At 43.9% G+C, this 72,089-nt stretch overlaps 1 protein-coding gene and 1 long non-coding RNA gene across 2 annotated transcripts; both read left to right on the top strand.

Annotated features, from left to right (window-relative positions):
• The first annotated feature begins 16,345 nt into the window (after nucleotides 1-16,345).
• On the top strand, nucleotides 16,346-45,807 carry LOC116982269 (CAP-Gly domain-containing linker protein 1-like). The gene is made up of 7 exons (XM_033035545.1): nucleotides 16,346-16,521; nucleotides 26,215-26,328; nucleotides 28,556-28,669; nucleotides 41,711-42,038; nucleotides 44,408-44,523; nucleotides 45,101-45,218; nucleotides 45,755-45,807. The coding sequence occupies exons 1-7, from the start codon at nucleotides 16,477-16,479 to the stop codon at nucleotides 45,805-45,807; spliced, it is 888 nt and encodes a 295-aa protein (XP_032891436.1). The 5' UTR covers nucleotides 16,346-16,476.
• A 23,728-nt stretch (nucleotides 45,808-69,535) lies between these two features.
• On the top strand, nucleotides 69,536-71,624 carry LOC116982145. Its single transcript, XR_004414369.1, has 3 exons — nucleotides 69,536-69,755; nucleotides 71,450-71,456; nucleotides 71,534-71,624. It is a non-coding gene; the product is annotated as an uncharacterized LOC116982145 (long non-coding RNA).
• The last annotated feature ends 465 nt before the right edge of the window (nucleotides 71,625-72,089 follow it).

Raw genomic sequence — 72,089 nt, 5'->3', positions numbered from 1 at the left:
TCCATACACGCACCATCTTTTGCATGAAAAAGTTACCGCTCAGATTCCCATGAAATCTTCGCCCCTTCACCTTAAACCTATGCCCCCTGGTTCTCAATTCCCCCATTCTGACCAAGATACTGTGTGTCCACCTGATCTATTCCGCTCATGATTTTATACACCTCTGTAAGATCACCCCTCATCCTCCAGTGCTACAAGGAATAGAGTTACAGCTTGCTCAACCTCTTCCTATACCTCAGACACCTCTAGTCCTGGCAGCATCTTTGTAAATCATCTCTGCACCCGTTCCAACTTAACAACATCTTTCCTTTCACATGGTGCCCAGAACTGAACACACTACTCTAAAGGTAGACAAAAATGCTAGGAAAACTCAGCAGGTGAAGCAGCATATAAGGAGCGAAGGAATAGGTGACATTTCGGGTCGAGACCCTTGATGAAGCTGAATTTTAGTTAAAAATATAAGAAGATATTAAATTGGCTTCTGGGCTAGCTTACAGCTTATATTTATTGTCAAATTAGGCTTGCCTTAGGTTGCGGTGTGTGAGATAATAAATACCATAACATTGTCTCCCAAGTGACAAGCAGAGAAGAGCTAGATCTCTTTGAAGTAAGATGCCGTAAACAAAATGGCCAATGTTATGGGGAAGGAGGCGAGAAAGGAAGAGAGAAACAGCTAGTCATATCTGTGAAGTAAGATGCCATAAACCAAATGGCCAATGTTTATGAGGGACCAAATGACAGCGAGGAAGCAGCGAAAGAGCTAGGGTGATCTCTGTGAAGATAAAATGGCATTATCCAAATGGCCAATGTTTATGAAGGACGAGAGAGGAACCAGGGAAGTAGAAAGATAAAATGTCGTAAACCAAATGGCCAATGTTATCTTGTACTATGTAAACAAAAGGCCTTTGATGTGATGCATTCTGTGGAAACCTTTTCCTGTACCTCTGACCATGACTAATGTCTGTGAAATGTGCTAAGGGGACAAAAAAACCCTATTTAAGGCAATGTAATTCTGTTGTACAGGAAAGGGGACGGAAGACGGTCAAGTGTCTGTATTGGTCACTTGACTGGAATTCTCGCTCCCTTCCATCGGCCGATGTTAAGTAAAGTTTTGAACTGGTCTACCAAACAGTTTGTGTGGTGTCTGTTTATTAAGAAGCGAACCTGGTTTAGTAGTTAAGAAAGTAGCTTTTTCACCCTTCTTTAGACTGAAGAAGGGTCTCGAAGCAAAACGCCACCTACTCCTTCACTCCATAGATGCTGCCTCACATGCTGAGTTTTCCAGCATTTGTCTACCTTCGATTTTTCCACCATCTGCAGTTCTTTCTTAAATACTCTAAAGGCAGCCTCACCAACATCTTATATATCTTCAACATGACCGCCCAACTACACTCAATACTCTGACTGATGTTGGCAATTTCCAGCTGTCAAACATGAATACTTGGCAATATTACAGCTCTACATGCATCCATGTGCTGTCTTCCTCAACGCCCAACCTCAGTATGACTTGCAGCTCGCCAGTACAATTATGTCAGGAGCACGGTGAACAAGCACCAAAAAACACACATCCGGTTACAATCCCTTGTCTTAATCAATGAGGCCTTGTCACAATCTGTCATTCCATTCAGCTGGATCGTATTTTTCCAGTTACCTCATTTTCAATTTGTGGCTTAAGGACATCAATCTCCATCGATATTTCAACCACCTGTTTTTACCAAATCCTCTCCATTCATGAAAGTTGGGAAGAACTCCTCATGCTTCTTGTTTCATTTGTGGCACACTTCACCCTGGCAAAGAATGTACAATTCAGTTGAAAGTTTCAGTTATAACATAATCCTCTAAAAACTCAACACAACCAAAACCAAGCAAAGAGGCTTCAAACTGAAAAATACAAGCTTCATCTTGTCATCTTCGAAAAATGATAAATTCAGATTCCCCCACCAAATGGCATCCCCTTGTAAAAGTGGCAATTTGTTAACCTTTGCGAGAACTGGCTGCTAAACATAATGACCAAGAGCAGCTGTAATGCAAGATTGCAACAGATAAGAACCCAGACACAACTGTGAAGGACTATCCTTCCTTCCGACTGATAAGAAAGTCTTCTTTTCAGCAAAATGATTCAGCTTTGCTATTCTGACTACATTCTTGGCCATTGTCCACATCATGCTTCCCAGTATGCGAGTTCCTACTCATCTTACTTAATATTTTCAAAATTCCCGACAACACTTACCACCAATGCTAAAATTAATCTGAAGACCTCCCTCTCCCTCTCCCCCTCTCCATCTCCCTCTCGTAAGTGCAATTAAACAGTTACACTATGGGCCACATCTTGCATAAGTAGACATTATTTTTTCCTCAATATCTGTTGTACTAATATCTTGTTTTATCCATATCATTTCTGTGTTTGTGTAGGAAAGAACAGCAGATGCTGATTTAAATCGAAGGTAGACAGAAAGCTGGAGCAACTCAGCGGGACAGGCAGCATCTCTGAAGAGAAGGAATGGGTGATGTTTCGGGCTGAAGAAGGGTCTCGACCCGAAACGTCAGCCATTCCTTCTCTCCAGAGATGCTGCCTGTCCCGCTGAGTTGCTCCAGCATGTTGTGCCTACATTTAGTTTCTGTGTTTAACAGTCTATACAGCTGAGCTGTTGCTGTGGCAGCATTTTGTGGCTGGACCTCACCATGTTGTGCATGTTAATAAACTCAATTTGAACTTGATTTGAATCTAACAATGTCCCCCTCCCTCTCCTTCCCCATTCCCTCTCTCCTTCTCCCTCCACCCCTCACCTCCCTCTCCCTCCCCTCCACTCCTTCCCCATTCCCTCTCTCCTTCTCTCCTCCACCCCTAACCTCTCTCCCTCCCCCTCCACTGCTCCCCTCGCCACTCATCTCTCTCTCTCTCTCCCCTGCCCTCTCCACCAGGGCCTTTCTTGTTTCCACCTCGAGTTGCTCCACACGACGATCCAGGGGCCGATCTTGGTGCCGATGTCGTCCATCTCCAGCCTCCCCGACGACGCCAACACCTCATCCATGAGCGACGACATCTTCCCGCTTGCACTGTGTAGATCAAAGATCATGCTCCTCTATGATCTTTGGTGTAGATGGCCGCTGTGCCGCAAAGCGCGCCGGGAAATGTAGTCCATCATAGCCTACAACTCCCGTCAGCCCCGGGCCCCCGGGCACGACAGGAAATGTAGTTCATCCACCACAACTGTGCCTATAACTGTGATCATCACTGCTGATGGGTAGTCCATGTAGGAGGGGTGCACTAGGACCCAGCAGAATCATCACGTTCCAGGTGCGACAAAGGTTCACCTGTATCTCCTCCAACCTCATCTACTGCATCCGCTGCTCTAGATGTCAGCTGATTTACATCGGGGAGACTAGGCGGAGGTTGGGCGATCGTTTCGTCGAACACCTCCGCTCAGTCCGCAATAACCTACCTGACCTCCCGGTGGCTCAGCACTTCAACTCCCCCTCCCATTCCCAGTCCGACCTCTCTGTCCTGGGTATCCTCCATTGCCAGAGTGAGCAACACCGGAAATTGGAGGAACAGCACCTCATATTCCGCCTGGTTTGTTTGCGTCCCGATGGCATGAACGTTGAATTCTCCCAGTTTTGCTAGCCCTTGCTGTCTCCCCCCCTTCCTTAACCCTCGAGCTGTCTCCTCCCAACCCCCCGCCCTCGGGCTCCTCCTCCCTTTTTCCTTCCTTCTCCCCGCCCCCTATCAGTCTGAAGAAGGGTTTCGGTCCGAAACGTCGCCTATTTCCTTCGCTCCATAGATGCTGCTGCACCCGCTGAGTTTCTCCAGCATTTTGTGTACCTTGAATCATCACTACTGATGGGTCTTCCCTGTAGGAGGGGGAAGGGGAGCACTAGGACCCAGCGGCATCAGACCACGTGTTGTCTGTCTGTCTGCATGGTGCAGGTTGTGGGCCTCGTGCTGCGCCTGGAACTGTGGTGAGGTGACGGCTCTGGGCCGCTGGGGGGCGCTGGAGAGGCGAGGGTCGGTGGGTGGAGTCGCTGGTGGAGGGAGGGAGGGAGGCCCGTGGGGGCTGGAGTAGACAAACGGGATGAAGCATCGGTGGCTTTCTGAAGATGCTGAATGTCGGCGACTGTGGATTCGCCCGGGGAGATGGTGAGTTTCAGTGGCCCGGGCCTGGGTGTGGGTGTGTGGGTGTGTGGGTGGGTGTGTGTGTATGTGTGGGTGGGTGTGTGTGTGTGGGTGGGTGTATGTGGGTGTGTGTGTGTGGGTGTGTGTGTGTGTGGGTGTGTGTGTGTGTGGGTGGGTGTATGTGGGGTGTCGTGTGTGTAGGTGGTTTGTGTATGTGGTGGGTGGTGTCGTCGTGTGGGTGGGAATGGGTGTGTGGGTGTGAGTGTGTTGGGTGTGGGGTGGGGTATGTGGGTGTGGTGGGGTGTGGGGTTGTGTGTTGTGGGTGGGTTTGTATGTGGGTGAGTGTGTGTCGGGTGGGTGTATGTGGGTGTGAGTTGGTGCATGTGTGTGGATGGTGTGGTGGGATGGGGGTGTGGGTCCGTGGGTGGGTGGGGTGGGTTGTGGGCTGGGGTGTGTGGGTGTGTGTGTGTTGTTAGTGGGTTAGTGTGTGTGTGTGTTGTGGGTGGGTTTTGGGTGTTTTGGGTGGGGGGGGGTGTGTTGGGGGTGTGGGTGGGTGTGTGTGGGTGTGGGTGTGTGTGTGGTGGTGTGGGGGGGTGGGTGTGTGGGGGTGTGGGTGGGTGTGTGTGTGGTGTGTGGGTGGTGTGTGTGTGTTGTGGGTGTGGGTGGTTGGGTGGGTGTGTGTGTGGGTGTGTGGGTGTGGGTGTGTGTGGGTGGGTGGGTGTGTGTTTGTGGGTGTGAGTGTGTGTGTTAGTGGGTGTGAGTGAGTGGGTGTGTGTTGGTGGGTTAGTGAGTGGGTGTGGGTGTGTTAGTGAGTGGGTGTGAGTTAGTGAGTGGGTGTGAGTGAGTGTGGGTGTGTGTGTGTTAGTGTGTGTGAGTGGGTGTGTGTGTGTGTGTGGGTGTGCGTGGGTGATTTAGTGTGGTTGTGAGTGTGGGTGTGAGTGAGTGGGTGTGTGGATGTGTGTGTGGGTGAGATGGGAGTGGGTGTGAGTGTGTGGATGTGTGTGGGTAAGTGGGTGTGTGTGAGTGGGTGAGTGTGGGTGGGTGAGTGAGTGTGAATGTTAGTGGTAGGGTGATTTTTGTAAATGCACTGTTAAAACATTAGATCTGTTGAACTTGTTAACAGAGTATAGACTTGGTGACCTGTTTCCAAATGTTTGTGTTAGCTTAAGAATACTATTAACAATCCCAGCCACTGTAGCTTCTGCAGAGCGGTAATTTAGCAACCTCAAGCTGATTAAGAATTACTTAAGCTCTACAGTGTCTCAGGAATATCTTGTAGATTTAGCCAGGCTAAGTATTGAATCTATCATTGCCAGAACAATACATTTTTATGCTGTGATTCGAACATTTTTACAAAAAAGGCCAGGAAAGCTCTTTAATTAAGGTAAATAATTATCTTTTGATGATCTGATTTGCTTTGAAATACAAAAGGATGTTTTTGTGTGAATTCTTCCTCTTATCTGTATTGTAGCATTAAAAAAATATGTTCAAAACAAATGTGCTTTCTTCTTTCAGATCATTTTATTTGAGTTGTATTTATCATGGAGGGAGTATAGGAGCATGAGGCCTCAAATGCAGAAAATCAACAGAGTGCTCCATTCCACCCCTCTCATCTTTCATACCCCTTTTTGCTTTACAGGCTACAGCTCATGGCATAAACCGGCAGTGGATATAAACAGGATGGCATAAACCGGCAGTGGATATAAACAGGATGAGTAATGGAGAAGGGACTGGGCCCGAAAGAAACTTTGTACCCACTGATAAAATTCCTCTCAGAGGCCCCGTGTACAAGCACACCCAGGTCTCGTTACACCTCCCTTTTTCCTAATCTGATACTATTCAGGTAATTGTCTGCCATTCTGTTCTTGCCATCAAAAAGGATGACCTCACATTTATCCACACTATACTGCATCTGCCATGCATCTGCCCACTCACCCAACCAATCCAAGTCACCCTGCAGCCTCATAGTATCCTCAACGCAGCTCATGCTGCCACCCAGCTTTGTGTCACCCGCAAACTTGGAGATGTCACATTTAATTATCTTGTCTAAATCATTTATATTGTAATTAACTTGGGTCCCAGCACTGAGTTTTAGTCACTGTGTGCTATTCTGTAAAGGACCCGGTAATTCCTACTCTTTGCATTCTGTCTGACAACCAATTCTCTATCCATGTCTCTACCCTACCCCCAATAGCATGTGCTCTTATTTTGCATACTAATCTCTTGTGTGGGACCTTGTCAAAGACTTTTTGAAAGTCCAAATGCACCACATCCACTGGCTCTCCCTTATCCATTCTACTTGTTACATCCTCAAAAAATTCCAGAAAATTAGTCAAGGAAGATTTCCCCATCATAAATCCATGCTGGCTTTGACCGATCCTGTTACTGCTTTCCAGATGCACTGCTATAACATCTTCCCCACTACTGGTCTATAATTCCCTGTTTTTAGGCTGTGGGCCAAAGTGCTTTTTTGTTTAAGTTTGTGACCCAAATCACGTAACTACCTGAATTTTTAACATATTGTGTAAAAAATTATAGAAATCATATCTGAAACTCGTCAAGAACAAAACCTGCACATTTAAAAACTAGAAGAAAAACCTCCAGTTTTCCGAGTAGTAATTGTCCAATCAAATCACCTTTGACATTGAGATCAGACGCCAATTGACCATTCACTCGCTTTGTTTCATGGTCGCTAGGTAGCGAGCACTCTGGGATCATGGCTGCCTCCGAATTACATCAAAACAATAGCAAGGTTTCCAAGGAATAAAGGTAATGCTAACCTTGCTGATAATTTTGTTTTAGAATTGATTTATCTTTATAAAGTTATGATGTGAACTGTTAAATAAAAATGATAAATAACAAATGTAGAGCTGGGGTTAGGATTAGGGTCAGTCAGTCAGTAGGAATGTTACAACATTTTGAGATTTTAAAAATCAAGCCTGAAATTTATCTCATCAGATAAAGCACAAAAAAAACTTGATACCTAATTCACTTTCATATCTTCAGTATTAATAAAGTTATGGTCATTTTCATACTCAGAAATTAGCATCTTGTTCCCTATTGCTTTTCCATTAATTTAACACAAAAGCTGTGATCAAGGACAGTCAATTGACATAAAAGCCCATAACTTTAATAAAAATTAAGAGAACTGAATAACATTTTCAGTTATTATAGATTGAAGCTTTCTGAAACAAATATGATGCATCTTACTTTGATGGGCTGAAATTAAAGTATATAATGAGATAATGATCTAATTAAGTAGCTAATTACAAAATTAACCGTTGTGACGGAAATAGTAATAAACACCCAGTGCCTTAAAAATTCAAAAATGTGATATTCTCAAGATCAGAACTTTAATATTAATCACAGCAATGAGGGAGGAAACTATATCCTGGCCTGGATTTCACAGGGAGCAAATGAAGGGAGGGAGAAAAATACTGGAGTGAGGTTTAATACTTGCAGGGAGAATACTTACTGACGAGCCTGGGCTAGTACATGCCTGATGGGCCAAATTAGCTCTTTAAAAAAAATCTGAGCAGATTCTCAGTGAAAGGCAATTTTTCTGGACTTTTCCTGGCCTGGCACGGGCCTTTTGGGCCAAAATGCTCCTCCTGGGCTAATAAAGGCATTTGGGGCAAAAGGGACCAGTTTCTAGGCTAATAGGGGCCGTGGGCCGAAATTAGTGGTTTCACGCAGGCCAAACATTTCATTTAATTTCCAATTGCATTGCAGATTCAAGCTCAGGGCAGGCTGAATAGCTCATTGCCTTTTCATTTCACTTCCATTGCCATTGCAGTTTCAAGCACAGGGTAGGTGAAGACAAACAGCTGATGGCATTTTCACTTAATTTCCATTGCAATTGCAGCTTCAAGCACAGGCCAGGCCTAAGCCAAACAGCTGATTGCATTTTCACTTCATTTCCATTGCCATTGCACTTTCAAGCACTGGGCAGGCTCAAGCTAAACAGCTAATTGCATTTTCACTTCACTTCCATTGCCATTGCACTTTCAAAACAGGACAGGCTCAAGCTAAACAGCTGATTGGATTTTCACTTCACTTCCATTGCCATTGCACTTTCAAGCACCGGACAAGCTCAAGCCAAATAGCTCATTGCATTTTCACTTCATTTCCATTGCCATTACCGTTTCAAGCACAGGACAGGCCAAACAACTCATTTCATTTTCATTAAGGGCTAACAAATCATTTATTCAAGTACGTTGCAGACTCACAGTGTTCTGTAGTTTCCCAGCTCAGACAGAAAGTTGTGACCTCTCCCTCTCTATCTTGCAGACAGACTGAGCCACGCCCACACTTCCGGGTTTTATAGTCCCTCCCACCAGAAGGGGCGTGGCCTTCATGGCAGTGATTGCCAGGAGAGAGAATCAAAAAGTTGTAAACACTGCCCAGGCCATCACCGGCTCTGACCTCCGCACCATCGAAGGGATCTATCGAAGTCGCTGCCACAAAAAAGGCAGCCAACATCATCAAAGACCCACGCCATCCTGGCCACACACTCATTTCACCATTGCCATCGGGAAGAAGGTACAGGAGCCTGAAAACTAACGTCCAGGTTCAGGAACAGCTACTTCCCTACATCCATCAGGCTATTAAACACGACAACAAATAAGCTCTGAACTGCAATAAACTATTACTATTATTGCACTATATTTGCTATTTATTGAGTATGTGTGCATGTGCATTCACACACTGAATTTTTTCTTCTTCTCCCGTTATGTATTATGTTTACATATTCTGTTGTGCTGCAGCAAGTAAGAATGTCATTGTCCTATCTGGGACATATGACAATAAAACACTCTTGACTCTCGATATAAGTGTGCAGAAGGGACTCAAGCTGAAATGTAACCAATTCCTTCCCTCCAGAAATGCTGTCTATCCTGCTGAGACAATAGACAATAAGTGCAGGAGTAGGCCATTCGACCCTTCGAGCTAGCACTGCCATTCAATGTGATCAAGGCTGTTCAACCCCAATCAGTACCCTGTTCCTGCCTTCTCCCCATATCACCTGACTCTGCTAACTTTAAGAGCCCTATCTAGCTCTCTCTTGAAAGTATTCAGAGAACCATCTCCATCGTCCTCTGAGGCAGAGAATTTCACAGACTCACATCTCTCTGTGAGAAAAAGTGTTTCCTTGTCTCCGTTCTAAATGGCTTACTCCTTATTCTTAAACTGTGGCCAAATATAAGCTTATTTTATAGCTTCTTCCAGTTCTGATGAAATGTAATTGAAAACAAAAATAAGTCTCTTGGTTATAAACCCTGGTTGGGAACAAATAAATTGCAGAATAATTAAATGCTGTTCAGTTCTATCTCCACAATGGAGGGCACAATTAAAGCCCTGTCCCATGGTATGAGTTCATACCAAGAGTTCTCCCGTGTTTGCCCTGATTCGAACTCGAAAATCTACGATAATGGCCACTTCGTCGGTATTCGGGGCTCCCGTGGACATTTTTCATCATGTTGAAAAATCTTCACAAGTCTTCCCCTGCTTTCCTGCCGTTAGCGAGTCTTCCCGAGTACCTGCCGTTAGCGCTAAGAAATGTCCCCGAGCTCCGACGTACCCGCTACGTTCATTCACCGTGCTTACACAAGTTTGACTTTTTTTAAACTCGGGAGAGCTCTTGGAATGAACTCGCACCGTGGGACAGGGCTATTAGGTTTCTATATGTATGGAAGGTAGGAATTGAAAGAAATCAATGTTAGGATTAATGACATAGTGCTTGGAGATTATGGCGACAGAAGCAGGACATCTCTGAAGTTTGGTGATCTACTTCCAGTGGACTAAAGGAATTTGATATGATAAATTATTTGGATGCAGGAACAAACTGAAACACCTCCAATAATCTATATTCTATCCTATGGGGAGAAGGCAGGAAGGGGATACTGATTTTGGATGATCAACCATGATCACAGTGAATGGTGGTGCAGGCTCAAAGGGCCAAATGACCTGCTCCTGCACCATTCAGGTAATTGTCATATGACATTGTCTATTGTCTATAAAATGGAATTCAGAAAATTAAACAATGCATTGTTGCCAAGAGATGGTCTGTAATGTTCCGTTGCTGTGGTAGCATTAGGTCAGTTCAAGAACCTGATGGGACAGTAGCTTTTTTCGAACTGGGAGTGTGGGACGTTTACACTTCTGTGGCTACTGTCGATGGTAACAGTGAGAAGAGAGCACGGCTTATCCCATTTCAGCTATTAGTTGAGCAGACGTAACCTGAACAACTTGGTATTCTTTACATCTTTATATTCTGAGACCTTTCCTGCAAAAAATCTTTCACGGGGAAGTGTTGCGACTATCCGCGGAAACTGCGTGCCTTTGTAATCAATTCCCCTCGCAGTAGACAATAGCCTTCTTTGTCATCAGGAGGCTAAATTCAATCTGGAAATTGTCCACTTGGGGAAAGATCAAATATTTTTAATATATTGTGACATTTGGATTGATGCAGGTATTGTAATTTTCTTTTCCACTTACCATGTATAGTGCTGATAATTTACATAAGCAAAAAAATACAGCCATTAGAACACCCGCGCTCCGTGACTCCTCCCTCCAGTCAATCACGAGGGTTCGATTACCCAGAGCCACCACCGGGTGTCGCTACACTATGTTATTCCCCTTTTTCAAACACTCCCTACACATTAGTGGCAATTTTATGGAGGCCATTTACGGTAACCTAAAAAGCTGCATGTGTTTGGGATGTGGGAGGAAACTGGATCACCCGGAGGAAACCCACACAGTCACTCAAACTCCACATAACCCAATGTCCTTATGGAACCAATGTCTCTGGTGCTGTGAGGTATTAGCTCTACTGGCTGCGCTATTGTGCTGCTCATTTATTGAGTGCAAATTCCATTGTTTTCTTTGTTTTGAGTTTTAGTTAATTTGAGAATAGAGCAGGATTTGCTTTTGAGTCAGTTTATAGACACATATCCTGCGAGAATTGCCAATCCAGTGATAAGGAAGTGCTACACTGGATGAACTAGAGGCCTAATCTGTCGTTTTACGTTCAGTGATACTATTTGATGAATACCGGGGATTTTTGATGCCTGATACTTAAACAGGAACCAACTTCACCAGAATATTTTATCTGGTTATTGGGGGAACTTTGCCATGTCCAAATCGGCTGGTTTGTTTTCCTGTATCCTAGTAGTGACAATAATTTAAAATTATTGGAATGCTGAAAAATGGAAAGTGCTCATGGAAAAAGCAATTTGTTTGTGTCCATGCACATGGAAATTGAAATGGGATGAAATACAGATAAGTCCAATATCGGCAAAGGAAATCTATATAGAACTTTGGCCATACTTGTAGAATTAAACAACAGCTGATAGGAGGTGCTGTAAGGCTCAAGTTTACAATTGGATATCAAGCTATGTTCTACTTTTGTGCATTGCAGGATGGCAAACTTTCTTCACAAGTAGGGCCAGATTTAGCAACAGTCGTTGTAAATAAGATGATCAACTGTGGCACAGTTATGGAATATGATGTTAAACTAATTACATTGAGATGCAACTTTAATCTTTATTAACTTTCAATTTGCTGTTTTTGCACCATTTTGTGACGTGATGAAATCTGTGAAATTAAGGTAATTTGGGACGTTTGTGTATGATTTGATACAGGTAGTTCTGCTGTAATGGTTATTTTATTCGTGTGAATTGGATGTAATGTGGATTTTGTGAACATTATTTATATTAAGTGGACCTAATTGATAACATGATTTGATTGATCTACCTTGCGTTTGATTACCTCATGTGATCTAACCTCGACATCATCCAGGATATAAAAATCCAGAGATTCATCATTCACTGAGAGAGGAAATTCTTGCACACCTCTGTTTTAAATGGCAGCTCCTTTGTCTTGTGATCCATACATGTTACACCTTTCAGTTGCCTCAGTTTTATTTCCATTGTTGCATCTAGCGTGCTCAGGATATTTCCTATTTTAACCATTTTGTTTTGTAATAGGCTGGCTTTCCATTGGGTAGAGAAATATTACCCTAAAACTATGTGTTGATATTATGTGTTAATTGAAAGCTATGTTCATCAAAGTGAAACCATGTACATGTTCAATGATCAAAAGTTAACTGAAATTTAACCCTGCTTCCAAAAGAATTGAGGTCCCAAGTTCCACGTATCCACTCTCATAGAAATATTTTGTGTATTGCATTGCATTGTCCATTATTGCAACTCCTCATTATTGAGCATTATTGAGGCATCTTTGAGCCCTTAATCCTGCTCTGCTTATTGGTTGTAAGGAATTTAGATGTATAATCATTTCACACATTGGAACTACCTGAATTTTAGAGCCCAGCTGCCTTCATACTTGTTGCCTTTCCCCCCATAACCTCTGACACACGCACTAATCAAAACTCTATCAATCTCCACCATAAAATATCCATTGACTTGGCCTTCACATCCTTCAGTGGCAATGAATTAGACAGATTCACCACCCTCTGATTAAAGAAATTCCTCCTCTCCATTCACTTTAATGTCTCTTTATTATCTGCCACTGATCTGCTTTGCATTGGGTGCCACTTTCTTCAATTGGACCCCTCTGCCATTTGCTAATCTCATTATTCGCATCATTAGTACAGAACTATTATCTACCGCTTTGATGACCCTTGGACTATCCTTGATCAGACTTTGCTGGGGTTACCTTGCGCTGTAAATGGGTCGATTGCAAACGTGTATTGTCCTTCTGCTGACTGGTCAGCATGCAACAAAAGCTTTACACTGTACCTCGGTACACGTGACAACAAACTAAACGTAAACTCAAGAGCATATACCATAGAACAGTCCAGCACAGGAACAGGCCCTTTGGCCCACAATGTCCGTGCCACGGATGATGCCCGGTTCAAAGGTTCAAAGGTTGATTTATTGTCACATACACCTAAATGTAGTGAAATTCCTTTTGCCAATGCAGCACATAAAAAAGAATACAAACATAACAATAATAAATAGCTTTAACATAAAAACATCCCCCCACAATGGTTCCCATTATGGGGGAAGGCACAGAGTCCAGTCCCATCCCCAATGTCCACCCATAGTCGGGCCTATTGAGGCCTCCACAGTTGCCTCTACGGAGGCCCGATGTTCCAGGCCGTCCTCGCCGGGTGATGGTTCCGGCGTCGGGAGAATCCTCTCAGCGGCATGGGAACCCTGGAACAGCCGCCTCCCTATTCGAGACCGTGGCTTCCGGAGCCGACAAGGCCGCGCCGAATGGAGCTCAACTGGCGATCTCGTCGAGAGATCCCAGGCTCCCGATGGAAAGTTCAGCGCCGCCGCCCGCAGCCGCTCCTCAGACCCGCAGCTCCGCAACGGACCCAGCACACCGGAGTTCCAGCTCAGTGACCCAGGCAAGGCACCGCCCGCCCCGCAATGGCGCTCCAGCGCTGCACCGCCGTCCTCAGACCCGCAGCTCCGCCGCCGCCGATGCCTGGTGCCGCCGCCGCCGATGCCGCCGCCGCCGAGGCTCCGGGCCGGTCCCCTCGCTCCTCGGACCCGCAGCTCCGCAGCCGCCGCCGCCGATGCCGAGGCTCCAGGCGGTCCCCTCAGGAAATGCCGCTCCAGGCCCGCTGGTAGGCCGCGAGGACGAGTCGAAAGTGCAGCCCGGAGAAAAGCTGCATCTCCGACCAGGTAGGGACCCTGAAAATTAGTTTCCCCCCCCCCCTCCCTCCCCACACATAAAAAAGCTAGAACTCCTTAAAAACAAAACACTAAACTAACTAAAAATAAGAAAAAAGAAATGAAAAACAGACAGCTGCAGGCTAGGCAGCCATACCCCCTACAGGTCGGCGCCAAAAAACTAATCTCTGCTCTGTACCAATTCTATTTAATTATTATTTTGGTTATTTTGCAGCCACATTAAAATAAGAGCATGTGGAGGTGCATTTGTGCAAATGAAAAGCCTCTTGCATCGGCGGGGGTAAGTATTTTTGTAATTTCCTGTTGTTGCATTTACATTTACAAAATTTGTATTTGTATTCATGATATATTTTGGAATTTAGTTTTTCCTTGTATAAAATAATGTGTGGCCTACAATCACTTGCTTATGATTTCAATTGCAAAAATATTTCATGAAAATGCTTTTCCTTTGCTTAACTTAATTTGTCTGTTATATTTTGCCTCTGGTAAATGTTAGCCGTTTCAAATTAAATTTCTCATGTTTTATTATTTGTTATTGGCATGACTAATTTTTATTAGATGGGTTGTGCATATTGAGGCCAAGAAATGTTTATTTGTGTAATGTGACTGGTTCACTACTTGAAAAATACATTCTCCTCTAAGTAAACCTGGGACGTTTATGACATTCATGACTTTCTTCCTGTCCTGTGCAGTGATGAGCAATGGTGGGCCACTAATGTAAAAGCATCCCTGGAAAAGATGGGCATCCTGTTTGTTCCAAGATAAAGGGGATTGGTCTGAGCACGACCCAAGCTCTTGGTACTAGGAGTCAGCTGCTCATCATAACACCTTACCTTGTGGGCAGTATTGACCACCAATTCTAAACTCCTCTGCTCCAACGTATCACTACTCGCCCACAGTCATCAGAGAGCTATTGGCCCTCACTGAGGCCTGAATTGATCCTTGGTTTTCACTTACGATACGATACAATATAATGTTCTTCATCCCCGGAGGGAAATTGGTCTGCCAACAGTCACAACACACAAGGTGCACGAAAACTTGAAATTAAAAGTGAAAATATAAAGAAAAAGACATGCGACTGTTGGCTGGCTGCCGTGTGCACAACGCCTTAAACGGAACGAACAAACAAACAAACGCAGGCTTATCCCCTGGGTAGATAATTATAAATGTAGAGTATTTCTCCCACACCGGGACCCACATTGTTCTACCACCGTCCCACATGGCAGTCCCCCATCGCCGGATCCCCATTGTTCTTCACGGCAGTGGGGGGACGCCTGGTCCCCATTGTCTTCCCCTACCCCCCCCCCCCCACTATCATTGAACGCTGATAGCGGGTTGATCGTGAGGCCCCACTGCCGCTGAGGCTCCCGTTGCTGCTGAGGCTCCCGTTGCCGCTGAGGCTCCCATTGCTGCTGAGGCTTCCATCACCACCGCTGCTGAGGCTCCCTCAGCCCAGGCAGACCTCGCCATCCGGTTTCACCTCGGTCCCCTGGGAGGCCTGTGGGGCGAGACTAGCCAACCGGGGCACGTTCCGGTCAGTGGGCGGATTGGGTCCACGCGGCTCCTAGGGTCACTCCCACCTCACGTGTGCAACTCTGCAGGACACTTCCCCTTTTCCCAGTATTACTAGCAAATCTGACTTGCATCACAGATACAAAGAAATGCAGATGCTGGTTTATATCAAAAATGGGCACACTGCTGGAGTAATGGTGGTGCAACAGTAGAGTTGCTGCCTTACAGTGTCAGGGAACTGGGTTCGATCCTGACTACAGGTGCTTGTCTACAGAGTTTGTACCATTAACAATGCCTCTTGTTTTCTAAAGCAAAGACTATTGTTAAACCGTTTCACGTCGTGTGTCGGAACCTTTCAAGGAAATTGAAAGCATGCCTTTGCACATCTCTGAAGGTGGACAGATCATCAGGTCCGGCAGAAGTGTGTGTTATGATTGTGTTTATAATTTGGTTCATCAGGTCCGGCAGAAAATGTGTGTTATGATTGTGTTTATAATTTGTTTGGTTGTTTGGTTGTTTGTCTTTTGCACAAAAGTCCGCGAGCATTGCCACTTTCATTTCACTGCACATCTCGTATGTGTGTGACAAATAAACTTGACTTGACTTGACTTGACTTGACTCCCCGTGACCTGCGTGGATTCTCTCCGGGATCTCAGGTGTCCTCTCACACTGAATATTTCAATACTGTTTTCTCTGAAGTCTGATTCACTATGATGCAGTTATTAATGGTGACCAATTATTCTGCAGGCACTGAGCTGCCAGAAGACTAAAGGTAAGTATTCGGCGGCTGATTTAACTGAGCAGTTGGCTCAGTATGAACAGCAAATAGTGCAGCTCAAAGACCAAATTCTGGACAAAGAAACCCAGCTTCACGGGAGAGATGAACAGCTTAAGGTAACATCAATTCCAGTTGAATATTTGTTACCCTCACTGAGTGAGCTATTACAGTGATATGTGTACTTTGTGTTTGCATTTCTGCAGTTGGATTTCACTTTAAAGCCTGAAAATTCAGTCCAAAATATTGCAAATTTTCTTTTTAACAATAACAATTAACAATGCCTCTTGTTTTCTAAAGTAAAGACTATTGTTAAACCGTTTCACGTCGTGTGTCGGAACTTTTCAAGGAAATTGAAAGCATGCCTTCGCACATCTCTGAAGGTGGACAGATCATCAGGTCCGGCAGAAATGTTTCCCAGCCAGTTAAAAGAAGCAAGGGTGGAAACAGCTAAGGTTCTGACTAAATGTTTTCAGTCTTCCCTTGCCAAAGGAATGGTTCCAGAAAATTGTTCAAATTTTCGAGGAGTGCTTCCTGTTATTATATAATAGTAAAGATGAAATTATGCAGGAGAAGATGCAGATGGGATTTAGTTTAGTTAATTGTCGCATGTATCGAGTAAACTTAAAGAATACAAGTTTCTGACAAATTTTGAGAGGTTGGGTGAGGAGGCACAGTGTTGGGTGGCACGCTGGTGCAGCGGTAGAGTTGCTGCCTTGCAGCACTTGCAGCGCCAGAGACCCGGGTTCCATCCCAATTACGGGTGCTGTCTGTACATTCTCCCCTTGACTGTGAGTTTTGCTTTTGTTTGTTTTTAGTCTGTTTTATTTGCATGTGTTAGCGTATCTTTAGTTTTGTATTATGTGGGGGGAAGTGGGGGATTGGGGAAAGGAGAAACTTTTTTTAACTCTTCCCTCGACGGAAGTGCGACTTTTTCCGTATTGCATCTCCGCCGGCATTGTGGCGAAACATCGTGGAGCCGGAGGTAGCTTTGTTAGGGATCAACATCGGGAGCTCCAGCTGCAGGACCTTTGATCGGCGACTGCGTGAGTTTCGATCGCCCCGATCGCCTCAGTTGCTGGAAGACCTCAAGGTAAAACTCCGTGTTTCGATTGCCCCGACCGTGGGAGAAAAGGAGGAAGATGGTAAAAGTTATTCGCCTTCCATCACAGTGGGGAATATGTGGTTGCAAAAACCACGATGGAGGAGCTGCCTACCCTGGTGGGGATTCGGAGGGATTTCTGTGAGTGCAGTGATCCTAGAGTCTGGTTCGAGTGTGGACGGCTTTCTGACTTTGGGCGGACAGGGACTGCAGAGAGAGTTCAGCGGTCGGTGAAGGAGCGTGTGTGTGGCCCAGACATTGAACTGATGGCTGTGGGTCTCCGCTTATGCTGGGTGCCCTAGGGATTCTCACACGCCGCTGTGGTGGCTGTTTATGTTTAATCTTTATGTAGTTTTGTGTCTTGTTACTTTTTTGATATGACTGTGTGGAAAAAAAAATGTCACTGTACCTCAGTACACGTGACAATAAAGGACCATTAAACCATTGAATGTGAATTAATGATTTCATCCCCTGATTTCATTAATGATAATTTTAATTTTAACGTCTTAATACCAAGGTGGAATTGATGAATTGGTGCATTTAAATTACAAATGTTGCATGTGTGTGATTTCCATTCTATGTTGCCCAGTTTTTATCACTGTTAGGAGGTATTAATCATGTTAACTTCCTCAGTTGCTGGAAGACCTCAAGGTAAAACTCCGTGAAAACGAAGAGGTATTATTGGAAAAGACGCAACTTGTGGATGTGTTGGAGAAAAAGCTTGATGGGAATTATCGGGAGCTAGTGGTAAGGACATCATTGTTTGCAGCTGTGTGAATGTCTATTACAGGGAAAGATCTCTGCAACCAGCTAAGGGATTCTGTTGTAACTGGCAGTGAAATCAAAATAGCAGGGAGCCTCTTGGAATAAATCTGTAAATAGAAACATAGAAAATAGGTGCGGGAGGAGGCCATTCGGCCCTTCGAGCCTGCACCGCCATTCAATATGATCATGGCTGATCATCCAACTCGGTATTCTGTACCTGCTTTCTCTCCATACTCCCTGATCCCTTTAGCCACAAGTGCCACATCTAACTCCTTCTTAAATATAGCCAATGAACTGGCCTCAACTACATTCTGTGGCAGAGAATTCCAGAGATTCACCACTCTGTGTAAAAAATGTTTTTCTCATCCCACTCCTAAAATATTTCCCCTTTATCCTTAAACTGTGACCCCTTGTTCTGGACTTCCCCAACATCGGGAACAATCTTCCTGCATCTAGCCTGTCCAACCCCTTAAGAATTTTGTAAGTTTCTATAAGATCCCCCCTCAATCTTCTAAATTCTAGTGAGTACAAGCCGTGTCTATCCAATCTTTCTTCATATGAAAGTCCTGACATCCCAGGAATCAGTCTGCTGAACTTTCTCTGTACTCCCTCTATGGCAAGAATGTCCTTCCTCAGATTAATAGACCAAAACTGTATGCAATACTCCAGGTGTGGTCTCACCAAGACCCTGTACAACTGCAGTAGAAGCTCCCTGCTCCTTTTCTCAAATCCTTTTGCTATGAATGCTAACATACCATTTGCTTTCTTCACTGCCTGCTGCACCTGCATGCCTACTTTCAATGACTGGTGTACCATGACACCCAGGTCTCGTTGCATCTCCCCTTTTCCTAATCGACCACCATTCAGGTAACAGTCTACTTTCCTGTTTTTGCCACCAAAGTGGATAACCTCACATTTATCAACATGAAAAAATATGAAGATTTTCTTTTGTATAAATCTTTCCATTCTTTTTTTCTAAATCAGCCGATCAACCATATAACCATATAACAATTACAGCACGGAAACAGGCCATCTCGCCCCTTCTAGTCCGTGCGGAACACGTATTCTCCCCTAGTCCCATATACCTGCGCTCAGACCATAATCCTCCATTCCTTTCCCGTCCATATAACTATCCAATTTATTTTTAAGTGATAAAAACGAACCTGCCTCCACCACCTTCACTGGAAGCTCATTCCACACAGCTACCACTCTCTGAGTAAAGAAGTTCCCCCTCATGTTACCCCTAAACTTCAGTCCCTTAATTCTCGTCATGTCCCCTTGTTTGAATCTTCCCTACTCTCAGTGGGAAAAGCTTATCCACGTCAACTCTGTCTATCCCTCTCATCATTTTAAAGACCTCTATCAAGTCCCCCCTTAACCTTCTGCGCTCCAAAGAATAAAGCCCTAACTTGTTCAACCTTTCTCTGTAACTTAGTTGCTGAAACCCAGGCAACATTCTAGTAAATCTCCTCTGTACTCTCTCTATTTTGTTGACATCCTTCCTATAATTAGGCGACCAAAATTGTACCCCATATTCCAGAATTGTCCTCACCAATGCCTTGTACAATTTTAACATTACATCCCAACTTCTATACTCAATGCTCTGATTTATAAAGGCCAGCACACCAAAAGCTTTCTTTACCACCCTATCTACATGAGATTCCACTTTCAGGGAGCTGTGCACAGTTATTCCCAGATCCCTCTGTTCACCTACATTCTTCAATTCCCTACCATTTACCATGTACGTCCTATTTTGATTTGTCCTGCCAAGATGTAGCACCTCACACTTATCAGCATTAAACTCCATCTACCATCTTTCAGCCCACTCTTCCAACTGGCATACATCTCTCTGTAGACTTTGAAAATCTACTTCATTATCCACAACCCCACCTATCTTAGTATCATCTGCATACTTACTAATTCAATTTACCACACCATCATCCAGATCATTGATGTACATGACAAACAACAGTGGACCCAACACAGATCCCTGTGGCACCCCACTAGTCACTGGCCTCCAACCTGACAAACAACCATCCACCATTACTCTCTGGCATCTCCCATTCAGCCACTGTTGAATCCATCTTGCTACTCCACCATTAATACCCAACCATTGAACCTTCTTAACCAACCTTCCATGAGGAACCTTGTCAAAGGCCTTACTGAAGTCCATATATACTTTAACAGTTAAAGTAGAGGCCAAGGACAGGCAGACTTTACTTAGAACTGCTGTAGGTTTGGGAGCAACAGCAGCAGGAGATTAGCAAGAGATACGACTGATTGGCTCTAGCCCAAGTGGGAGGAGAGAAGTGAGTCAGTGCCGGGAAAACAGTTGAAAACTGAGGAATTTGGTTTGTAAATTGGTAAATCAGGCAATTTATCAGTCAATTTAAGCAAGACGGCTCTTAGCGAGCGGCAGTGAGTTAGCGGCCTTGTGAGGGAAGTGCCCTGTGAGAAAAGTGTGATTCTTTGGCTTGAGAGTCTTCGGCGAGGAGGCTGAGGAGAGGAGACCACGCAATACGCTTGAGAGGTAGAGACGAAAGAAGGAGATGTCAGGCAAGCTGATTCAGTGCGATGCTTGCAGTATGTGGGAGGTCAAGGACACCGCTGGTGCCTCTGGCTGCTACAAATGCGAGAAGTGCATCCAGGTAGAGCCCCTGAAGGGCCGTGTTGGGGAACTTGAGAAGCAAGTGGATGACCTCCGGTTCGTCCGAGAAACTGAGTCGTTCCTCGACAAGTCCTACAGTACGATTGTTACACCTAAGCTACTGGAAGAGAGAAGGTGGGAGACAGTGAGAACGGGAGGGAAGCATGGAATGCCAACTTCCCCGGGTGTTGTACCTCTTGTGAACAGGTTCACCCACTTAGAAGCTGTCGGGACAGAAGAGGTGTTTACACTGGGCGGCGGACTGGCTTGTGATGCGAATAGGGCTGTTGAGCCAAAACCAAAAAGGCCTAAGGCAGGCAACGCCATTGTAGTGGGAGACTCCATTGTGAGAGGTACGGACAGGGGTTTCTGCGGCAACAGACGGGATGCGAGGATGGTGTGCTGCCTTCCTGGTGCCAGGATCCAGGATGTCACGGACAGAGTGCAGAAAATCCTCAAGGGCGAAGGTGAACATCCGGAAGTGGTAGTGCATGTCGGCACAAACGATGTCGGAAAGAAGGGGATGAATATTCTGCAGCGTGACTTTAGAGAGCTCGGAAAAATGCTGAAAAGCAGGACCTCCAGGGTTGTTATCTCCGGTTTGCTTCCAGTTCCTCGTGCTGGCGAGAGCAGGAACAGGGATATACGGGACCTGAACGTATGGCTGAGGAACTGGTGCACGGGGCAGGGATTTAGATTCTTAGATCACTGGGATCTGTTTTGGGGTAAGGGGGAACTGTACAAAAGGGACGGATTGCATCTTAACAGGTGTGGGACCAGCATTCTGGCAGGCAGGTTTGCCACTGCTACACGGGTGGTTTTAAACTGAATAAGGGGGGTGGGGTGTCGAATGGGATAGTGGAGGATGGAGTTAAAGGGAAAGGGTTTCTTAAATGTGTGAGCGTAGAGACAGAGGGGTGTAAAATGAGGGTAGAAGCAATAGGTAGCAAGGTGAAAAGTAAAAGTGGCAGGCAGACAAAACCAGGGCAAAAATCAAAAAGGGCCACTTTTCAACATAATTGTATAAGGGGTAAGAGTGTTGTAAAAACAAGCCTGAAGGCTTTGTGTCTCAATGCAAGGAGCATTCGTAATAAGGTGGATGAGTTGAATGTGCAGATAGCTATTAATGACTATGATATAGTTGGGATCACGGAGACATGGTTCCAGGGTGACCAAGGCTGGGAGCTGAACATCCAGGGATATTCAATATTCAGGAGGGATAGAGAGAAAGGAAAAGGAGGTGGGGTAGTGTTGCTGATTAGAGAGGAGATTAACGCAATGGAAAGGAAGGACATTAGTTTGGAGGATGTGGAATCGGTATGGGTAGAGCTGCGAAACACTAAGGGGCAGAAAACGCTGGTGGGTGTTGTGTACAGGCCACCTAACAGTAGTAGTGAAGTTGGAGATGGTATCAAACAGGAAATTAGAAATGCGTGCGACAAAGGCAAAACCGTTATAATGGGTGACTTCAATCTACATATAGATTGGGTGAATCAAATTGGCAGGGGTGCTGAGGAAGAGGATTTCTTGGAATGTATGCGGGATAGTTATCTAAATCAACATGTAGAGGAACCAACGAGAGAGCAGGCTATTTTAGACTGGGTATTGAGTAATGAGGAAGGGTTAGTTAGCAGTCTTGTTGTACGTGCCCCCTTGGGCAAGAGTGACCATAATATGGTTGAGTTCTTCAATAGGATGGAGAGTGACATTGTTAATTCAGAAACAATGGTTCTGAACTTAAAGAAAGGTAACTTTGAGGGTATGAGACGTGAATTGGCCAAGATTGACTGGCAATTAATTCTAAAAGGGTTGACGGTGGATATGCAATGGAAGACATTTAAAGACTGCATGGATGAACTACAAAAATTGTTCATCCCAGTTTGGCAAAAGAATAAATCAGGGAAGGTAGTGCATCCGTGGATAACAAGGGAAATCAGGGATAGTATCAAAGCGAAGGATGATGCGTACAAATTAGCCAGAAAAAGCAGCATACCGGAGGACTGGGAGAAATTCAGAGACCAGCAGAGGAGGACAAAGGGCTTAATTAGGAAAGGAAAAATAGATTATGAAAGAAAACTGGCAGGGCACATAAAAACTGACTGCAAAAGTTTTTATAGATATGTGAAAAGAAAGAGATTAGTTAAAACAAATGTAGGTCCCTTGCAGTCAGAAACAGGTGAGTTGATCATGGGGAACAAGGATATGGCGGACCAATTGAATAACTACTTTGGTTCTGTCTTCACTAAGGAAGACATAAATAATCTGCCGGAAATAGCAGGGGACCGCGGGTCAAAGGAGTTGGAGGAATTGAGTGAAATCCAGGTTAGCCGGGAAGTGATGTTGGGTAAATTGAATGGATTAAAGGCCGATAAATCCCCAGGGCCAGATAGGCTGCATCCCAGAGTACTTAAGGAAGTAGCTCCAGAAATAGTGGATGCATTAGTAATAATCTTTCAAAACTCTTTAGATTCTGGAGTAGTTCCTGAGGATTGGCGGGTAGCAAACATAACCCCACTTTTTAAGAAGGGAGGGAGAGAGAAAATGGGAAATTACAGACCAGTTAGTCTAATATCGGTAGCGGGGAAACTACTAGAGTCAGTTATTAAAGATGGGATAGCAGCACATTTGGAAAGTGGTGAAATCATTGGACAAAGTCAGCATGGATTTACAAAAGGTAAATCATGTCTGACGAATCTTATAGAATTTTTCGAGGATGTAACTAGTAGCGTGGATAGTGGAGAACCAGTGGATGTGGTGTATCTGGACTTCCAGAAGGCTTTCGACAAGGTCCCACATAAGAGATTAGTATACAAACTTAAAGCACACGGCATTGGGGGTTCAGTATTGATGTGGATAGAGAACTGCCTGGCAAACAGGAAGCAAAGAGTAGGAGTAAACGGGTCCTTTTCACAATGGCAGGCAGTGACTAGTGGGGTACCGCAAGGCTCAGTGCTGGGACCCCAGCTATTTACAATATATATTAATGATCTGGATGAGGGAATTAAAGGCAATATCTCCAAGTTTGCGGATGACACTAAGCTGGGGGGCAGTGTTAGCTGTGAGGAGGATGCTAGGAGACTGCAAGGTGACTTGGATAGGCTGGGTGTGTGGGCAAATGTTTGGCAGATGCAGTATAATGTGGATAAATGTGAGGTTATCCATTTTGGTGGCAAAAACAGGAAAGCAGACTATTATCTAAATGGTGGCCGACTAGGAAAAGGGGAGATGCAGCGAGACCTGGGTGTCATGGTACACCAGTCATTGAAAGTAGGCATGCAGGTGCAGCAGGCAGTGAAGAAAGTGAATGGTATGTTAGCTTTCATAGCAAAAGGATTTAAGTATAGGAGCAGGGAGGTTCTACTGCAGTTGTACAGGGTCTTGGTGAGACCACACCTGGAGTATTGCGTACAGTTTTGGTCTCCAAATCTGAGGAAGGACATTATTGCCCTAGAGGGAGTGCAGAGAAGGTTCACCAGACTGATTCCTGGGATGTCAGGACTGTCTTATGAAGAAAGACTGGATAGACTTGGTTTATACTCTCTAGAATTTAGGAGATTGAGAGGGGATCTTATAGAAACTTATAAAATTCTTAAGGGGTTGGACAGGCTAGATGCAGGAAGATTGCTCCCGATGTTGGGGAAGTCCAGGACAAGGGGTCACAGCTTAAGGATAAGGGGGAAATCCTTTAAAACCGAGATGAGAAGAACTTTTTTCACACAGAGAGTGGTGAATCTCTGGAACTCTCTGCCACAGAGGGTAGTCGAGGCCAGTTCATTGGCTATATTTAAGAGGGAGTTAGATGTGGCCCTTGTGGCTAAGGGGATCAGAGGGTATGGAGAGAAGGCAGGTACGGGATACTGAGTTGGATGATCAGCCATGATCATATTGAATGGCTCGAAGGGCCGAATGGCCTACTCCTGCACCTAATTTCTATGTTTCTATCCACTCCTTTACCCTCATCAATTTCCCGAGTAACCTCTTCAAAAAATTCAAGAAGATTAGTCAAACATGACCTTCCAGGCACAAATCCATGTTGACTGTTCCTAATCAGACCCTGTTTATCCAGATGCTTATATATATTATCTCTAAGTATCCTTTCCATTAATTTGCCCACCACTGACGTCAAACTAACAAGTCTATAATTGCTAGGTTTACTTTTAGACCCCTTTTTAAACAATGGAACAACATGCGCAGTACGCCAATCCTCCGGCATTATTCCCGTTTCTAATGACATTTGAAATATTTCTGTCATGCTATTTCTGCACTAACTTCCCTCAATGTCCTTGGGAATATCCTGTCCGGACCTGGAGACATCCACTTTTATATTTCTCAAAAGTGTCAGTACTTCTTCTTCTTTGAATCTCATAGTTTCCATAGCTACTCTACTTGTTTCCCTTACCTCACATAATACAATACCCTTCTCCTTGGTGAATACCGAAGAAAAGAAATTGTTCAATATCTCCCCCATCTCTTTTGGCTCTGCAGATAGCTGTCCACTCTGACTCTCTAATGGACCAATTTTATCCCTCGTTATTCTTTTGCTATTAATATAGCTGTAGAAACCCTTTGGGTTTACTTTCACCTTACTTGCCAAAGCAACCTCATATCTTTTAGCTTTTCTAATTTCTTTCTTAAGATTCTTTTTACATTCTTTATACTCCTCAAGCACCTCATTTACTCCATGCTGCCTATAATTATTGTAGATCGCCCTCTTTTTCCGAACCAAGTGTCCAATTTCCCTTGAAAACCATGGCTCTTTCCGATTTTTACTATTTCCTTTCAACCGAACAGGGACATAAAGATTCTGTACTCTTAAAATTTCACCTTTAAATGTACTCCATTTCTCTTCCACATCTTTCCCATAAAACAAAAAGTCCCAATTTACTCCTTTTAAATACTTTCGCATCTCCTCAAAGTTAGCCTTTCTCCAATCAAAAATCTCAACCCTAGGTCCAGTTCTGACCCTCTCCATAATTATATTGAAACTAATGGTATTGTGATCACTGGTCCCGAACTGTTCCCCAACGCATACCTCTGCCACCTGATCCGTCTCATTTCCTAACAGGAGGTCCAGCACCGCCCCTTTTAGGATCTGTTATGGTGCAGATTCACATTTTATGTAGAGCCTTGCAACATTGTCATTCTAGTTAGTGGAATGATCCTGGAATCTGGTGCGAGTGTGGACGGCTTTCTGACTTTGGGCGAACAGGGACTGCAGAGAGAGTACAGCGGTCGGTGAAGGAGCGTGTGTGTGGCCCGGACATTGAACTGATGGCTGTGGGTCTCCGCTTATGCTGGGTGCCCTAGGGATTCTCACACGACGCTGTGGTGGCTGTTTATGTTTAATCTTTATGTAGTTTTGTGTCTTGTTGATTTTTTGGTATGTGTGTGGTAAATCATATTTCACTGTACACGTGACAATAAAGGACCATTAAACCATTGAATGTGAATTCATGGTTTCATCCTCTGATTTCATTAATGATAATTTTAATTTTAATATCTTAATACCAAGTTGGAATTGAAGACCTAACTATTGGTGCAGTTGAATTACAAATGTTGCGTGTGTGTGATTTCCATTCTATGTTGCCCAGATTTATCTGTTAGGAGGTATTAATCACTTGCTAACTTCCTCAGTTGCTGGAAAACCTGAAGGAAAAACTCCATGAAAGCGAAGAGGCATTATTAGAAAGGACACAACTTGTGGATGTGTTGGAGAAAAAGCTTGATGGGAAGAATCAGGAGCTAGCGGTAAGGACATCATTGTTTGCTGTTGTGTGAATCTCTATTACAGGGAAAGATCTCTGCAACCAGCTAAGGGATTCTGTTGTAACTGGCAGTGAAATAAAAATAGCAGGGAGCCTCTTGGAATAAATCTGTAAATATGAAAAAATGTGAAGATTTTCTTTTGTATAAATCTTCCCATTCTTTTTTTGTAAATCAACCCTTTTATGATGTGTTATAGTGCAGAGTCACAGTTTATGTGGAGCCTTGCAACATTGTCATTCTGGTTATGACAGGTTGTTGGCATTGCTGATCTGTACCACCAATTTTTTTCAGCCGTGACCAAGATCAGAAGAGATCTGCTATTTAAGATGCCAACAACACATGAACTCTTGATTATAATGCAACAGTGTCACTACAGATTATATCTATCTTCTATCTATTCTATTCCATACATATTACTAAAACTCTCATCTTGACCACTTCCTGTCTGCGTTGTAATTAAATGTGAGCAAAAACCCTGCTTAGTGCTACGATTGTGTTGGGGAATGTGACCAGGCCTCCTGTGTGACTGGGACCCAACAGTTTAGTTGTTCTTCATTTTCCCATCCACTAGTGGGAGAGTCTAGGAGTAGAGTTCATGGCCTCAGATTTAAAGGACGCTCCCTTGGGAAGGAGAAAAGGAGGAATTTATTTTGTCAGAAATAAGTGGTTGCCCATTTAATGCATTAGTATTTTTGTTCCTCTGACAACAGCATGCGTGTTTGCAACTATGTTTGTCAAAGTGTAGACAATGCAGACTCGTAGAATATTTTCAAGACAGTGGGGATCGATTCATGATAAACTGGGTGAATGTATACATTAGGTCAGTGATGATGTTAATGAAATGTAGAACAGACCAGTTGGACTGAATAGGTATTCCTGCAGAATGTGAAACTGCAGATGCTGGTTTATACCAAAGATAGAAGTGCTGGAGTAACTCAGTTGAACAAGGATCCTGATCTGAAACATCATCCATCCTTTTTTTCTACAGATGTTGCCTCTGTTGAGTTATTCCTGGACTTTGTGTCTAATTTAGGTACTGCTCCCTTGAGGAGGCACATATCTGTGAGCTATAGTAGTCCTGTGACTATCCCTCATCCACATCATCTTGTACATGGATTTTAATGCTTGCACTTCAAGCGTTTTTGATCAGTGAACCATTAAAAATATCTTTACGCTTGATAGTACTGTTGATGAAACAAGCAGACAAGTTCTTTGTCCTTTTTGACATTTCACTGTATGCAATTTTGTAACGATAGTCAGCAGTTTCAAGTAAATGGGTGACTAAGACCACCGGGTGGCGCCATAAGTGGCAGCCTCGCCAACTGTTAGCGTATCTTTAGTTTTGTATTATGTGGGGGGTGGGTGTGGGGGAACCGGGAAACTTTTTTTATCTCTTCCCTCGGCGGAGGTGCGACTTATTCCGTATTGCATCTCCGCCGGCATTGTGGCCTAACATTGTGGAGCTGGAGCTAGCTTTGTTAGGGATCAAAGTCGGGAGTTCCAACTACAGGAGCTTCGACCGCCCCGATTGATGGAGCCTCAATCGCTCCGTTGTGGGGGCTTTGATCGCCAACTGCGGGTGTTTCGATCGCCCCGACCGTGGGAGAAAAGGAGGGTGATGATAATAGTTATTCACCTTCCATCACAGTGGGGAATATGTGGTCGCCGAAAAACACAATGGACGAGCTGCCTGCCCTGATGGGGACTCGGAGGGATTTCCGTAAGTGCAGTGATCCTGGAGTCTAGTTCGAGTGTGGACGGCTTTCTGACTTTGGGCGGACAGGGACTGCAGAGATAGTACAGTGATCGGTAAAGGAGCGTGTGTGTGGCCCGGACATTGAACTGATGGCTGTGGGTCTCCGCTTATCCTGTGTGCCCTAGGGATTCTCACACGCCGCCGTGGTGGCTGTTTATATTTAATCTTTATGTAGTTTTGTGTCTTGTTGCATTTTTGGTATGTGTGTGGTAAATCAAATTTCACTGTACCTCAGTACACGTGACAATAAAGGACCATTAAACCATTGAATGTGAATTATGATTTCATCCCGTGATTTCATTAATGATAATTTTAATGTCTTAATACCAAGGTGGAATTGTGGACCTAACTATTGGTGCAGTTGAATTACAAATGTTGCGTGTGTGTGATTTCCATTCTATGTTGCCTAGATTTATCTGTTAGGAGGTATTAATCACTTGTTAACCTCCTCAGTTGCTGGAAAACCTGAAGGAAAAACTCTGTGAAAGCGAAGAGGCATTATTAGAAAGGACGCAACTTGTGGATGTGTTGGAGAAAAAGCTTGATGGGAATAATCGGGAGCTAGCGGTAAGGACATCATTGTTTGCTGCTGTGTGAATCTCTATTACAGGGAAAGATCTCTGCAACCAGCTAAGGGATTCTGTATATCTCCTCAAGGGATTCTGTTGTAACTGGCAGTGAAATAAAAATAGCAGGGAGCCTCTTGGAATAAATCTGTAAATATGAAAAAATGTGAAGATTTTCTTTTGTATAAATCTTCCCATTCTATTTTTGTAAATCAACCCTTTTATGATGTGTTATAGTGCAGAGTCACAGTTTATGTGGAGCCTTGCAACATTGTCATTCTGGTTGTGACAGGTTGTTGGCATTGCTGATCTGTACCACCACTTTTTTTCAGCCGTGACCAAGATCAGAAGAGATCTGCTATTTATCTCCTATTTAGATGTCAACAACACATGAACTCTTGATTATAATGCAACAATGTCACTACTGATTATATCTATCTTCCATCATTTCTATGCCATATCATCATATAATATATAAAACTCTCGCCCAAAATTCCGAAACGGAACTCCGTCCGGCTGTCACATTTCTTCCATTGATTCCCTGCAACTCCGAAACTGGACGCAGAATCGCCGACATCTTTTCCATTTCGGTAGAGATTTCACTTTTCTTTCTACGTATCCGCTCCTCATTACATTCAGTCGTGTTTAGGTACACGTTTTTAATCAAATCCTTCCCCCCCCCCCCCCAATATTTCAAAACTGAACTGGCTTCACACCCACAGAACCTTCTCCAGCCCCAGCCCCTGCTGAACGTTCCATCGTGTGATGTCACAATGCCCAATCTTCACATATGTCCAATCGGAATGGATCCATTTACATATGCCTATGCAGGAGCCCCAGCCAATGGTGAACGTTCCATCGTGTGATGTCACAATGCCCAATGCTCAAAGACATCGTTGCCATAGAGAGGGATTACAGAGAAGGTTCACCAGGCTGATTCCTGTTATGTCAGAACTTTCATATGAAGAAAGACTGGATAGACTCGCCTTGTAATCGCTAGATTTTAGAAGATTGAGGGGGTATCTTATAGAGACGTTTAAAATTCTTAAGGGGTTGGACAGGCTAGATGCAGGAAGATTGTTCCGGATGTTGGGGAAGACCAGAACAAGGGGTCAAAGTTTAAGGATAAGGGGGAACGCTGAATCGCCGACATCTTTTCCATTTTGGTAGAGATTTCTCTTTTCTTTCTAAGTATCCGTTCCTCATTACATTTCGACGTGTTTAAGTGTACGTTTTTAATCAAATCCTAACCCCCCCCCCCCCCCCCCCAATATTTCAAAACTAAACTGGCTTCACACCCACAGAACCTTCACCAGCACCAGCCCCTGCTGAACGTTCCATCGTGTGATGTCACAATGCCCAATCTTCACATATGTCCAATCGGAATGGATTCATTTACATATGCCTATGCAGGAGCCCCAGCCAATGGTGAACGTTCCATCGTGTGATGTCACAATGCCCAGTGCTCATAGACATCGTTGCCATAGTGACAGTACAGAGAGTCAGATGTGGGCCGAGGAGCCTTCAAGACAACATGAGATGTTCCCATATTGTGTGAAAATATTTACGTCATTCACCCCTGAACCTCGATAAGAACACCACCTGCACATCTTAATTAAATTAGAGAAAAACGGAAAAGAGGTCGGGCATTTACACTTTTAAGGCTCTGTGTGTGTCGAAGCTTCGTGTGTGTGATGCCGCACCGCTGACCCCCCCACCACCACCCCCACGCGTTGCCGAGACGGACCCGACTTCGACGACTTCAAGATACGATATTTTAAGACGGCAGGGACCCGACTTCGACGACCAAATCTCCCCTGGGGGCTACAGGTAGGGAACGGTCTTTATGCACTTTTCAAACTCTGTGTGTGGGGGTGGTTAGTGTGTGTGAGGCCCCCCCCCCCCCCCCCCCTTTGGGGGCTATTGGGGGCCGCAGGACCGCCCACGTCTTTTCCACTTCGTCAGAGATTTCGCTTTTCTTTCTAAGTATGCGCTTCTCATTTCATTCCATCGTGTTTAAGCGCACGTTTTTAATGGATAACATACACCCCCCCCCCCCCCCCCCAATACTTCAAAACTAAACTGGCTTATCACCCACACAAGCCCCGATGCTCAAAGACATCGTTGCCATAGTTACCGTACAGAGAATAGCCTGTGAGCCGAGGAGCTTTCAAAACAACATGAGATGTTCACATATTATGTAAAAATATTAACGTGTTTCAGACCCCTGAAACTCGATATGAACAACACATGCACAACTTAATTAAATTAGAGAAGAACGAACAATATGTCGAGATTTTAATATTCCAATCAATGCACGTTTGACATTGAGTTGTCTGCCAGTTGGCCAATCACGCGCTTTGTTTCAGGCCAGCACACAAAATGGCTGAGAGGGCTTCACAGATGCCTGTTTTACTGGAGATTCAAATGTGTTGTTCTGTGGAATAAATGTCATGGAAACTTGCATCAGCTTCATTGTATTTAGTGCAAAAAACATAAAAAAAGACAGAAGAAAGTGCTGCGAAGTGGATAAAGATGCAAGAGAACAAGGTCCATGCTGATGTGCTGGAACACAAATGAACCCATGAATCACCTACCTGAAAGGAAAGACTAAAGGCCGGAATTTATGAACATCTAACTGTATGGACTTTAATTAATCTAATTGCACCCTTTATAACGTTAATAGATTCATTCATTCATTCATTCATTCCTTATTCATTCACTCACTCACTCACTTACTCAGACATTCATTCATGAAATTGAGGGCCTGAACTATAACGCGGTGAATTGAACATTGTCACTAATGCCAGCCTGTTGTACAGTTATTATTCTATAACAGATAATCTCGGAGCTTCATGCGAAAACATGCAGGGACAAAATGCTCCGATCGCGTAACTTACGAACTCGCGGCAAATAGCAATCAATTTCACTCCCTTTTTCTCCCGTTATCATGGTCCGAAAACGAGCAGACTAACAATACTGACGACCACCCACCCCCCCCCCCCCCCCCCCCCCCCCTGCCCGGCCACAGATATGATCCTCGCCTCCACGATCGCCAATCGGCCGCTTATTAATTGAGACCGCTTCTTCACTTTACCGCGAGTACCGGTAGGTTTTCACAGGAAGCACCGAGCTTATTTCTTAACGACTAATTACTCTACAACACGCTGGCATTAGTGACACTGTTTACTTTACTGCAATAGCTTAGACCCCCACACCCCTCTCCACCTCCGATCCCACACCCCCCCTCCCTCCACACTCTTCCCCCCTCTCCCTCCTCATCTTTGTGTGTGACGACAAACGCACCACCCCCCCCCCCCCCTTTGGTGCAGGAGGCGCGCGCACAGCATCTTGAACGCTCAGCAAATGTTTGAATTCTTCACTAACCGTCATTCTGACTTTGCTTGTGAAGACAGGAGTCGTGGATTGCATTTGTCTGACAATAATAATCAGCTTTATTTTTATTGGATAGAATTTATTTGTTTCACATCAACCTGATCATTATATAAATCTTAAAAAGTCAATTTAATTTACAAGCTTATTTTTAAAAAAAAAATATTTTATTGCATTTCATTGTTATTTTCTTTATTTTTATCAATTTGAATTTACTAATTTAACTGTTCATTATAAATCTTCAGGAGTGCATTTCATTTTTAACATTAACATTTTATTGTTAAATTCAATATTTGTATTTCATTGAATTGATTTATTTCTCACTTAACATTACTTTTAAAGACTAATAATTTCAACACCCCTCCCTCCCCCTCCACCTCCGATCCCACACCCCCCCTCCCTCCACACTTTTCCCCCTCTCCCTCCTCATCTTTGTGTGTGACGACAAACGCACCACCCCCACCCCCCCCCCTTTGGTGCAGGAGGCGCGCACACATCATCTTGAACGCTCAGCGATTGTTTGAATTCTTCACTAACCGTCATTCTTACTTTGCTTGTGAAGACAGGAGTCGTGGATTGCATTTGTGACGATAAAAATCAGCTTTATTTTTATTGGATTGAATTTATTTGTATCACATCAACCTGCTCATTATATAAATCTTAAAAATTCCATTTAATTTACAAGCTTATTTTTTAAAGAATAACATTTTATTGCATTTCATTGTAATTTTCTTTATTTTTATCAATTTGATTTTTCTCATTTAACTGTTCATTATAAATCTTCAAGAGTGCATTTCATTTTTAACATTAACATTTTATTGTTAAATTCTATATTTTTATTTCATTGCTTTGATTTATTTCTCACTTAACATTACTTTTAAAAACTGATAATTTCAACACCCCTCCCTCCCTCTCTCCCCCCTCCCCTCCCCCTCTTCCTCCCCTGCCTCTGAAAAAACGTTTTACTAACGTTAAATATTCCACGTTTGTTTCATCTTTACCATTTTGAAATTTCTAGATTCTAAAAGCTTGCCTTTGAAAACTAAAATCATTGAAATTTCACTTTGTCATCGTTGACTTTTTTAAAAGAAGATAAGTTGTGAGGTCGGGTGCATAGTGTGAAGACGCTCTGATCTGTTTGTGGAGGCGCAGGCATAGAGAAGAGTGCATTTCATTTAAACGAATAATTTTATAACATTACCATTTGATTGCATTTCATTGTAAAATTCATTGTTTGTTTTTCATTGAATTGATTTACTTCTCACTTAATATTACTGCATTTTAACACATACTTTTAATTTCAAAAACTGTTTAACAAAAAAATAATTGCTGACTTTTCATTGACAACTTAGATTCAAATTGATTGTTTTTTCACTGTCATCGTTGACTATTTTTTAAATTTTTTACACAAAATATTTTGACATAAACTTTTTATACGTTAAATTTACCCAATTTGAAAAATCTTTATCATTTTGAGAATACAGACTTCTTGACTATTGTCTTTAATTCATAAAGACTGTTTTCTAACATTAAAATTAACCCATTTGTTACATCTTTACAATTTTGAGATTAACGATTGTCTTTCATTGAAAACATTTTATTGGTTTTTATTTGACGTTTAAATTGATAACATATTTAAAAAGACATTTCATTGTAATTGGCAACAGGTTTCATTGTGATTGATTTCATTCTAGAGGAAAGGAACAATTTTCAAGAAATTGATCTGTTTTCTTTGACAACTGAGATTTCAACAAAATTTCTTTGTGATTTATTTCATTTGATCTCATATCTACCATTTTGAATAAATTCATCTGAGAGTGTGTTTCGGCTTTTTAAAATTCGGAAAAATTCCATTTTGTATAACTTATTACAGTCTTCATTGCCAACAGAGATTCTGTTTTCAAATCATGCCAAGAGGAAAGAATAAACATACAGGGCGGTCGTGTGATGAGAAAAAGAAACATCGAGAAGTAATGAGGAGGAGAAAGGAACAACTGACTCAGCAAGAAACAACACAAAATCTCCGAGATAATCCAGAAATAAACAAGGAGAAAAGGGCACAACAGACACAGCCAGAAACATCTCACTGTCTCCAAGATAGTCAGGGTACACAGCGGGAGAGAAGTGCACATGAGACGAACCAGGAGAGAAGGGCACAAGAGACACAGCCTGAAACATCTCAGTGTCTAGAAGATAGACAGGGGAGACAGCGGGAGAGAAGTGTACATGAGATGCAGCAAAAAACAACTCAACATCTCAGAAATAAACGAGAGAGGGAGCAGGAGAGAACAACTCAAGAGACAGAGCCAGAAAGAAGTCAACGTCTCAGAAATAAACGAGAGAATGAGCAGGAGAGAAGGACTCGAGAGACAGAGCCAAAAAGAAGTCAACGTCTCATCAATAAACAAGAGTTGGAGCAGGAGAGAAGAACACAAGAGACAGAGCCAGAAATAAGTCAACGTCTCAGAAATAAACGAGAGAGGGAGCAGGAGAGAAGGACTCGAGAGGCAGAGCAAAAAAAAAGTCAACGTCTCAGAAATAAACGAGAGAGGGAGCAGGAGATAAGGACTCGAGAGACAGAGCCAAAAAGATGTCAACGTCTCAGAAATAAACGAGAGAGGGAGCAGGAGAGAAGGACTCGAGAGACAGAGCCAAAAAGAAGTCAACGTCTCAGAAATAAACGAGAGAGGGAGCAGGAGATAAGGACTCGAGAGACAGAGCCAAAAAGAGGTCAACGTCTCAGAAATAAACGAGAGAGGGAGCAGGAGAGAAGAACTCCAGAGACAGAGCAAGAAAAAAGTCAACGTCTCAGAAATAAACAAGAGAGGGACCTGGAGAGAATAACTCAAGAGACAGAGCCAGAAACAAGTCAGCGTCTCAGAAATAAACGAGAGAGGGAGCAGGAGAGAAGAACTCAAGAAATGCATCAAGAAACATCTCAACATCTTGAGGAACATCAAGAAATAATACAAATGAGAAGGGATTCAGAGATGGGAAATGAAAGAACTGGAAGGCTGGATGAACAACGAAATGCACGACTAAAAAGGAGAAATATTAATGCTGATGTTGGTCAAATGATCCATGTTTGCCTTCATTGTCGAGCTCAACACTTCTCAGCAGAAACGACCAACTTTTGCTGCATGAAGGGTAAGGTCAAGATTGCACCTCTGAAAACACTCCCGAATGCACTCATTAATTTGTATACAGGTGACACGCCACAAGCACATGAGTTCCAAAAGAATATTAGACAATACAATTGTCTCTTTCAATTCACGTCATTTGGTGCCAAGGAAGTGATGTCACATGGATGGAATCCTTCAGTGATCATTCAAGGCCAGATTCATCATTTCATTGGTTCTTTGATGCCTGACCAAGATCAACAAAATAAATTCTTACAAATCTATTTCATGGACCCGCAAGATAGCATTGGGTTGCGAATGAGTATACTCCAAGATGCTGGTATTCAAAGGGACACTGTTGAAACGCTTGAAAACATGATAAGACTAAACAACCCTTACATTCATTCACTTGTGATGGCGATGGAGAGAATTAGAGATTTACCGGAGGCATCAATCGTTATTGATCCCAATTATCGGCCACCTTTCCAACATGAACGGAGGTTTAACACGCAAACTGCAAATGAAGTTGCCGTCCTCATAGCAAACAGTAATGAGCCTGTGGCAACATCACGCCACATTGTCTTGAGAAGTAGAGGAAGAGGAGGAGCAGAAGGAGGTCTGCAAATCATTTCAGAGTCCCATAGGTCTTATGACAGTTTTCAATACATCCTTTTCTTTCCACTTGGTGATGACGGATGGCATTCACAACTCCAAATGAGTACCGGCAGAAAATTGACACTAATGCGATATTATGCATATAGGATCATGAATCGTGACAATGAATTCAACCAGCTTTTGAGAGGAGGACGACTCTTCCAACAATATCTTGTAGATATGGCGGCTAAAATTGAAGGTGATAGACTGAATTATATTCGCATGAATCAGGTATCGTTGAGGTCAACGACGTACAAAGGACTGACGGATGCATTACATGATGATGATAACTTGGAAAACATTGGAAGGCGCATCATCCTCTCTTCAACATTTGTCGGTGGTCCCAGATATATGATGGGACGATGCCAGGACGCCATGATGTATGTTCGGAAGTATGGTACTGCTGCATTCTTCATTACAATGACCTGCAATCCAAATTGGAGCGAGATCCGACAGTGCCTCTTTCCAAATCAGCAGCCGTCTGATAGACCGGAATTAATAGCAAGAGTATTCGAGCTGAAAAGAAAAATATTCATGAAGACCGTCACTGGACCAGATGGCTTCTTTGGAAACTGTATTGCTTTCATCTTGACTATGGAATATCAGAAGAGAGGCCTGCCTCATTTCCATTGTCTGCTTTGGCTTGATGAAGCGAGTAAGCCAAGACCTCAACAATATGAAAGATTTGTGCAAGCTGAAATTCCAGACCCACAAGCAGATCCTGAGCTGCATAAATTGGTACTCAAGCACATGATCCATGGACCGTTCTGCAAGGCCACATCTCGATGTTGGAAGGAAGGAAGATGCACCAAGAGATTCCCAAAGCCATTTGTCGAAAGCACAATGTATGGAGATGATTCGTATCCTCTGTACAGGAGAAGATCTCCCGCAATGGGAGGATTTCAGGGACATCAAGAAGGACGTTCGTTAAAGACTATTACTTCTAATTGGGTTGTGCCCTATAATGCAGAACTATTGAAGGCTTTCAAATGTCACCTCAACGTCGAAATATGCTGCTCTGTACAGTCAATCAAATACGTCATCAAGTACACCTTGAAGGGATGTGATCAGGCAGCTTTTGGAATTAACGTAAATGACGAGATTAAACAGTACCTGAATGGAAGATACATTGGTCCTTCAGAGGCAGGGGCATCAGTCCTTGGATTTCTTACTCATGAGAGACACCCCCCTGTCATTCGACTTGATATACATCTACCAGACCAACAACAAGTATTTTTTGATGCTGCTCAGCAAGGGATGAATGATGGAATTGCGAGAACCACTTTGACTGAATTTGTTCGATTGAGTTCTGAAGATCCGTTTGCAAGAACACTATTGTACGTTGATGTACCTCGATTTTATACATGGAGCAGCAAGAGATGGCAAAGAAGGAAGGTTGGAAAGAGTGTGGATAACTTCCCAGGTATTTTTGAAGTCAACGTTCTTGGACGAATACATGTCATTTCTCCAAAACTAGGTGACCTCTTCTACATGAGACTGCTTCTGCATCACGTGAAAGGACCAGTGTCTTTCGAGTCCTTGAAGACACATAATGGAGTAATTCTTCCTTCCTTCAAAGACGTCTGCAGAGAAAGAGGTTTGTTGGAAGCTGACGACCATTGGCAACAAACAATGGAAGATGCTGAAATGACAAGACTCCCCAGGGCAATCAGGGATTTGTTTGTTGTTCTGCTGACAAATACTGACATCAATGATCCTCTACAATTATGGGATCGCTTCAAGAATTGCATGTCTGAGGATTACCTTGAAAGCGAGCGAAGAAGAAAAAGTGGTCAGAATATCACAATTGATGACAGACATCATGATCAGGCTCTCTTTTATATTCAGGACAAGCTTGAGAATTGCAACACCACACTGGAAAATTTTACCTTGCCCCGACCAAGAAATGAAAGGATGGACATTGATGGTGAAAATGTTGATTTACTTAATGAATTGAATTACAATAGATCAGAACAACAGCGATTTGTTGATGAGAATGAGCCTCTGCTGAATGCTGAGCAGAGAGAAGTTTATGACCATGTGTGCGACTACTTGCAGAGGGATCTATCTTCAATGATTTTCATTGACTCACCAGGAGGAACAGGAAAAACATTTATCATAAATTTGATCCTCTCCACGGTTAGAGCTCAAGGTCAAATTGCCATTGCTGTAGCATCGTCTGGTATTGCAGCCACATTAATGCCTGGTGGAAGAACTGCACATTCACGATTCAAGATACCTATCCATGTGACGGAGGATTCAACATGCAACATCAACAGCAACTCTAAAACGGGAGATTTCTTCAGGAGAGTGAAGCTCATTGTTTGGGATGAGTGTCCAATGATTAGGAGGGAGTGCTTTGAAGCGGTGGACAGAACTCTTCAAGATGTATGCCGCAAAAAGGATCATTTTGGCGGAATTCTTACCATTTGTTGTGGTGATTTTAGACAACTCCTTCCTGTAGTGAAGATGGGAAGTGATATTGATGTTCAAAACGCCTGCATCAAGACATCGTACTTGTGGCGGACTTTCACAAAGTTTGAATTGAAGAGAAATATGCGATTGAGCGAAGGAAAGGGCGAGTATTCTAAATTTTTGTTGGATGTAGGAGAGGACAAGATTGCAAAGAATGAAGACAATGAAATTAACATTCCAGAAGACATGGTTCTCTCAGCAAGAACACTGGATGACTGCATTGATTATATCTATCCAACATTTGACCACCCTGCAACATTATTCTCTAACAATTGTATCTTGGTTCCTCACAATGATACGATGAGAAGAATCAATTCTGCGTGTGTCAGACGCTTCCCTGGAACCATGAGGGAGTACTATTCTTTCAATTCTGTCACTGACGGAACAAATTCAACTCACTTCCCAACGGAATTCCTCGATTCAGTCGAGATTTGTGGTTTACCACCACACAAATTGGAGTTGAAGAAAGGATCTCCAATTGTTTTAATCAGAAACTTGCAACCCCCAAAGCTATGCAATGGAACGAGGTTGATTGTAGAACAGCTACACAATAATCTCATAGTTGCTAGAATCAACATGGGGGCCTACAAAGAAGATATTGTTCTAATTCCTAGGATGAAGATCAATTTGACAGAAGATGAAAACATTCCCATTAGGCGGAGCCAATTCCCTATTCTGTCGAGTTTTGCAATGACAATTCATAAGGCACAAGGACAAACCATGGAGAAGGTCTTGATATACCTTGAGAAACCAGTATTTCAACATGGCCAACTATATGTAGCTCTTAGCAGAGGAAAGGTGAAGGAACAAGTAAAAGTGTTCCTGAAAGATGGGACATCAACCAGGAATGTTGTGATTAAACAAATGCTTTGTTGAGAAATGACTGCTGCATTAAGTGCTCAAATTTTCCTAAAGTCAATGAAAGTAGGCAAAACTGAAGGCAAAAAGCGATGCAGGAAGGAACTGAATGTCCAGAGTTTCGACACTTTTGATTATTGCTCCTCAGTTCAACAAGGGATGTTTAACACAGGAATCGCATTTCTGCACACAAAAGTTTAAAATGCTGCCTCAGAAAAAGCTTCAAGGACACATTAAGTGACATGTAAAATCTTAACAGTTGTATTTGATTTTTGGATCGAAAGTTGCTGGAGCTGTTCTCATGCTTCACGATAAAGCTTGCAGATGGATTATTTGCTGCAGGATATAAAACTACAGGCTTGCACATCTAGGGTATATGTATCAGGTACAGTTCAATTGTTGAGTCAATTATTGAGTAAATGATGATTGACGAGATATTGATGTTTGAGGATTTGGTGTTGGTAATGGCATTGCGTATCAAGGTTATGTGGTTAATTTCTGCCTTGTAGGAAATTATCGTTACCTTTTCTGTTGTTTGACATGAGTGTTACTTTCCACTTTGGTCTATTGTCGAGTTATTTTGTTTGTAAGGATTGACTGCATTTTCCCAGGAGTTGCAGTGGAATTGAAAATTCTGTAACCATCAGTGAAAATCAACTTCAGATCTTAAGATGGATGAAAGGTCAGTATTTGAGATTATTTCAGACCCGTGCATTGTTTTTTTTTATCCATGATACAAATTTACTTCAGTTTTATCAGAATGCCCTAATACCATTCAAATGCTGCCTTTTTGTCTAGAGCTGTCACTGTCGCCTCATTTCTGGATCCGAGATATTTAGACTGAACGTCTTTGGGATCTGCGAGAAATAAATGAAGGACAGTAGGGAACAAGCAACACAACAAGAAATTGATAGAAAACACCGAAATTGGTATATGATACAAAAACTCTTCTTTATTTGTATGTTGATGGATTGACAGATAGAATTTTATAAATATCTACATTGAAATAAATATCTCCTTTTTTTAAATTCATGCCCAGAAGCAGGAGCAAACAAGTTGCATGATGGTGAATGGACACTGTAAAGAGATGTTGAGAAGCAGCATGGAGCAGAAGTGAACAAGAGACAGAACAAGAAAGGACTGAACCTCTTGAGGAGCTTCAAAAATTATTGGAAGTTTGCATGGAACAAGAGACACAACAATAAGCTTCCAAATTAAATACAAAATGGTACATAATTGTGTAATGTTTTTTTTTTAAATTATAGGTAAATGAATTTATATACATAATTGTCTTAAGAAGTTTATAAATGTCTACAATAGATGAAATTACCTTTACAAATTTATGAATATCTACATCGTGATAAATATCTTTCTCTTTTTTTTTCATCATGCAAAGAGATGGGAGCAATCGAGTTGCTGGATGTTCAAGGAACAACACAAAGCAACGTTGAGAAGCAGTAATGAGCAGAACAGCACAAGAGACGAGAGGAAGTTGCCAAAATACAGCCAGATCGGTACACGGTAGTACAATGTTTATAGAAGTTTCTCACCCCTCCCCCCCCCCCCCAAAAACGCCGTTGGGGAAACAGACCCAACGGGTCTGCACTTGGTCTAGTATATTACTAAAACTCTCATCTTGGGAATAATCGGGAGCTAGCAGTAAGGACATCATTGTTTGCTGCTGTGTGAATCTCTATTACAGGGAAAGATCTCTGCAACCAGCTAAGGGATTCTGTATATCTCCTCAAGGGATTCTGTTGTAACTGGCAGTGAAATAAAAATAGCAGGGAGCCTCTTGGAATAAATCTGTAAATATGAAAAAATGTGAAGATTTTCTTTTGTATAAATCTTCCCATTCTATTTTTGTAAATCAACCCTTTTATGATGTGTTATAGTGCAGAGTCACAGTTTATGTGGAGCCTTGCAACATTGTCATTCTGGTTATGACAGGTTGTTGGCATTGCTGATCTGTACCACCACTTTTTTTCAGCCGTGACCAAGATCAGAAGAGATCTGCTATTTATCTCCTATTTAGATGTCAACAACACATGAACTCTTGATTATAATGCAACAATGTCACTACTGATTATATCTATCTTCCATCATTTCTATGCCATATATATTACTAAAACTCTCATCTTGACCACTTCGTGTCTGCGTTGTAATTAAATTTGAGCAAAAACCATCCTGCTTATCGCTACCATTTTTCGCCACCATTCTTCTCTGCTGAAATCAAATAAGTTTTGATCCGATCGATGAAATAGTACAAAAGTTATAAAGGTTTTGAAGGTTCCCCCCCACACCTCTCCCCCACCCCCTCTCCTCTGTAACCCCCTCCCCCACACCCTGCCCTCCCCCACACCCCCTCCCCCACACCCACCCTCCGCAACCCCCTCCCTCACACCCCCTCCCCACACACCTCCCCCACACCCTGCCCTCCCCCACACCCACCCTCCGCAACCCCCTCCCCCACATCCACCCTCCCCCACACAAAGGCTCACAAAAGTCTCTTTAGTTTCATTTGGCTATTTTTAATTTTTTAGGAGTTAGTTGAAGATTTGAGCGTCATTGAGATTGAAAATGAAGAACTCAAGGACAAGCTTCTGGCTGAAAAAAACGGAATGAGAACCAAAGTCCGAAATATGACGGAAAAGCATGAGGCAGATTTAAAAAAACTCAACAGAAAACACAGGACTCAGCTCCGTAAAGTCAGTGAGAAACATGCTGAAGAAACATCACTGAAAGATCAGTGCTGTGTACAACTTAACAAAGATCTGCAACTTTTACAATCACTTGCCTGTGCACCTCTTGCAGAACAGGCAACTTGTTCTTTAAATTATTGCACCAAACAGAAGATTGGGGAACTGGAAGGTAATTACTCAAAGATCACCTGTTAATATTTTTGGTCGGCCATAAATGTTCCTACCGCAGATTTGTACATCTGTCGTCACCTGCTATGTAATTATCTCGTCCCTGTAACCTTATGAGATTTTGTGTATGCACATTGGTTGTTGTAATTCCCATATTTTATCACTGATCACACTGGGTTAACCATATAACCATATAACAATTACAGCACGGAAACAGGCCATCTCGGCCCTACAAGTCCGTGCCGAACAATGTTTTTCCCTTAGTCCCACCTGCCTGCACTCATACCATAACCCTCCATTCCCTTCTCATCCATATGCCTATCCAATTTATTCTTAAATGATACCAACGAACCTGCCGCCACCACTTCCACTGGAAGCTCATTCCACACCGCTACCACTCTCTGAGTAAAGAAGTTCCCCCTCGTGTTACCCCTAAACTTCTGTCCCTTAATTCTGAAGTCATGTCCTCTTGTTTGAATCTTCCCTATTCTCAAAGGGATAAGCTTGATCACATCAACTCTGTCTATCCCTCTCATCATTTTAAAGACCTCTATCAAGTCCCCCCTTAACCTTCTGCGCTCCAGAGAATAAAGACCTAACTTATTCAACCTATCTCTGTAACTTAGTTGTTGAAACCCAGGCAATATTCTAGTAAATCTCCTCTGTACTCTCTCTATTTTGTTGACATCCTTCCTATAATTGGGCGACCAAAATTGTACACCATACTCCAGATTTGGTCTCACCAATGCCTTGTACAATTTTAACATTACATCCCAGCTTCTATACTCAATGCTCTGATTTATAAAGGCTAGCATACCAAAAGCTTTCTTTACCACCCTATCTATATGAGATTCCACCTTCAAGGAACTATGCACGGTTATTCCCAGATACCTCTGTTCAACTGTATTCTTCAATTCCCTACCATTTATCATGTACGTCCTATTTTGATTTGTCCTGCCAAGGTGTAACACCTCACATTTATCAGCATTAAACTCCATCTGCCATCTTTCAGCCCATTTTTCCAAATGGCCTAAATCACTCTGTAGACTTTGGAAATCCTCTTCATTATCCACAACACCCCCTAGCTTGGTATCATCTGCATACTTACTAATCCAATTTACCACCCCTTCATCCAGATCATTGATGTACATGACAAACAACAAAGGACCCAACACAGATACGTTCAGTGATCAGGAAAAGTAGTGTGTAATCTAAGTTTTTTTCACTCGGGTATTCTGGTCAGATTCCTTGATCAGAAGATAGTGATGTTTAAAGATTCAAGAAAATAATTATTTGTGAAGCATTTGTGAGAGTCTGCCAAATGACTGACAGGAACACACAGTAGTCATTTGGACAGATTCGTACAGATGCTTTTAAAAACATTCTCTTCTTGAATCCTTTAAACTTCGCTGTCACTGAATTTTAATTTTGAGACGGTGCTGATAGTTAAAACATGACATTGTGAAGGGCAGCCTGGTGGCGCAGCAGTGGAGTTGCTGCCTTTCAGCGCCAGAGACCTGGGTTTGATCCTGACTGTGGTGTTTGTCTGTACGGAGTTTGTATGTTCTCCCTGTGGGTTTTCGTCCAGGTGCTCCGGTATCCTCACACTCCAAAGACGTACAGGTTTGTAGGTTAATTGACTTGAGTTAATGGTAAATTATCCCTAGTATGTGTAGGATAGTGTTAGTGTGCGAGGATCATTGGTCGGCACGAATAAGTGGTCGAAGGGCCTGTTTCCACGCTGTATCTCTAAACAAAATAATTTGAAGACATTTTACCATTCACAATGCCCTTGCCGGAAATGGTACATCAAAGTATTTTAATTTCAAATAGCTTTTAATGAGACGACCACAGAGCAACCAGGACATTTCATTAACTCCATGAATGTCTTATCTCCGTGAGACTTGAGCTGTGTTTGCATGACATTTTACGGAAGAGAGGGTGAAACCAGGGACAAGATACAATGATGGTGGAGACAGACTATTCAGCAGCAGAAGAGGAAATTTTATTGGAGTAATTTAAAATAAAATAAGGGTTTTAATGGAGCCAGTGGAGAATGATCATTTTGTTTGTTTGGGATTAAGTAACTTTATACCCTAATTTCCAAAATGTTGTTGATAGTTAAGGAATTTACCATTGGATAAATATGTAAATGGAATTACCATTTTGTCTGAGCAATCTTCAAGCTTAATGAATTGTAGCATTTCAAGGATATTTTATGATTTCAAAGGTTGGTAATTAGTTGAACAGATGATTTTCACTGATTGCCATTAACTGCTGTGGAAACAATTGCAAACTGTGGAGATATTGCTTTTTTTTTGCAACAAAATCAGATCATTACGGGTGTTTTTTCCTTTCTCTTTCTTAAAGAACAAGTGAGGCTTATGACGCAAGAGGCTGAAAAATCAGAGGCCAGGTTCATTACAATGGAAGCTCAGTCCAAATTGAAAATCAAGAAGATTGAAGAGGAGCTGGACAATGTACAGGTACCCCAAATAAAAATCCCTTGTACCTGGTGACGATTAACTGAATATTAATCTGTTTGCCAATTACCTAGAATTAAATGACTTTATCTTATAAAAAAAGGAAAATTGATGGTATGTTATTCCGTGTGTTGTTGAAGCATTGTGGGAACCACATTTTTTTTTTACAGTTAGTTATGTTCATTGTAGATTTTTAATCTGGGCTCAACTGTATGAAGGAGTGCTTCCCTGCATTTCACTGCTCACTCCATTACGTGTAGAACACCCTTCTGAAGAGTAAGTGGGATAGATGTGAGCCTGCAGGAAAATTCAATCGTAAAAGAGTTGTGGTAGAATGGAGCTGTCGGCAATGGCACATTAAAAGTATAATGCATGCTAAAATTATTTAGAGAATCATACTGTTCATAAACAGGCCCTTCAGCCCAACTTGCCCACACTGACCAACGAGCCCCATCTACACTAGTCTTACCTGTCTAGAGTCATAAAGCAAAATATTTAATCTAGAATTTGAATGGTGACTATTTTACTGACCAATAGAAATCCCTTGGCTATAATTGACACTAAAGTTATTTCTACCCAGATTGTACCTTCTCGGCAGGAGCTGCTGGAGCTCAAAGATATAGCCGTTGACTTGGAAGAGGAGAACGAACAGTTACACCTGAAAGTGAACTGGCTGCAACACGTCGAGTCACAAAATGGTGTGTGCATAGTATGACTTTAATTGGGTAAGAAGGAACTGGGGATGCTGGTTTACACAGAAGATAGACACAAAATGCAGGTCAGGCAGCATCTCTGGAGAAAAGAATAGGTGATGTTTCGGATCAAGACCGTCAGGGAGTCGGGGGGGGGGGGGAATTAGAGGTATGGGAGGTACAGAACAAAGTAGAGCCCGCATTGATGACTCGGGGAGGGTGGAGCTGACAATGGTCCATTGTTGGCTGGGGATGAGGTGATAATGAAGGAATACAAATGGTGAAATTAGCAAGAGGACTGGGGTGGGGGAGAGTCAGACAGAGAGAGAGAGAGAGAGTGGAAGGGTTATTTGGTTAGAGATCCTTCAATCTCTTGTGTAAGAAGGAACTGCAGTTGCTGGTTTAAACCGAAGATAGACACACAAAGCTGGAATAACTCAGTGGGACAGGCAGCATCTCTGGAGAGAAAGAATGGGTGATGTTTCGGGTCATGGCCCTTCTTCTTTCTCATTATTTAAATGGTGATATGTGTTTTCTTACAGAGGGTCTTCAAGCAAAATTGGAAGAATATGAAGAGCAACACCAGAACATGTAAGCAGATTTAGAACAAGCACCAAGGGACAAACTTCCCAGGTTGGGAGAATTTGTGCTGCATTTAATTCCTCCATGTACAATCTTAATTCCAAGTGTGTGCATTCTACACAGATTCAACAGTCTCATGTATCCTGCTAATTAATATTACATTGTATTTCATGTTGCATATTCGGATTAATTTTTAAATGGATCATTTAAGTAAGTTTTTATTTTGCTCTTTTCTATTCTCATCCTTACTTTTTGGCTTGATTCTTGCATCTGAGGGGTGCTATTTGCTGCCACACCAGATGGTTTCTGTATGCATTACCATACACCTTGGACATGGAGAAAGTCTACTGAATTAGCTAGTGTGGTTGGGGAAGCAACAGAGTAGTTCCAGACTTTTTAATCTAGTTTGGGCAATTTTACCTATTAATATTATACGGTCATAAGGAATAGGAGTAGAATTAGATCATTCGGCCCATCAAGTCTACCCCACCATTCAATCATGGCTGATCAGTTACTCCCTCCTAAACCCATTATCCTGCCTTCTCCTCTAACCTCTGACACCTGTACTAATCAAGAATCTATCTATGCCTGAAAAATATCCACTGACTTGGCCTCTACAGCCATCTGTGGCAAAGAATTCCACAGATTCACCACCTTCTGGCTAAAGAAATGTCACCTCATCTCCTTCCTAAAAGAACATCCTTTAATTCTGATTATCCAGAACTCTAAACATTTATTGGCAAGACTGATTTATGTGGTTAGAGTGTGTCCTATGCTTGAGCCTATATTCTCCAGATTTTAGAAGAGTGTAAAGTGAAAGGAAGGAGAGGGTGTGGAGAAAGGTGTGTTTGACTGCTAGGCTGATAGGATATTTTTCCTAATGGGAGAGTCAAGACCTAAAGGGCATAGCCTCATGATAAGGAGCTGCAATAGACAATAGGTGCAGGAGTTGGCCATTCGGCCCTTCCATCCAGCACCGCCATTCAATGTGACCATGTTTGATCATTTCCAATCAGTACCCCTGCCTTCTCCCTATATCCCCTGACTCCGCTATCTTTAAGAACTCTTTCTAGCTCGCTCCTGAAAGTATCTAGGGAACCGGCCACCACCCCCCTCTGAGGCAGAGAATTCTACACACTCACAACTCTCTGTGTGAAAAAGTGTTTCCTTGTCTCTGTTCTAAATGGCTTACCCATTATTCTTAAACTGTGGCCCCTGGTTCTGGACTCCCCCAACATCGGGAACATGTTTCCTGCCTCTAGTGTGTCCAAACCGTTAATAATCTTATATGTTTCAATAAGATCCGCTCTCATTCTTCTAAACTCCAGAGTATACAACCTAGCCGCTCCATTCTCTCAGCATTTGACAGTCCCGCCATCCCTGGGAATTAACCTTGTAAACCTACGCTGCACTCCCTCAATAGCAAGAATGGACTCCTCAAATTATGGGACAAAAACTGTACACAGTTCTCCAGGTGTGGTCTCACTAGGGCCCTAAATAATTGCAGAAGCACCTCTTTGCTCTTGTACTCAACTACTCTTGTTGTGAAGGCAAACATGACATTTGCTTTCTTCACTGCCTGCTGTACTTGCATGCTTACTTTCATTGACTGATGAGCAAGGACCCCCGGATCCCGTTGTACTTTCCCTTTTCCCAACTTGACACCATTTAGATAATAATCTGTCTTCCTGTTTTTGCTACCAAAGTGGATAACCTCACATTTATCCACATTAAACTGCATCTGCCATGCATCTGCCCACTCAGCCAAACTGTCCAAGTCACCCTGCATTCTCATAGCATCCTCCTTACAATTCACACCGCCACCCAGCTTTGTGTCATCTGCAAATTTGCTAATGTTACTTTGAATCCCTTCATCTAAATCATTGATGTATATTGTAAATAGCTGCACAGAGCCTTGCAGTACCCCATTAGTCACTGCCTGCCATTCTGAAAGGGTAACGTTAATCCCTACTCTTTGTTACCTGTCTGCCAACCAATTTTCTATCCATGTCAACACTCTAGCCCCAATACCATGTGCCCTAATTTTGCCCACTAATCTCCTATCAAATTTGACCCTATCTAATGGTTTCTGAAAGTCCAGGTACACTACCAGGTACACTACACTGGCTCTTCCTTGTCCATTTTCCTAGTTACATCCTCAAAAAATTCCTGAAGATTAGTTAAGCATGATTTCCCTTTCGTAAATTCATGCTAACTTGGACCGATCCTGTTACTGCTATCCAAATATGCCGCTATTTCATCTTTGACCAGCATCTTCCCCACCATCAATGTCAGGTTAACTGGTCTATAATTCCCTGTTTTCTCTCTCCCACCTTTCTTATAAAATGGGATATCATTAGCTACCCTCTAATCCAGTGATTCCCAACCAGGGGCAATATGGCAAATTTCAGGGGGGGCACAGGAAGATTTTGGGATTTAGGGGGCCACAGGTTCAATGAAAGGGGCCACAGAGCTACCATTGAATTTCACTTCTAATAAATTTAAATCTATGTAGTTGAAATATTATTGATGTTTGTGGAATAGAATAAAAGAGAATATATGTGTAATTAATACACACTGATATTTTTATGGAAGGCATTATAATATTAAGTACTTTTTTCCCGCTAATAATGTCAGGGGGGGAGGGCCACAGAAAAATTAAACGATCCCAAGGGGGCCATGAGCTAAAACAGGTTGGGAACCACTGCTCTAATCCACAGGAACTGATCCTGAATCTATAGAACATTGGAAAATTAACACCAATGGATCCATGATTTCTAGAGCCACTTTCTAATGTACCATGGGATGCAGCCCATCAGGCCCTGGGGTTCTACCCAACACCATTTCCTGCCTAATGTGAATTTTCTTCCGTTCCTCCATCACCACAGATCCTCTGGCCACTAGTACATCAGGAAGATAGTTTGTGTCCTCAGTGAAGACGGATCCAAAGTACTTGACATTTCCCCTCTGAGGGTTGAGAATCTTTTGAATTCTTTACCCTCCGGAGCTGTGGATGGAGAACCATTCAGTATATTCAAGGGTTAGCCAGCTAGAATTTTACACTGCAGGAAAATTGAGGGTTATGGGGATTAGGTAAATGTTTAGATCAAAGATCTAATCAGCCATGATCACGTGATAGAATGAATAAGGCTCAAGGGCTGATTTAAAGTAATAAAAGTTTCCATTTATCCAATTCTACAACTTGCAATTCTAATGACATGTAACAATATGTCTTGAAGGTGTTCATTAAAAGGAACAAGTTAGTGCTTCATTGCCCCATAGGTCCATTTATCTTAAAGGCAATTAAAATAATTTTACTTATATCTGAAAATCACTGAAATCATCATTTCCAGCAGAGAATAAAAAAGGGTAAACTATCTTTTACAAACTATAGTTTTCACCATGAAGTTCACTTTTTAATGCTGATCACACCTCTGGTTATCTTGCTGAATAACTCTCAACGACAAATCAGCTTGCTATTTTGTGAGTCAAATATGTCCGGGAGGCAAACATAGAGAATCATTACTCTTGTATCATGTCTCAGCGCTTCTGTTTCTTATGGCATCAAGCATCTAATTGGCCAGTTAGATGAGTGGATGATGTTGCTTTGTGTGTAATGTGTCTGTAGACAAGTGAATCTGAATCTGCAGAGGAACTGCACAGCCGCCTGATGAAGTGGCGAGAAACAGTTTATAAGCCAACACCGAGCCATGACATCGATGAGAGGACTGTCATGGAATTAAGGATGAGGCAACTTGAGGAAGAAAGAGAAGGTAAATTGTGGTGCTCTCTGGTTCTCACTTGGAACAAATCATACAGTTTACTTTGTTTTAATTTAAAATATTTAAGAAGTGAATGACTTGATTTGATCTTGATGACTTGAAAGTCGAGTGCACCTCTATTTAGGGATCTGTTTGTTGTCCATATTTCAGTCAAGACAAAGGCTACTGTCGACTTTTTAAAGCTGGAATTCTAACGTTTTTACTTTCAGCATCAAAATCCATGCTGACTATAGTTTTGTCCAGTTTTATTTACATCGGTAATTACAAAGGTAGCACACTTACCTTTTTGTCCAAATGGCCACGACACAGGCTTCACTCAGTTTATTCATGGATGGGCAGGTTCTCCTGAAGAAATATTGAAATAATGTCAATACATAAATCAGTATTGGTATTAGTTGTCTCTGGGATACCAGTGATGTAAATTTAGCTTTGTTACTGCAAGCTTTTAAATCGTAAAGCCAGCCAGCCAGCTGCAAGGTGTTTTAGCCCAGTCAGAAACTAACACCTTAACTTGGTGAAGCCACAAGGTAGTGATGGTCACTAGGGTCCAATCAGTCCATATTGTGTCTGTGCTCATGCTGTCTTTCTGAATGACGTGTCTTCCTGTGGCACAAAACTGATTGAGGATAACTGGTTCTTTCCTGCTTTCCTGCTCTGATCCAGATTTGATCTCAGAACTGCAGGAGCTGGAGGAGGAACTGGGGGAACTTCAGAGACGAGGACAGGATCAAGGATGGACAAAGCAGACCACAGCTGGCCAAAAGCTTATGGTATGTGCTCAGTCTGACACTTTCAGTTTAAACTTTGATTTTAAATATTTGTGGAAATTTAATGCTTGAGTTCACTTGACATTTTACACTGCTATTAATTTTAAGCTTTGCCAAGGTTGAATAAAATAGTTTTCTGTTTGGAGGGGGGAGGGGGGGGGGCAGCACAGTGGCACAGTGGTAGATTTGCTGCCTTACAGCACCAGACACCCGGGTTCGATCCTGACCACATGGGTTTTCTCTGGGTGCTACTGTTTCCTCCAACACTCCAAAGGCGTACAGGTTTGCAGGTTAATTGGCTTGGGTAAAACTTGTAAGCTGTCCCTAGTGTGCAGGATGGTGTCCGGGGGTGATCGCTGGTCGGCCTGGACTCATTGGGCCGAAGGGCCTGTTTCCCTGCTGTATCTCAAAAGTCTAAAGCCTTCAGTTGTTTTGAGAAGGTAAATATATACTGAGATTTGCTAAACTGAAAAAGCCTTCAACTCAATTTCCAGTGCCATTATAAGTTGGACTGAGATGGATGGCCTCATACAAGGAGAAAGCATTACATCAGGCTCAATCATGTTCCATTTCTAATATTAAAAGTAAAATGACATCAATAGAGACAGATTTTAGAAATCACTGACAAATCTGGAAAGTACAGCAATATTTGTCATTTTAGCAAATTTACCCCTTTATACATAAACATTTAAACAGTTCAAATTAAAGATCAGTTTTGGACATGATGGGCAAACTGACAGCTTCTGGGGTTGTGACAACCTGATCAATTTTAACTCCCATTTTTCATGTTTGGTGTTAATAGTCATTGGGTTCGATCCAGTGTGCACAGTATCTGTCTCTGTTACTGACGATCATTTACCCTTCTGTATTTTTCAAGGGAAGTATTTAAAATACATCAAAGCAAATGAGTAGAGCGTTGGTGAATTCATTTTAGCTTGATACCAAGTAACTACATTTGGGAAATTTAAAGGGTTGTTAATACAGCAACTTTGTTGTTCCGTGGTACAAATGTATTGTGAATTCATGTGCAAGGAAGTAAACGTTTCTATTATTATTCAGGATACTATTATTTATGAGGGAATAAAACTTTAAAGTCACAAACAGAAGAACATTCTCGTGTTTTATACCTTCTGCCCAAAGTACAGCAAGTGAAGATGTAAACAACTGAGCAATAGTTGAGCTGTTTGACTTCTCCAATACTTCCGATGTCAACAAATACTCCTTTAATGGTTGATCTGCCTCCAGTGTAACAATGACCACATTAGCAACATATCTTCCCACAGCATTGGTTGTCACTTGGGTAGTCTACAACCCAGCGATATCAACATTCTCTAATTTTATATATCCCTTGTCTTCTCCCTCCTCCTCATCCCCCTTCTCAGCTCTCCTTCTAGTCCTACTGTCCCCGCCTCTTCCTTTCTATTTAGCCCCCCCCCCCACATCAGTCTGAAGGAGGGTCTTGACCCAAAACGTCACCTATAGATGCTTTCCTCCGTAGATGCTGCCTCACCTGTTGAGTTTCTCCAGCATTTTTTGTCTACCTTTTTTTTTTCCAGCATCTGCAGTTCTTTCTTAAATAGATCTTGGAGAAGGCTGAACCAGCGGGCAGCTGCACAAACAAATGAATGACCGACTGTGGAGCCCCCGGTTTCACCCCAGTGGTGGAAATTTTCTTGTAAGTTATACTATGTTCACACGTTAATAATAAAGTTAATATTAACGTGTTAACATAGAAAACTTCTGCTGAAAGTCATGACTTGCATGGCCAACTTGACCAGAAAACTGATAGTTGTGTTGTTGCCGAAACAAATGCATTGAATATTGATAAAGAAAGTCTTCAGAATGAGAATAAAGAACTTCACACATCTTTGAGTAGGTGGACTGCTGAGCGCAGTCAACAGCAGGGGAAGGTGAATGAGAATGAACTCGCGACACAGCTTGTGTGGGATCAGGCACAGGCATTCAACACTGAAAATTGTCGGCTTAAAGCAGAACTTGAAGAGATGAAGTCTGCATTTCAAAGGAAAGTTGGTGAATTTAAAGTTGGTGATGTCATTGAATCAGCAAGCACATTTACTGCAACAGCTCCAAGCCAAAACTTGAGCAGTTGGGCCAATATATGCAGATGATTTCAGGGTTGCAACATCAGGAGCAAGTTGTGGTGTGTGAAGCAGGTCAGCTCAAGCAGACTCTGCAAGAGAAAGATAAATTCCTGCAACAGCAGGGAGATGAGCTTGGACATCACCAGAAGAAATCTGAAGAACACCAAGCCCTGGAAATACAATCCATGCAAAACATGGAAACCATTCCCAAACTTCAGTCAAATCCAAGACTTGACCATGAAAACACACAAACTGAAGCACACCATCGAGGAGAGAGACTTGCTGCTGGCCTGTAAAGTGGAAGTTTGTGTCAAACTCAGGACGGTTCATTCTGAAATGGACGACACCATTTCACAACTTTGAGCGCAATTGGCAGCTTCCAGTTCTGAAGCTGAGAGGTTGAAATGTGTTATTAAGGAAAAGGAATTGTCTCTCTCTCAAATAAAGGAGCACGCAGCCGCTTGCAAAGAGGAGGAGAGGCAGAGGCTTCTCTCCGAAGCTGATGGTATATCCACAGAGAAACAGAACCTAAACGTTGCCTGTGAAAGTCTGAAGCAGACACTGGACATCCTAACTCACGAGGAGCAATAATATTCTCAACAGTTGGATTCACTGAAAAACTCCCAGATGGCAGAGTTGTCAGAGTGGAAGACAAAGCACGATGAATTAAAGCACGAATATGAATCCCTTTCGCAATCCCTCAAAAATATCAGCAATGAGATGGATAAGATGAGGCAAATAGTTGAGACGGCAAGAAAAGAGAACCAGGAGGTGAAGTTCAAGCTCCGCGATGTAGAAGCCAAACGACAAAGCATGGAGAGGAAGCTTGAGGAAGCTGGTGCCGAAAATGAAAAAATAAAGGACAAAATGAGAAAGTTTACAAAATCCAAACAGCAGCGAGTTCAGGCGCTTGAGGAAGAGATTGAAAGAATTTGCAGCGAGTTACAAACTATTACCGCAAAGCAGAGTCACGCAAGCTCCAGGAGGAAAGCAAATCACTAAAGCAAACTTCTCACCATCTTAAAGCAGAGTTTGACAAAACCCAAAAAGAGGGGGAGCTTCTGCTGAATGAATTTAATTCAACCATATCCATCATAGAGGAGTTGCAGAGTGAGGATGATTCTTATCAGGCTGATTTTAATGAACCACTGTCATTAGAATCCCAATCCCTGGAGGACCAGCCTGTGCTGAAGGAAAGAAAGGTTCACACAACAAGGCAAGTAGGACCATTGTTGTCTCAGAAGCTGAGACAATTAGAGTTGTTCCGCACTGCCGAGACACATGAATAAAACAATATAATTTCACAGCTTGAACAAGAAATAAAAGCTTGCCGGCAGGAGACTGAACTTTAATGAAAAAGTCAACATTTTAGAGGATGACAACTCTCCAGGAAGAACTTGAAAATGTCCAGGAAATGTCAGAAATGAGAGAGTATTTGGAGGCAGAATTACTTTACAATGTTGGCTAAATAGATCAGTTAACTGAAGCATGGAAGGCACTTCATATGCAAAATAATTCACTAGTCAATGTATTGGACTGCTTCAGAGAAGAGAAACGTCTTCGGTCTGCTCGGAGGGGTAATACCTCGTCCAAAGGTGAGACCAAGGAGCTTTGTGAACTGTTAATAGAGAAGCAGCAGGAAATAATTATTTTGCAGAAGGACTGCATCAAGTACCAGGAGCTCATTTTGGACTTAGAGTGATGTGTCAAAACATCGGAATCTACCTGTGATGAAATGAGCAAGAGACTAGAGTCTATGACTGCAAAAGCTTCTGAGTCTGAAAGGCAAGTCAAACTTGTTCAAGAAGAACTTGCATCTTATAAAGTCTTTGCTCCAAGACACCAGAACTGAAACTGAAGGTGCTCGAATGCAGTGCTTAGGGTTCACAGAAGACCTTCGGAAGAACGAAGAGAAGACAAAAGCTCAAATTACTCAGAAGGAGAAGGAACTACTTGAGATTTTAGATCAACTGAAAACAATTCATGAGAAAGAAATATTGAGATATCAGGATAAACTGGATTTGCTGGAACGGGACAAAGACAGAGTGGATACAGCAACGTTGGAAATTGAGAGGCATTTCCCAGCAGCCAAAGCTAATAATAATAATAATAAATTGTATTTAATGGGCGCCTTTCATACATCTCAAGGACACCTTACATAGTAATCGGAATAAAAACATATAATCGGAGTAAAACAAGTAATTAAAGACATCACAATGACACAAATTAAAAACAGAATTCAATCCAAAAACAGAAAATCAAAAACACAGTGTGAAGAGAGAGCAGCGGCAACCAAATCGTGCCAGCGTCCACTCTCTCCTCACGGCAGCCATCTTGGACACAGACCTACAGGACTACAGTTAGACAAAAAAAATCATCCCCCCACAGTGGATAGCACTGTGGGGGAAGGCACAATGTCCAGTCCCCACCCCATGTTCACCCCAAAGTCAGGCCTATTGAGGCCACCGCAGTTGCCTCTACGGAGGCCCGATGTCCCTGGCCGTTCTCACCGGGTGGTCTTGCCCCGGCGTCGGGAGAGTCCTTTCGGCGGCTGGGCCACTTGGAACGGCCGCTTCTTGGTTGGAGCCCGCGGCTGCCGAAGCCGACAAGGCCGCGCCGGTTTGGCGCTCCCAGGCTCCAGATGAAAAAGTCGGCGCCCGCTCTCCTCACTGCCGCCTTGCCGCCTCTACGCACGCGGTCTCTCCGCACGCCGCCTCTCCGCTCCGCAAACCCGCAGCCCGGAGATGTTGCTCACGGCGGTCCAGCTCGCCAGAGCTCCAGCGCGGCGACCCAGGCAAGGCATCGCCCGCTCCGCTCCGCAGCGCTCCAGCGCTCCAATGCAGTGCCGCCACGCAGGCCGAGGTGCTGGGTGGTTCCCGCCAAGAAACGGCGCTCCAAGCCCGCTGGTAGGCCACGACGACGGGTCGACGGGCAGCCCGGAAAAAAGGCTGCCACACCGACCAGGTAGGGACCTATAAATAAAGTAACACCTACCCCCCCACATTAAAAGACCATATCCCCTACAAACAAAAAAACAGGACTCACTAAAAACTAAAAAAAAAACGAATTTAAGACGGATGGCTCCTCCTCCACAATGTTGAGCAGTAAGGATGCAGAGTTCTCAAAGCTTGTCTCATCAAAAGACAGTGACATTTCTGACTATCTAGTGGAAATCCAGGAGCAACATAGAAAGCAAATAGATGACTATGAAAAGAATTTGAGGATTCTCCAACATATAACCAGAAAGGAGCCAGAGCCATGAAAGAGCTGGAGATCCAACTTGTTAAGGTTAGGAAGAAAAAGACAAAGCTGTTAGCCAGACGGGTGCCTTCACAAAATCGATGGCCTCCCTGCAAGATGACCGAGGCCGCATGTTATCAGAATACACGGAGCAGGAACAATGGCATCTCGACATGCATTGCCAGAAACATCGCATCATTCAGGAGAGTGCAGCTGAAAACAATAAACTGAAGCAAGAGATCGGAAATGTTCTCAACCAGATGGATGACCTTAATTCTGACAACGTGCTGTTAAAAGCACAGTTGGTTCAGTACAGGGGAGGAGCTAAACCAGGTCCTGTCTTTGAAGGATAATCAGTTGAAGCAAAAGCAACAACAGCAAATAAAAAATCTTGAGAATGAGAAATCCATCTTCAAAGAGCAATGGAAAGTTGCACAAGGACCCCTTAAACAAAGTAATGAAAACCTAAAGTCCTTGCAAGAAGAAAATCTGCAAATTTTGGAACAGCTTACAGAGCTCAATGTTATTGGTTTCCAAAAAGAAGAGGATAAAAATGAAACAAATGAGGCAATTAATTCAAGAACTTCAGCAACAACTTAAAACTAAAACTCTGGAATGCGAATAACTCAAAAAAGAAAACTAATATTAGAAGAGCTGACTTAAAATAATTGAAAATATATGAACAGAATTTGAAAATCTGGCTCAAGTAAAGGCGGGAGTGAAAATGTCTGAAAGTGCTGATGGAATAGCGCAGGAGAAACTTGAAGAATATTTGGTGGGATTGTCAGTGAAGAAGCAAAGACTTTTGGATGTTATTAACGAGAACAAGGAAGTTGCTTCTCGGGCAGAATCTTTTGAGAAAACGTTGCTGGCAGTGCAGACGGACAGAGACAGATGTCTGGAGGATATTCGGACACTTCAAATAAGGCAAATATGATCTCAAGGTAGAAATTAATGTTTTTTAAGCACAAATCTTAGAAGGGACTTTTTATAAAGAGCACTTTCATTACTAATGACATGCACGGAAACAAGCCCTTGCATCAATTAATAAATTGAGCAGGATAATAAATCTCAAGGTACTAAAGATGAAGCCATGACATTGCTCATTGATGGGACTTGTTACTCAGGATGCATATGATGACTAAATATTTGTGTTTTTACATTTTAATTTAAAAGATTCCAAGGGACACAGCAAAGATATGTTGTAATCATGTTTTACATTCATGTGTGTATAAAGATTGAGCATTATTTTCATTTTGCAGGAAAAGGAAGAACTGGAAACCCTTCAGCAAACAACACAGCAGGAGCGCAGAGAGCAAGTTCTGTCCTGCAAGAATGAATTAGCTGAGCTAAGGTTTGGTTCTACTTGGACTGTGATATAACCATATAACCATATAACCATATAACAATTACAGCACGGAAACAGGCCATCTCGACCCTTCTAGTCCGTGCCGAACACATAATCTACCCTAGTCCCATATACCTGCGCTCAGACCATAACCCTCCATTCCTTTCCCATCCATATAACTATCCAATTTATTTTTAAATGATAAAAACGAACCTGCCTCCACCACCTTCACTGGAAGCTCATTCCACACAGCTACCACTCTCTGAATAAAGAAGTTCCCCCTCATGTTACCCCTAAACTTCAGTCCCTTAATTCTCAAGTCATGTCCCCTTGTTTGAAACTTCCCTACTCTCAGTGGGAAAAGCTTTTCCACGTCAACTCTGTCTATCCCTCTCATAATTTAAAAAACCTCTATCAAGTCCCCCCTTAACCTTCTGCGCTCCTAAGAATAAAGCCCTAACTTGTTCAACCTTTCTCTGTAACTTAGTTGCTGAAACCCAGGCAACATTCTAGTAAATCTCCTCTGTACTCTCTCTATTTTGTTGACATCCTTCCTATAATTAGGTGACCAAAATTGTACACCATACTCCAGAATTGGCCTCACCAATGCCTTGTACAATTTTAACATTACATCCCAACTTCTATACTCAATGCTCTGATTTATAAAGGCCAGCACACCAAAAGCTTTCTTTACCACCCTATCTACATGAGATTCCACTTTCAGGGAACTGTGCATAGTTATTCCCAGATCCCTCTGTTCACCTACATTCTTCAATTCCCTACCATTTACCATGTACGTCCTATTTTGATTTGTCCTGCCAAGATGTAGCACCTCACACTTATCAGCATTAAACTCCATCTGCCATCTTTCAGCCCACTCTTCCAACTGGCATAAATCTCTCTGTAGACTTTGAAACTCTACTTCATTACCCGCAACCCCACCTATCTTAGTATCATCTGCATACTTACTAATCCAATTTACCACGCCATCGTCCAGATCATTGATGTACATGACAAACAACAGTGGACCCAACACAGATCCCTGTGGCACCCCACTCGTCACTGGCCTCCAACCTGACAAACAACCATCCACCATTACTCTCTGGCATCTCCCATTCAGCCACTGTTGAATCCATCTTGCTACTCCACCATTAATACCCAACCATTGAACCTTCTTAACCAACCTTCCATGAGGAACCTTGTCAAAGGCCTTACTGAAGTCCATATACACAACATCCACTGCTTTACCCTCATTAATTTCCCGAGTAACATCTTCAAAAAATTCAAGAAGATTAGTTAAACATGACCTTCCAGGCACAAATCCATGTTGACTGTTCCTAATCAGACCCTGTACACTAACTTCCCTCAATGTCCTGGGGAATATCCTGTCCGGACCTGGAGACTGATCCACTTTTATATTTCTCAAAAGTGTCAGTACTTCCTCTTCTTTGATCCTCATAGTTTCCATAGCTACTCTACTTGTTTCCCTTACCTCACATAATTCTATATCCTTCTCCTTGGTGAATACCGAAGAAAAGAAACTGTTCAATATCTCCCCCATCTCTTTTGGCTCTGCAGATAGTTGGCCACTCTGACTCTCTAATGGACCAATTTTATCCCTCGTTATCCTTTTGCTATTAATATAGCGGTAGAAACCCTTCGGATTTACTTTTACCTTACTTGCCAAAGCAACCTCATATCTTCTTTTAGCTTTTCTAATTTCTTTCTTAAGATTCTTTTTACATTCTTTATACTCCTCAAGCACCTCATTTACTCCATGCTGCCTATAACTATTGTAGATCTCCCTCTTTTTCCGAACCAAGTGTCCAAATTCCCTTGAAAACCATGGCTCTTTACAATTTTTACGATTTCCTTTCAACCGAACAGGGACATAAAGATTCTGTACTCTTAAAATTTCACCTTTAAATGTACTCCATTTCTCTTCCACATCTTTCCCATAAAACAAACTGTCCCAATTTACTCCTTTTAAATCCTTTCGCATCTCCTCAAAGTTAGCCTTTCTCCAATCAAAAATCTCAACCCTAGGTCCAGTTTTGTCCCTCTCCATAATTATATTGAAACTAATGGTATTGTGATCACTGGACCCGAACTGTTCCCCAACGCATACCTCTGCCACCTGACCCATCTCATTTCCTAACAGGAGGTCCAGTACCGCCCCTTTTCTAGTAGGTACTTCTATGTATTGTTGCAAAAAACTATCCTGCACACATTTTACAAACTCCAACCCATCCAGCCCTTTTACAGAATGTGTTTCCCAGTCTATGTGTGGAATATTGAAATCTCCCACAATCACTACCTTGTGCTTACTACTAATATCTGCAATCTCCTTACATATTTGCTCTTCCAATTCTCGCTCCCCATTTGGCGGTCTATAATACACCCCTATAAGTGTTGCTACCCCTTTCCCATTTCTCAGTTCCACCCAAATAGCCTCCCTAGACGAGCCCTCTAATCTATCCTGCCAAAGCACTGCTGTAATATCTTCCCTGATAAGCAATGCAACACCTCCACCTCTTGCCCCTCCAATTCTATCACACCTGAAGCAATGAAATCCTGGAATATTTAGTTTCCAATCACAGCCCTCCTGCAACCATGTTTCACTGATCGCCACAACATCATACTTCCAGGTGTCAATCCAGGCTTTAAGTTCATCCACTTTTCTTACAATGCTCCTAGCATTAAAATATACACATTTAAGAAACCCACCCTCTCTTATTCTCTGATTATTTTCTTTTTCTTCTCTCTCGCCTACATTTTGGGTCAGAGTGCTACCATTCTCTGCCCCCTGCTTCACACACTGACTGCTAGCTTTCCCAATTTGAGTCCCTCCCCCCAACCATACTAGTTTAAAGTCTCCCCAGTAGCCTTTGCAAATCTCCCCGCCAGGATATTGGTCCCCCTTGAGTTCAAGTGCAACCCGTCCTTTCTGTATAGGTCGCACCTTCCCCAAAAGAGGTCCCAATGATCCAGAAACTTGAATCCATACCCACTGCACCAGTCTCTCATCCACGCATTTGTCCTCCACCTCGCTCCATTCCTACTCTCACTGTCGCGTGGCACAGGCAGTAATCCTGAGATTGTTACCTTTCCAGTCCTTCTCCTTAACTCTCTACCTAACTCCCTAAATTCTTCTTTCAGGACCTCTTCTCTTTTTTTACCTATGTCGTTGGTACCTATATGCACCACAACCTCAGGCTCCTCTCCCTCCCATTTCAGGATTTCTTGGACACGTTCAGACACATCCCTGACCCTGGCACCAGGGAGGCAAACTACCAACCGGGACTCCTGTCTGCGTCCACAGAATCGCCTATCCGACCCCCTGACTATAGAGTCCCCTATTACAATTGCCCTCCTCTTCTTTTCCTTACCCTTCTGAGCAACAGGACCGGTCTCTGTGCCAGAGGCCCGGCCGCTGTCGCTGCCCCCAGGTAGGCTGTCTCCCCCACCCTTACTCAAACACGAGTACTTATTTTCAAGGTGTACAGCCACCGGGGTACTCACCAGTCCCTGCCTCTGCCCATTGCCCTTCCTAACTGTGACCCAGTTTTCTGTCTCCCGTGGTCTTGGAGTGACCACCTCCCTGTAACTCCTTTCTATGACCTCCTCGCTCTCCCTGAGCAGACAGAGGTCATCGAGTTGCTGCTCCAGGTTCCTAACGCGGTCCCTTAGGAGCCCCATCTGAACGCACCTGGCGCAGATGTGGACGTCTGGAGAGCACTCAGACTCCATGACCTCCCACATCTGACATCCAGAACAGTAAACTGCCCTGGCCCTCATTCTCCCCCTTATCCGAATACAATAAAGCCTTACCCGGGATACAAGCCAATCAGCTGCTTCCTCTGATCCTCTTCCACCAATCAGAGGCTTCCACCAGAATCCTTCTCTGGAAGTGAGATGGAACGTTACAGATTTGGGTACACTTACAGCTCCAGGCAACTCCTCCTCTCACCAACGGCTCCCCGGCCTCTGTAAACGCAAGCCCCGCGCTGTATTTATACTTACAGCTCCAGGCAACTCCTCCTCTCACCAACGGCTCCCCGGCCTCTGTAAACGCAAGCCCCGCGCTGTTTTTATACTTACAGCTCCAGGCAACTCCTCCTCTCACCAACGGCTCCCCGGGCCTCTGTAAACGCAAGCCCCGCGCTGTATTTATACTTACAGCTCCAGAAAACTCCTCCTCTCACCAACGTCTCCCCGGGCCTCTGTAAACGCAAGCCCCGCGCTGTTTTTATACTTACAGCTCCAGGCAACTCCTCCTCTCACCAACGGCTCCCCGGGCCTCTGTAAACGCAAGCCCCGCGCTGTTTTTATACTTACAGCTCCAGGCAACTCCTCCTCTCACCAACGGCTCCCCGGGCCTCTGTAAACGCAAGCCCCGCGCTGTATTTATACTTACAGCTCCAGGCAACTCCTCCTCTCACCAACGTCTCCCCGGGCCTCTGTAAACGCAAGCCCCACGCTGTATTTATACTTACAGCTCCAGGCAACTCCTCCTCTCACCAACGGCTCCCCGGGCCTCTGTAAACGCAAGCCCCGCGCTGTTTTTATACTTACAGCTCCAGGCAACTCCTCCTCTCACCAACGGCTCCCCGGGCCTATGTAAACGCAAGCCCCGCGCTGTTTTTATACTTACAGCTCCAGGCAACTCCTCCTCTCACCAACGGCTCCCCGGGCCTCTGTAAACGCAAGCCCCGCGCTGTATTTATACTTACAGCTCCAGGCAACTCCTCCTCTCACCAACGTCTCCCCGGGCCTCTGTAAACGCAAGCCCCGCGCTGTTTTTATACTTACAGCTCCAGGCAACTCCTCCTCTCACCAACGGCTCCCCGGGCCTCTGTAAACGCAAGCCCCGCGCTGTATTTATACTTACAGCTCCAGGCAACTCCTCCTCTCACCAACGGCTCCCCGGGCCTCTGTAAACGCAAGCCCCGCGCTGTTTTTATACTTACAGCTCCATCAGTTGCATTTCTATTGTGCCATACGATCAAATGGGAATATCCCTTGATGCTTTGGCCAGTTAACTACGTTTGAAGTGTCGATGATGGTAGCAAACACGGCAGTCAATTTTCATAGGGTGGTGTCGTAGAGCCACAAATGATTCAACTCCTCGCCGAAGGAGAATCCGTCTGGTTAAAGGAGGAGGACATTCAGTTTCGAATGGCTGGATGGCTTCCTTTAGTTTGTTTTAGATTAGTTCAATTTAGAGAGAATCTAAATCCAAGATGACTATCAACACTGATGGGAAAGGAATGGAGGGTTATGGTCTGAGCGCAGGTATATGGGACATGGGGAGATTATGTGTTCGGCACGGACTAGAAGGGTCGAGATGGCCTGTTTCCGTGCTGTAATTGTTATATGGTTATTATAACACACATTTGGGATTGTTTCAGTTCAAAGGCTCCATTTGGCATATCATCAGCCCCAGGGATTTTTCAAGGGTTTATGACACAAATTCTAAACGGAATTGAAGGTATGGTGTGTTACTTGGATGATATCCTCATACAATACAATACAATAAAATATTTAGGCCGGGCCGGGCGATTTATGGCCCCGCTCCATAAAAGTCACAATGTTGGAGCTCCCGGCGGGCGCTGTAATGTCCCACGGCCATGAAGCCGCGCCGGGCGATGTACGGGCGATGTACGGCCGCGCTCCGGGTCGTTCCAACCCCGCAACACGGGCTGGAGAAGTCGCGTTACGGGAGCTCCGGGAAGCGGTCTCTCCACCTGGACCCGCAAGCTCCCGATGTCCCAGTCCACCGGACCTGCGGCTGCGTTGCTGGAGCCTCCGAGCCCCAGTAGTCTAGTCGCAGCAGCGAGTCACCACCGCTCCCCACGCTCCGAGGCCGGCCGGTGAGTAATCCGCAGCTCCGCAGTCGCCCGAGCTCCCGGGTCATTCAGGTTAGAGGCCGCTCCACGGTGCTAGGCCCCAACGACAACGGAGATCCGACGGAAAAGGTCGGGTCACCCGGACAGGGAAGAGATTTTAAACAGTTTCCCCCTCCCCTCTCCCCCGCCCCCCACATATACACATTTAAAACCAGTATTAAAAAACACCAACACTACATTTAACTAGACAAAAAAAAAAAAAGACAGACAGGCTGTAGGGGCCACTGCAACAGGTGAGTCTCGCCGCCTCAGCCCCTGGCAGGCAGTCAGTCACATGATGAAAGGTTGGAAGTGGTACTCAAACGCCTTGAGACACACAGTGTAAGAGTGAAGGCACAAAAGTGTGAGTACTTTCAGAACTAGGTAGAGTACTTGGGTCATAAGGTAGACAGGGATGGTCTACGCCCCATCAAAGGTAAAGTTGATGCAATCAAGAATGGCCCACTCCCAGAAACAGGTCCTTCGTCCTACTGAGTCTGCGCCGACCAGCAACCATCCCGTACACTAGCGCAATCCTACACACTAGGGACAAATTACAATTTTAACCAAGCCAAATAGCCTACAAACCCTCACGTCTTCGGGATGTGGGAGGAAACCAGAATACCTGGAGGAAACTTACGCAGCCACAGGGAGAAGATGCAAACTCCACACAAACAGTACCTAGTTTGAGGTATTTTATGTGGGGGGGGGGGGGGGGGGGGAAGGGGGAAACTTTATTTCTTAGTCCCCTACCTGGTCGGAGAGGCAGCATCCTTCCAAGCTACTTCTTCGCCCCGTCCTCGTGGCCTACCATCGAGAATGGAGCGGCGTTTCCTATCGGGACCGGTCGGGACTACAGCTTCGGCGGCGGTGCAGCGCTGGGATACCAACAGGGAGCGGGCGATGCCTTACGGGGTCGCCGTGCGGTAAGCTCCGGAGCGCTGTGGCCGCCGACTCTCAGCATCGCTGAGTTGTGGCTGCGGGCGTCCGGCAGCGGGCGGCGCTGGATTTGTAGCGCCGTGGAGCCAGGGATCGAGTTCGCCGGGGTCGGAGCTCTAACCGGCGCGGCCTGAGGGCTACGAGTGCCCCGGTCTCCGGTCTCCGGGGAGGAGGCAGCCGCTCCAGACTTTCCAAGCCGTTTGAGGATTTGTTTCACCTGATGTCGGAGTTCCATCTTCACGGCAAGAGGGCCCTGAAAATCATCGGACTGGCTGCAAGGCCACAAATGGGCCACGACCTCAGGTGTTTCCGAGGAAGAGGACTAACTTTCTGGTGCCTTTCCCCAGAGTGGAAATTTTTGATACTGCTTATGTTGAACTCTATAATGTGTTGTGTCCATTTTCTTTATTTTAACCTTTTTCTATGGTATGGATACTTATTATCTATTTTATGTAAAGCACTTTGGTGTCAATGTGAGTTGACTTAAAACGTGCTATATAAATAAAACTTACTTACTTACTACCTACAGTCAGGATTGAACCTGGGTCTCTGGCGCTGTAAGGCAGTAATTCTACCCCCACTGTTACTTGATAGAATCTGAAGAACCATGTGTACACAATGTGGATGGAATTAGAGAATTCTGCTTGTAGTAGCACTGATGATGTATCCACTTAGTGCTACCCCCTTTCCTCTTTGACATGCGTCTTTGAATTATTTAAAAAAATATATATTATTATTGAGTCTTTTTTTACCACTTTTTAAGGGAATATAACCTAGGTCATAATTTGCTGAGTGAAAAATAATTTCTCCTCTTCCCCTGGCATTTTTGTTAGTTTCTATACCCTTGCTTCCTCCAATTCAAGAAATGGTCTTTCCTGGTCTGCTCCATCAAACCGCTTGTAGAGGAATCCACTGACTGCAGAAAGCAGCTGCTTCAAAGTCATATAACCATATAACAATTACAGCACGGAAACAGGCCATCTCGACCCCTCTAGTCCGTGCCGAACACATAATCTCCCCTAGTCCCATATACCTGCGCTCAGACCATAACCCTCCATTCCTTTCCCATCCATATAACTATCCAATTTATTTTTAAATGATAAAAACGAACCTGCCTCCACCACCTTCACTGGAAGCTCATTCCACACAGCTACCACTCTCTGAGTAAAGAAGTTCCCCCTCATGTTACCCATAAACTTCAGTCCCTTAATTCTCAAGTCATGTCCCCTTGTTTGAATCTTCCCTACTCTCAGTGGGAAAAGCTTTTCCACGTCAACTCTGTCTATCCCTCTCATCATTTTAAAAACCTCTATCAAGTCCCCCCTTAACCTTCTGCGCTCCAAAGAATAAAGCCCTAACTTGTTCAACCTTTCTCTGTAACTTAGTTGCTGAAACCCAGGCAACATTCTAGTAAATCTCCTCTGTATTCTCTCTATTTTGTTGACATCCTTCCTATAATTAGGCGACCAAAATTGTACACCATACTCCAGAATTGGCCTCACCAATGCCTTGTACAATTTTAACATTACATCCCAACTTCTATACTCAATGCTCTGATTTATAAAGTCCAGCACACCAAAAGCTTTCTTTACCACCCTATCTACATGAGATTCCACTTTCATGGAACTGTGCACAGTTATTCCCAGATCCCTCTGTTCACCTACATTCTTCAATTCCCTACCATTTACCATGTACGTCCTATTTTGATTTGTCCTGCCAAGATGTAGCACCTCACACTTATCAGCATTAAACTCCATCTGCCATCTTTCAGCCCACTCTTCCAACTGGCATAAATCTCTCTGTAGACTTTGAAACTCTACTTCATTACCCGCAACCCCACCTATCTTAGTATCATCTGCATACTTACTAATCCAATTTACCACACCATCGTCCAGATCATTGATGTACATGACAAACAACAGTGGACCCAACACAGATCCCTGTGGCACCCCACTCGTCACTGGCCTCCAACCTGACAAACAACCATCCACCATTACTCTCTGGCATCTCCCATTCAGCCACTGTTGAATCCATCTTGCTACTCCACCACTAATACCCAACCATTGAACCTTCTTAACCAACCTTCCATGAGGAACCTTGTCAAAGGCCTTACTGAAGTCCATATACACAACATCCACTGCTTTACCCTCATCAATTTCCCGAGTAACATCTTCAAAAAATTCAAGAAGATTAGTTAAACATGACCTTCCAGGCACAAATCCATGTTGACTGTTCCTAATCAGACCCTGTTTATCCAGATGCTTATATATATTATCTCTAAGTATTCTTTCCATTAATTTGCCCACCACTGACGTCAAACTAACAGGTCTATAATTGCTAGGTTTACTCTTAGACCCCTTTTTAAACAATGGAACAACATGCGCAGTACGCCAATCCTCCGGCACTATTCCCGTTTCTAATGACATTTGAACTTCTACAAAGTCCTTGTAGAAGATTCCTTGAAAGCCGTGTGTTCTTCCCAGCCCTTGGTATCAATGACATTTCATTGAAAAGGTGGGGTCACTGTGTTATCGTTTACGCTGCTGTTTTCTTTCCAGGCATGGACCTCTTCTTGTCAGACCAGCACCCAGGGAGCAAACCATTGAAATGCAATCAATCGAGGAATGTGAGGAGGCTTTGGAGATAAACCCCAGTGAACAGGTGGTGGTGGCACGGAAGGTGTGTATTGCCAATAAATTCTTTGTTTTCTAGTTTTAATGTAATTTCCTGATATTTTACACTGTATCTTGCCCCCCACCCCCACCCCAGTGAACTGGGCAACTCTGGAAAACCTGCCTCCATGTACTTACTAACTAATAAATGGGATACATACTACATCGGTTTGGAGTGGGTGATTCAGGCATCAACACAGAAAACCTGGCCTGGTTTCTTTGTCCAGCCTTGAGGTCTGCACGTGGTGCCCCTCCCCTCACCCAGCAACTCCTCCTCTCCTGGGAGACATGAGGTGTTTGAGTTACTCTCATGTCGCACTCACGCGAATCGGTTTTCAAATGCATATCTCTAATCTCTCTGTTTCAGTATGAAAGAGCGCAGTGAATACAGGCCAAGGTGTAAGCGAAATCTCGAAATAAATGCAATAAATTTAGTTATCTCATCTTAACCAAAAGAAGATCTGAAATGTAGAGACACCTTTCCAGGAATACAGAGAGCAGGAAAAACAGCTGATGAAGGTTCATCTTTCCCCACCTTCATCTTGCTGTATAGTGTAAGAATGGATACGTCACCCATCACCAAGGAATCCAAGACTAACCATGGAAGCACACTCACCTTCTGATTGACTGTGATAGAGGATTGTTTAGAATCGAGACCTGTCCAATAGTTCACCAAGGAATCTAAAATGCTTGTTTGCTCATAGAATAGTGCATTCATTTGGACCATAGTATTGAAGCTGCTGCCACCCATATGTACATTATAATGCGGATCCTTGTAACATGATCAATAAATACAAATCTTCACATCTATACCTTGGTATTTTACCAATTAGTTTAATCCTGAAAGAACTAATTAGTTGAGGTTCATAAGAGATAGGATAAGAATTAGGCCATTTGGCCCATCAAGTCAACTCCTTGATTCAATCATGGTTGATCTACCTCTCCTTCCAATCCCCATTCTCCTGCCTTCTCCCCATAACCTCTGACACATGTATGAGGTTAGATTAGCTATTGACCTCTGTTTCTGTTTTGCAGGCGAAGAGTCGAGTGAATTTCTTCAAGCGTTTATTTACTGCCCGAAAATGAAGACTTCCCGGCCCAGGTCACGTGACTTGGTCTTGGCGTACTTTGCGACACCACATTTGTTTGTTTACATGTGCCTGGAGAGACGTTTGTAGACGCACTACAGATGGGAGTGACAGCAATGTGTTTATCAAAGCTGTAAATGAGTGAACACTGATCACAGGTGTATTAATGAATATTGTTAATGTATGAAATGTGTTGTCTAAATCGTTTATGGTTCAGTCACATTGTAAACTGGGCTCAAAGTTGTAATTTTTGCTATCAAAATCCAACGATACTCTGCTTTAAACAGTTATATCTTCTTGTTCTTGCTTTTGAGGCAGCAGAGGTTATGTAACACCCTCCAGGCCTTGTAACCAGTTCAATGTGCTGTTGTCAAGGGCCGTGAGGTCTACCCCTCCACCAGGGGGGCGGAGGGCAGCGCAGTTGAAAATGCCGTGCTGCTGCTGCGCTGTTTGCTGGTCTGCTCTACACACGCAGGCTGCTGATGAACGCAGGCAGCCCCCAGCGATGCATGTTGGCGTTGAACCGGCCGACCCCTGTACGGAGCTGGTTCAGGGTGACCCACTCTTTGCGGGGCAGGTCTGAGCCGGGTGGGGCAGTGGTGTTCAGTGCAACAGTGAATTGAGGAGGTCGGGAAGTCTGTTCCCAGCTGGTTCTCCAAGCTCCTAGTGTGTTGAAACCGGAGCCACAGAGGGTGGCTGTGTGACGGGAGAAGGGGCGACAAGATGACAGGCATTGAGGTCCCAGTTGCTGTGAGTCCTGGGCGAGGTGGTGCAAAGGATGTTTTGCATCTGATGGGGCCTTGCACACCAGCCTGTGGGTGAAGTACTCTCTGTGAAGCTTGGCGGGTGTGATACATGCGAGCACCGGCAGAAGATCCGTCTGAGTAGGACGTAGGCTGCCGGTGATGATGCGCATGGTGTCGTTGAGGATGGCGTTTAGCTTGCTAGTATGAGCGCTGCGGCATCATGCTGGGGCGGCATACTCAGCGGCGCTGTACACGAGTGCAAGAGCACTGGTTCAGAGAGTAGATGTCCAGGTGCCCCATGAAGTTCCAGCCAAGCAACGTAGGAGGTTGTTCGCACCGAGACTTTAGCACAGAGAGCTTCAAGGTGTTGCTTGTAGGTCAGCTGCCGATCTAGTTTCAACCCAAGGTATGAAGGAAATGGGTTATAGGGTAGTGGTGACCCATTGAGGGTGACGGTTAGCTGGCGTTGTGCTTCCTTGTTGTTCAGGTGAAAGGCCGTTGTGGTGGTTTTTGCCACATTCAGTTTTAGTCTCCAGGTCTTAAGGCAGCCCGTGAAAAGTTCCATATCCACTGAAAGCACATCCTCCTTGTTTGACCAACTCCTGTCCGAATGCAGTAGGGCCAGGTCATCTCCGTATACATACTGGCGCAAGGTCGTGAGTGGCAGATCGCTGATAAAGAGATTGAAGAGCAGGGAAGCCAGTACGGAGCCTTGGGGGACTCCGTTTCTTAGCCGTTGCAGTCGGCTAGATTGTCCGTCGCTGGTCTTGAGTACAAATCTTCAGTTGGCCAGGATGTTGGCAAGGAACTACACGAAATGGCAGTCAGGAATGGTGTGGAGGAGCTTCAAGATCAGGCCCTGGTGCTACACTGTATCGTAGGCGGCAGTGAGGTCCACCAGTGTGAAGCCCGACTTGCGAACCTTTTCCAAACTGTCTTCGATGTCATTGGTCAGCTTGACGTGTAGTGCAGCGTCACGTACAGAAGCTTGTACAGGAGACAGAGGAGAGAGATGGGCCGATGGTTCCTTGGGTCGTACACACGCTTGTTTGGTGTTGGTAGCACAATGACGGTGGCTTTCCACCAGATCTACTGAATGGACTGACCAATGAGGCAAGAGGAGTTGAACTCATGGAGCCAGACCTGGCATTCAGGACTGCAGTGTTTCAGGAATTCTGGTGGATGCTATCAGGACCCTGGGCTTTTCCAAATTTCAATTGAGTGATGACAGGAGAGAGTTCTGCAGAGGAAAAGGCTGCTGACAGAAGCCCATCAGCGCCTGGAGCTTTCCAAAGATTAGTGGTTTCCTGTTTGACAGAACGAGTATGATTCTTGTCCTCGTCTTTGAAGTGGCCGTTGGCCAGGAGCTGGTGGGCGATGGAGTTGGCCGTTAACTGTGACTGGCTGGGTACTTCGACCAGTGAGGCGATTGAAGGTCTTCCAAGCCACCCTACTGGAGTGTGTGAAGTCGATTCCTTGGACTGTCTCTTCCCACCGCTCTCTGCGCTTCTTGTCGAGGCGGATTGTCAGTTCCGTAGCCTTGGAGACAGCCTCTTAGTCAGGTTCAGCGTCCAGGAATGAGTCATAGCATGCGTCACTCTTCGTCCCAGGTGGGGATGTACCGGCAATGATAGCCGCGAGGAATGGAACTCTTTGCTGCCCTGATGAGGAGTTTGCAGAAGGCTGAGTAGGCTTTGTCCATATTGGTGGAGGTGGGGGTGGGTAGGCTGTTGATCCAGAAGTCCACCAGACTTGTGAACAGGTCCCACCTGGCCTTGCGGAAATTTCACCTCTTCGCAGGTTTGGCTGGGACAGGCTCGATGGGGTTGTCCAGGATAATCAGAGAATGGTGATGTTGTGATTTCGGGAAGTGATCCAGGATGGTAAGGTTTGGGGATGGTCCATTCAGGTTTGCAAAAGCCAAGTCAATGTTGGTAGTGGTGTTCCACCTGCCAGGGTGGAAGCTGTCCGGTTATTTTGGGTCGTACAGGAGTTGAACGGCAGGAGCTGAGGACCAGTCTTCTAGTGCAGCGCCATCTGAGTTAGTTGAACGGTAGTCCCAGGTGGTGCTGTGGCAGATAAAGTCTCCGGTGTAGATGCAGGGTGAACCAAAGGTGGGGGTGGAGTCTTTGTGGAGCTTGGTAGAAGGTGGCTTGTATACATTGATGACTGTGACACCTTCAACTTGCGTTGCTGCCCATTGCACGTCGCAGTCAGGAGGGGACACTGCAACCGCTTTCCATTTTGCCGTTTTCCTTACAAAAGTGGCAATCCCGTGGCTGTTGCTCTTGGTGCAGGCGGCCAGGGTATAACCAGGGATCTTCAGATGGGAGCCATCATTTTTGTGAGTCTCTTGGAGCAGGATTGCAATGACTTTTTGGGTCTGTAGCAGATGTTCAATGATGGTGGTCTTGGCCTTGGTGAGGTCTTCCGCATTCAGCTGCAGCAGGGTGATGCCATCCGGTTCGACATCTGTAGGTGCCCGCCCTAAAAAGGGTGCATGCTCCTGGTTGGCGCCGAGCTGCGGCGACTGAGATTGCATTAGGGCTGCAAGCTGTTGGTGTTCATTGTTATTTCTGCTGCTGTCTCTGTTTGTTGTCGTTTGCCTGACTGAGGTCAGTTGACAGGGTTCACCACGGGGAGGTCGACAACATGAGCCCTATGTGTTATATAAAACGGTTATATACGTTTATAGAGGACGAAATCCGGCTTGTTCAGCGGGTAGTTGGGGGTCAACGATTGGATCGAGCTGGGCCAGGAGAAGCCGTTCAAGAAGCTTGTACGGGACAGAGAAGTGAGATGGGCCGATGGTTCCTTGTGACGTACACACGCTTGAATTGGTGTTGGTAGCGCAATGACGTTGGCTTTCCACCAGATCTACGGAATGGACTGACCAATGAGGCAAGAGGAGAAGAACTCACGGAGCCAGACCTGGCATTTAGGACCGCAGTGTTTCAGGAATTCTGGGGGATGTTATCAGGACCCTGGACTTTTCCACATTTCAATTGAGTGATGACAGGAGAGAGTTCTGCAGAGGAAAAGGCTGCTGACAGGAGCCCATCAGCGCCTGGAGCTTTCCAAAGATTAGTGGTTTCCTGTTTGACAGAACGAGTATGATTCTTGTCCTCGTCTTTGAAGCTGGTGGGCGATGGAGTTGGCCATGACAGGGCAATGCTTTGGGCGGGTACTTCGACCAGTGAGACGATTGAAGGTCTTCCAAGCAACCCTACTGGAGTGTGTGAAGTCGATTCCTTGGACTGTCTTCCCACCGCTCTCTGCGCTTCTTGTCGAGGCGGATTGTCATTTCCGTAGCCTTGGAGGCAGCCTCTTCGCCAGGTTCAGCGTCCATGAATGAGTCATAGCATGCGTCACACTCTTCGTCCCATGTGGGGATGTACCGGCAATGATAGCCACGAGGAATGGAACTCTTCGCTGCCCTGATGAGGAGTTTGCAGAAGGCTGAGTAGGCTTTGTCCAGATTGGTGGAGGTGGGGGTGGGAAGGCTGTCGATCCAGAAGTCCACCAGACTTGTGAACTGGTCCCACCTGGACTTGCGGAAATTCCACCTCTTCGCAGGTTTGGCTGGGACCGGCTCGATGGGGTTGTCCGGGATAATCAGAGATGGACGATGTTGTGATTTTGGGAAGTGATCCAGGATGATACGGTGTGAGGATGGTCCATTCAGGTTTACAAAAGCCAAGTCAGGGTTGGTAGTGGTGTTCC

This window comes from Amblyraja radiata, chromosome 16 (genome assembly GCF_010909765.2).
Source record: "Amblyraja radiata isolate CabotCenter1 chromosome 16, sAmbRad1.1.pri, whole genome shotgun sequence".
Lineage (NCBI taxonomy): Eukaryota > Metazoa > Chordata > Chondrichthyes > Rajiformes > Rajidae > Amblyraja > Amblyraja radiata.
The sequence above is the reverse complement of the archived record's forward strand: the minus strand, read 5'-3'. Positions and strand labels throughout refer to the sequence as shown.

Excerpts from the sequence above, each read along its gene's own strand:
- LOC116982269 (XM_033035545.1), top strand. The coding sequence starts at position 16,477 with ATGTTTCCCAGCCAGTTAAAAGAAGCAAGGGTGGAAACAGCTAAG. Across the intron at positions 16,522-26,214 it reads CAAGGGTGGAAACAGCTAAG|TTGCTGGAAAACCTGAAGGA; the intron begins GTTCTGACTAAA and ends TAACTTCCTCAG. Across the intron at positions 26,329-28,555 it reads GGAAGAATCAGGAGCTAGCG|TTGCTGGAAAACCTGAAGGA; the intron begins GTAAGGACATCA and ends TAACCTCCTCAG.